The sequence below is a fragment of the Phalacrocorax carbo genome, chromosome 1 (genome assembly GCF_963921805.1).
Source record: "Phalacrocorax carbo chromosome 1, bPhaCar2.1, whole genome shotgun sequence".
In the NCBI taxonomy this organism is placed as follows: domain Eukaryota; kingdom Metazoa; phylum Chordata; class Aves; order Suliformes; family Phalacrocoracidae; genus Phalacrocorax; species Phalacrocorax carbo.
Window position 1 is genome coordinate 130154422 of NC_087513.1, and position 63528 is coordinate 130217949.

Sequence of the window (63528 nt, forward strand, 5' to 3'; positions counted from 1 at the left end):
TACATGCCTCAAAGTACTCCCCTGTCTGCCATTCAGCAGAGGAGGTGGCTGGTCCGTTTACAATAATAAATGTAAATCTCAAAAGGCTTGAGCCATTTCAGGAGTGATATCAGGGCCAGCTCCCATCTGTGTGAGCAGGATGAGTCAGGTACTAATAAGCCAGCTGAAGTCAGTCCTCAACAAAATAATGGAAAACACAGGATTTGAGTCTTTGATAAAAAGGGCAGGAATATAACTAATACCACTAAGCGTGGCTTAAGGAAAAAAGATCTTCACACACTGAGCTTCATTACTTAAGTAGGTGAGAAGCTTCAGCACAAAATTGTGTAGATGGAGTAGACTTTGGTAACATGCTTCATACTATGCACCAGCGAGTCTCACTTAGTTTCATATATATAATACATTAAATGGCTTAAAAGATGATGGACTGACAGATCCAAAGAAATAAGTAACATTACAACACTAACCAAACAGCTGGATAGTTCACGGAAGTGGAGCCTTAGCTACGGCCCAACATCCATGGTCTAGAAGTCATCACAGTATTGCCACTGATTTTATTTGTGGCAGTGGCAATGGTGCCAGAGTAGGTGAGTATGGATGGTGAGGAAAAGAGTAATGCAAAACAATCACACAGGCTGGATTGCTTTGTAAATGGAACCACTTAAATAAGTTATGTCTTTGTGTGTCCAAATGCAAAATTATGTGTCTAGGATTAATGAATGCAAATCATGTAGAATACCTAGAAGATATTACTGAATCCTGGAAAGCAGAGACTTTAGGAAAGATTAAAGGGACACCATCAGAAGACACTTCAAAAAGAGTCTGGTATACATGTGGGACAAAAAGGGCTAGTGCTGTTTGGGAATGATAACAGTGGAGTGGGTAGTAGAAACAAGGTGAGTTTATATCTGCTGGGTCCCCTTTTTTAAACAGACTGGAAACTGGTGAGGCCACAAAGAATCATGAAAGAAATCAGAGGCTTAAGAAGTCTTTAGCTGTTTAATAACAATAAGAACAAAAAAATAGAGGTACATGAATTATTTAGTAATTGAATTCCTGGTAATGGGGAGTCGCCTTAGAGAAAGGCATAATTCAAATTGATAGCCGAAGTTTAAACAAGATGGATTCAATTTAAAAACTCAGACTTGACTTTCTAAGTGGTGAAAGGTGATCAACACGTGAGCAAAACACGAGGTGGGAGGGGTTCTGTTCCCCTTGATGCCTTCAGCTCAAGACTGTATGGCTCCCTGGCATTTTTGCCCAGGTTAATCTCCTTTGGTTCACAAAGGAGTGACAGAAATTTAATGGCTTACACCTCAGAGAGATTCATATCAGGCCATCTGTGGCAGATCGCCCCTGCCCTTTCAGAAGTGGGAGGAAGCTTAGGTATCTAGAAGAATATAATTTCTTGAGATCATATTTTTTAGTATTCTGATGTTTCCTATTTAAGAAGTTTCAAATCATTCCTTTTGCTCTGTCAAGACATGCCCAGGTCTAGTTCCTCGGTAGTAGACAGTAAAATCTTCTTGTCCCTTTTTGTAGTCTCCATAGGACTATTCAAAATTTATAAAAAATTGTCTGGACAGTTTGCATTTGTAAATTAAACTAATATAATTATCTAATACAAGCCTGTGGAGATGCTTAAATCTGTAGAGTCTTCTAGTGTCCATGCCCTGGTGCCTGCACTCAGCCAGCAGCGCCTGTTTCTCCTTTCTCTCCAGTCTCAGGTGTTACAGGATCGACATTTCTAAATATTGCCAAGCCTTTTCCTGGCAGAGCAAGACCCTCTCTATTCCTGTTCTTTCCTAACTGCTTTAAGAAAGGGTCTTTCCATGGCCACCACAAGATAATGTTGCCACCAGGTTGCCATCACCAGCTCTTCACTAGCTCCTGGCAATCACTTGGTCCTTCACCAGAAGTGTCCCAGGCTAGACGGTCTCAAGAGTTTCCATGCAGGATCTGGAAACATCCAGTGAAGAATGGGCTGTGACCCCCAGAAGGAAATGAGGCAGAGATTATGTTATTCCAGCCATTGTCCCCAAAATGGGACTGAAGAGGAGGTTCTTTAACTCCTTTCACTTGGGGCAAAAATCCTGGCAAGAAAAGAGTTGCTGGAACCTCCCAAAGCAGCACTGGCTATTGCTGTCTGCTGTGAGAGAGGCATACGGCTATGTGCAAAATCCCAATGGATGAAGCAAAGTTCCTTGAAACTGCCTACAGAAAGGTGAAAACAGCTCAAGTCACCTGAAACTGTCTGAATGTTTTATCCACAGAATGAAGGGTTGAATCATGTGGCCAAGGAACCAGCATCTTCAAATCCAGAGAAATCACAGCATGGGACAGATGCAGTCAGACAAAAAGGACACAAGATACCCCAAGGTGTGAAGCAATGTTATGAGGGAGTCAGGGCTTGGCATTCCTGCTGGACAGGGGAATGAGAGGTGTATATGATTAATCTTTCTTGCAGGTAGGGATCACAAGCCTATAAAACTGTCCAGGTCTCAGTATGCGTATGTTATTCATAGGCACCAAAGGGCAAGTGCTTTATAACCTTGCATTCCTCTTCCAAGACACAGTTCAGTTTGACTTAGTTTGGTACTAAGTTGGTCACAGGTTGCTCACAAGTAGAGGCTCCCCTTCAGGTGGCTCTGTTATCTGCCTCATTAAGACTGGATAAAATCAGCACAGAACTTCAGGACAGTCACTTGCTATATCCTCTAGCTTCAGCAACTAGCAGTCCCGGGTTTGCTGCACGACCTGCTCCTACCAGGCTGTATCCTCACCACAGAGCTGGAGCAGCAGCTGGATGCTGTGGCTTGGTGTGCTGCCCATCACTGTGCCCTGGGAGGCTGTGAAAGGGCTTTGACCCATCCATCCGCACTTTTGCAATCACCTCTGGTCTTCAAGGTGCTCCCTGGAGAGACCCGAAGAGAGAACTGGCGTGGTGTTTGTAGGAAGCTCCACATAGCTTCTGGGAATCAAGGCTTGGAAGGCACAGCCTGGGCTGGTAAGGTACCCAGGGTGTCACAGTGCTGGGTTTTGGGTAGCATCTGGCCTGATGTTCATCAGAACAAACAGCTGCGCCACTGAGCCAGGCACATTACAGCCCACACCAACACGTGCAGCACAAAGCCACCAACTTGCTTTAACCCACGGAGCTTAGGAACAGAAGTGCCAAAGGCACCTGGGGATACTGAGCCACCCTGTGGTACAGCTCGATAATCACCCCCAAGGCCAGAAATACCCTCCAGTTTTATTCAGCAGCGTGGTTGAATTTTACTACGTCTCCTGGTCTCAGACAAATTTGGATGACCAAAGTTGTGATGCTCACTGAACTGCCTGTGTGTACAGGCAGCCAAAATGCTTGGCAGCCAAAGGCTTGAGTGCAAAGGAAGACGAATGAAGCTGTAAGAGAAATATTTTCTTTTGATGAGAAAACTAATTGCAGTGAGTTAAGTCATGAAAAAGAGATTGACCTGAACAATCGTGTATTAGGACACAAAATTCTTTTGAAGAAATTGCCATTAAAAATCCTTATAAGACTAAACCAGAAGTCTTTCAAAGAAGGTTTTCATGGCATTATAAACCACAGTTTTTCCAAGTCACAATGTAGACATTGCTGGGATCTGTGTAATGCTGAAAAATAAGGTATCAGAGGAAAAGCTATGAAAGAAACGTGGCAGCACATTCATTTGGAGAAAGTTCATCGTGATATGGCTGGGATATTGAACAGCAAAGGAGTGGGAAATACAGAGGCTGAACAGTGAAACATGATCTGAGAATATCTTACTTGTCAGTGTTGCTTGGGGTCTGAAAAATGGATTCAGAGTTAGACCATCTAATGGTTCCTACTTACAAACAAAGGAGTAGTTAAATGTGTTCAGATATACCAGGCTGACAACTGACTGACATGGTTTTTATTCAAATATTATCATGCATCTTAGAGAACTGTGTCCAATGTAAAGAACCCCCTGGCTGTTTGGACCCAAAAGAGGAATGCAGGAGTCTGCCTGTGCTGTGCTATGCAAGCTAGTTGTCAAGAAAGGTCAGAAGAGGGTCCAGATAGTCACAGTCTTTCTTATGGTGGTCTTACAAAAAGTCACTAGGTTTGAACTGACCTAATGGGTTTAAATCGGTGAAAATGTTGTAAGGCCAACACAAAGGCTCTGCAGCTGTGTATCTCTCTTGGATAACTTCTCTATTTTAAAATATTAGCAGTATGAAGCATAGTGACACTTATTTTGAAGCTGTCTGACATTTTGCATTATACAGGTTTTTAGTTTGCCAGCTTTCGCAAGTCTGAAATTTTCCATAAGGGGTGTTGGCCTCAAACTGAATTTTTTTGGAAGATTCCAGACACAGCTATTTCAGCTACTTGAAATCAAAATGCTTTTAATTTTTCTTTTAATTGAAAAGTTACAGAAAGAAAAACAATTTGAAAAAAGATCTTACATTTATCAGCAGGTTAGTCCTTGTGTTGAGCAGGGGTCCCTGGCATCCTCTGGAGAGCCAAAAAGTTATTTGGCTGCATTAAAATCTTTTAAATATCTTGATTCATTCAGTAGACTTCTTAATACTTAGTTGTTAGAGGTAGGATTTCACAGGCAATTTTATTTCTAGCACTTCCTTATTTAGTGCTGTGCAAGCTTAAAGGAATTTTTAATTGGGTAGAGAGGTTAATTATTTATTCTACAATTTCAGATAACATCTTGGTTTAAACTCTCATTGTTTTAGGGGGGAAAGGTAAAAAAAAATAAAATCCGAGATTTATCTTATAATTCTGTAAGCTCACATTTCATTTGCCTTATTTGTCCATGAATCAAAGATGTTGCCTCCAGAGTTGTTGGTCAGTACATGTAATAAAGGTGAATGGGGTAGTAAATATTCCACCCAATACACTGTTGGAAGTCAGCACAGCTAGATCTTGGAAAAGAAAGGTGAGAGAAGATTCAAACAGTTAAAAGGTGTTTCTGTTTTCTTGGCTAAAAAAGTTGTAAATGGCCCCGAGGGCTATCTGCTTCCGTGACTACATAGGCATTGTATTTTGAAATGGGACTGTGCCAGCCCCTCCCTGTTTCTCCAATAAATAGTTTAACAAGACAGCAGAGCATTACAAAACAAACCATTACACTGAGGGACAAACCCTCTTTTCAGTGAGGCTTTAACAGGAACAAAATTTGCTGCTGGAGTAGCAATGAAGACAACACTGATTTTTAGGGTTGTATTTGTCGGCTGAAGGCTGTTATTTGCTCTCTTTCCAGCAAAACTCTGCCGTACCTATGTTAACTGTGCTCTGGGGAGCCCCAAGGCTATTTTGAAACCCTCAGGTTAAAGATCCTATGTAAAAGCGAAATTGAGTTCCTCTGGCACAGGTATGAGCGATCTTTTTTCTAATCTCTACATAAAAATGCATGTTATTACTCGAAACTGTCATAAAGGATTGGACCAATAGGAACCAAATTAAGAAGCAAAGCACAAATTACATCTAAACTCCTAAAAGTAAAGGGTTTTCTGAAGAAGCCCCTTGTCTCTCCCTATCCTCACCTGACCTGAGATGTGGACTCTGCAGTCTACTTATATGGATAGAGTCCGTGGTCTGCTCCATACATGCAGCAGCTTTTCAACAGCCTGCGCGTGAGCTGCCAGGTTCCACTGGTAAGTACCGAGAGTCCACTCTTCTGTGACGTTGCGTGTCAAAACGGGCACCTTCCCATAAAGCTCAAAATCCTTTTGAAGACATGTGAAGTTTTAACTGCAAAAATAAATTCCCAGCATGAACACACAAACTGGTAGAACAGCAACAGCGTGAAGTAGGAAGTAGCGTAAAGGAAGAATTAGGCCTTCAGGAAAATGGAAGGCATTTAAGATCACAGTTTCCAAAACACTTAAAGCTCAAACTTACCTGGAAGTGCATAATGGTCCCACTGGTATTAACAGGACAATTTGTGTGCCTAAAGCGTAGATGTACATGGTTTGCAGGGTGTACTGCCATTCGCTGGCTCAGCATGTTTAACGCACGCATTTTCAGACAACTAGGCAAGAGGCGAGAAGCCAAAACCATTCTGGAGAATACATGAATGCTTGCAATTGCTGTGGAACAACTAATTATGCTCTCATACCATTTTTTGGTGAAAAGTATGGCTCCGTGTTAGCTTTATACATTATTAAATTCTATACAATTACTACCAAAGGAATGAATGGGAGACAATTTAAAGAACGAAAAATACTTGTTGCTGAACTTTGTGGTCAACAGCATTCTGGCTGTAGCCAGGGAAAAGTACAAAAGAAAAAGTATTCTACTTCTGTATGCCCAGTGCTAGTCACTGAGGTAAAAAAGGCTTCTTGAATGAAAACTTGCAAAAGCTAAGACTGTCAATTCTGTGTGTCTAGTAGTTTGGACTACATTGCAAATGAAATATTTCTGAGATTCATGATAGGTTACATATTCGAAGAAATGATGAAGCAAAAACAGGAAGAAAAATTAATCAGAGTACCTTAAGGCACATTTGCAGGAGAAATTGCTTTTCAGGTCTTCATCATAAACTAAACACCCTGAAATAATTGAACATAGAATTGGGTAATGTTTGGCAGGGGAAGAGGCTTTCTGAATAACATAATGAATGCTGTCTAGGATGTTAGATTCCTTTACAAATGTCCACAAAGAGGCAATAAAGGAGAACTGGTGCCCCAATTAATTTGAATCCTTAGGATTGTGGCACATGAGACTTAATTTGTGAATCTTAATTTTATTTTTTTTGCAAATATACTGAAATATTAGGCAAGGTGCACTAGGGCTTTAGAAAGCAACTGCTTGAACTGAAAAGTTGGTGTTTTATAAATGCATACCCTGCAGTTTCTTAATGAAGCCTTCATCAACTCAAGTAAATATATATATTAACAGTATTTTAACTAAAATATTTTGAAAATTTTCATCTAGTACGGTGTTGGTGTTCTAGTTCCTGGTATTTTATAAAAAGACATTGAAGAATGTGTATTTATTTAAATGTTTGAGGTAATTCCTTCAACAAGATGCCTGTTCCTTGGCAGCAAAACTCTCTTACCTATTCCTTCTTCCATGCACACTGCCTCCGTTAGGAGACTTGTTTGTTCGTTTGGGCTTTAATTCTTTCAAGATAAGAAAGGAGGAGAACTTATTTATATACTTGTATCGCTGACTTACATACAGTTTTTGACTGTCACAGCTGAAATATTATTCAGTGCATATCAAAAACTCTAAAAAAATGTTTATTCTACCTTGGTTTAGTCTGGAAAGAGGTAAACCAAGCACTTTTACTATGCCAGTAAGATGGACTGGAGACATATGACATCAGACGTGTACATATACGTGTAGCTTTACAGAAACAAGAGCGGCAACACAAAGCCAGAGTACATTTGTAGTTTCAGCATCATGGTGAGTGAACATCAGCTGTTGAGCCAGCTGTGCCGAAATAATTCTGGCAATGGAAAAACTGACGAATTACAAGTAGCGTTCAGAGCCTGGGGATTGCAGTAAAAATGCAACTGGATATATTATGCATGCACAAGCGCCATCGTATGGTCAGGAGGCGACAGGGTCTGGAAACCAGCCGTTTGTGCAACGCGTTACCAGTATTATTGTTATGATTAAGGGAAGGCAGCTCTCTGAAACTTTGTAAGCGTTCAGGCCTGGCGTTGCAGCCAGAAGCGGCCCAGAAGGGCAGGGGCGCGCCTAGCCGGGCGTTACGCTGGCGGAAGCGCCGGTGGGAAACCAGCACGCAAGCGGCACCGGGGCAGAAGTTTCTCTCTTTCATGTAGGCAATACTGAGGCCATCACCAAGATGACTCAGCACCGAAAAACAGTAGAATCTCCCTCTCCAGCAGCGAGCTAGAAGGAACTTCTGAAAGTGCGGCAAAATTAATGCAACAAAAACAATTTTAAAATGCTCTTGGATTTTGTGGGTACTACAACAAAATCACCAAAGACGTTAATTGAAAATTCATGCTTCACCCCTTCAGAACAAAATCGGAGGTTTGGCTGGAAATGGTGTTTCCGAAATACATACTGTAGTCTCAGAAATAATTACCGTCACAGTGCCTTCACGTTGTACCATTGGACAAGTTAACTACTTATTTGTATTAAAGAAGCATGATGTATTACATCACGCTGCCTTCTTAAATAAGCTTGAAGTAATGCCGCCTGGCACAGCAATGTCTTCAGTCAGCATTGTGTCCTTTAACAGTGCTTTAGTTCATCCTGAGCCAAAACCAAATACTGTACGATAGGTCAAACCTCCTTCCCTGTTACACTGTTCAGAACCACTCCGTGCCTCAACAGGACCCCAGGGTGAGACAGAAGCTAATGTAACGACTGTTAAACTAGCAGACCTGCTAATGACCCTCATTTTCTCCCCCACCGCACTTCATTTAGGCTATTTAAGGGTTCCCCGTAAGGCACTGGTAGAGCACTCTTCTTTGAAAAAGGAAATAGGAAACCATCCTCTCAGGTGAATAGCTACCTGCACCACCACTGGGTATGTTTAACTCCTACAGCAACAGACTTCATGCACCAGTATAAAACCTCTGGTGAGTATGTAGAGCTTAAACTTTTAGGAACTAGTCCCACATGTTAGAGGAGCCAAGGTGGTCAAAGCAGCAATGTCTTTTTGCCTTTATAGGTATGATTACAGATCAATTTTCCCTAAAACCTCTCCTTTTTAAGGTATAAAGTTCAACAAAACATCATCTTACATTTTTATTGCATCTAAGCCTACCCATCTTTTCAAGACTTTATCTCTCTCAGAGTTTTGTAGCTGTTTCTTCAAAGAAAGAACCTCAGTAAGCATCATGCACAAATACAAGCTCTTAGCTTTCTCTCTTTTCTGCATCACAGAATTACTCCAGTTTCTGTACAGCCATTCACCGGTCTTTTTCTAGTGAGGTAGTGTTACTTATATGCAACAGTATAAGTAACATAAGTACATATGTACTAATGCCTTAGAGAAAATTTCAATATGAAATTAAGCTGATGAGTCCTTTTCCCCCCATTTTCGTGAAACCCAGACTCTGACAGCCAACCTAAGCTATTAAACAGCCGTACCACAACTACTCTGGGAAACGCTCTCTTCGTGTAACCCTCCTTGTTATACAACCAACCAAAATGTAGATACTCCACAGATCTCAGGTGCGCCTCCTTTCTTTAATCAGCCCACCAGAATAATTCCTAAAAATAATTAAGCAGAGGAAACTGCCAGAATTTGGGGGGAAGGAAAAACAGAGAAGTTTTAGGTTTATTTTGTCCATCATTCGCTTGCATTTTAACTACTTGGAATTACAATATTACAGTTATAATATCCTGGCTCAAACTATGTTATCAGTGTGACTTAATAGATCGATAGAACTGATATATGCCCACAGGCTGGGATGTAGTATTAGTTTAATGGAGATAGAGTGCAAAGTCACACATATGAAGTCTTACATTAGGTAGCTGAGGAAACGTAAGTTATTGTCTACCTGGGGAAAATGAAATAGAATTTCCCATGTTCCCTGTCACCTGAAACCTTATGACAGAAACTTCATTGTAAATCCAAGCTGCCAACAGCAAAGACTGTCTTTCATCTGCTTCTCTCAAGTTTTTCAAAACTGTTCCCTCACCTGGTTCACTGCACAACTGCACAAGCACTGGTGCTCATACAGCAGGTATGTGGAACAAGAATCCAGGAGCAGGATCGGTCCAAGCTTCAACAGCAACCCAAACCTCTGCTCCTTTAAAGCAGCTATATGACCACAGTTGTCATCAATCTGACATTTCCCTATTTCAGCACGTTCGTGTTTCTACACCAGTTACTAAGGTAACTGACCTTCATTTGGGAGATTCCAGTAAATGCATCTTCCCTACATTTTTCTTCACAGCAAATTTAAGGTAGTGAGTGATTCTCTTGCCTGTTACGCAGGAAGATCTGAGTGGAAGAGAACTTGGAAGATAGCACTGGGAAGACACTTCTACAGCTTCTGCCACTAACTAGATGCTACTCTAGAAGAGAGCGAGACCTTTTGTACAAATAGGGATGGACAGTAAAGGGATCCCTTTTACCTTCCATTTTCACAGACAGGACTGGGTGTTTATTCCACTCTGGAGTAAGTTGAACTTCCACCTGGAGTTAATTGGAATCACGGTTCTGAACACTGGTCCTCCAAACCCCTGTAGCATCCGAACAGTTGTTGCACGCCCCGTGCCATGAGGAGCGCACATACAGAGGATTAAAATCCGCCTGTGGTACCCCGAGCAATGAGGACTTCAGCATTCTACGTGGATGCGGAAGGGAGGTGCGAGTCCTTGCTGTGAAGGAGAGACGCGACCCTTGCTGTTGGGAATACGGTGTTTCTGCTCTCTTAAAAAGTGTTTTGCTCTAATAAGGCTTTCACACTCATCTGGGTGGGAAGAAGAAACATTTCAAATAAAGCGTGGAGGGGTGTCTCCAGTGGAAAAACTGCTTGTGGACAATCTCTAGCCACAAAGGCTCAGATTAACAGCATAGTGCTGGAGAGCTACTCCAGCTGAGGGGTTGCACGCAGACCTTGGAGAGCAACCACTCTTTAAAACTGAATAGAAACTATGGGAGTAAACTTGACTCCAGTTCCATAAGAAACAATAGGAAACTACCATCCACTTTTATTAATAACCTCATTTCCATGGATAAAATTGAGTGAAGCAGCAGTCATCCCTCTAACATTTACAAAAAGCTGAAGTGAAGCACTACGTGAAGTTCTGTCCACCTTTGTTTCCTTGAAATCTAATGTCTTACACTAGATAACCCACCCGAATTTTAACTGTGAGTGGTTTGCAGGGCAGTACAGCATTTGTGATACAGACAAGCATAGTGGAGAACTGTTTCTTAAGTAGCCTCTTTAATTTGAGCTAACCGGCAAAAAGTTTTACTAAACCTTGGTGTAACAGCCAGCCAGCGTCTCTTATTTAACACGGGCCCGATCACAGGTTGATCAAAACAAAACAGTTAGTAGTTCAATTAGCTTACGCTGGTCTGATGGGCTTCTTAGATACCAGAAGTCTCTTGCAAAGTATTTATTGAGGTAATATATTTACCTCTCTGTAGCGAAGAGGTAGCACTATTCTAGCACCCTCCTGAACCCAATTGCCAAGTTCTGACAGGTTATTGGAAGAGGTTCCCTCACATAAGTTTAGCTACTGGTGCTGCCTCAGATGCCCTACCGTATCGCCTCCGCTCCAGAATGTGGCGAGTGCAACAGCTGCCAGTTCCACACTCGTGCCCTTGCTAGCCAACCCATTTGAAACACAACTGCACACCTATATTCAGGAAGCTAAATCTGACCCAGGAAGGGTTAAAGAAAAAACAAAAGGAAAAATAATCACTTCATGAGAGCTTGCAAATCATCTGTCACTATCTTCATCCCAGCCAAGAATATCTAAGTGATTTTCAGCTTCCTTAGTTTTACATGGTATCTCTCTCTCTCTCCTGCCATTCATCTAAACCTCAGCATCACAAATCACCAAGTGCAGAGTGGGTGGATACAGACATATCAGCACATCATATATTTACACTTACGCTGTTCATACTTGGCTCTCCGATGCTGCAGTCATGTGCTTTGTGTGTTCATCAAATTCCTTACACATGCCAGCAGAAGTCAAAGCTTTCCAGTTAGAGGAAATATAACATTTTAGTGGCAAAAAAGAACTTTGCACTTTACACCTTCCTTTTCACCGCCACGACGTGACAGGATATATAGGACGCTGTTTATGTCTTATGTAAATCATAGCTGATACCTCAAGACCACCTATACATGCTTCCAACCTCTCTTCTTCTCTTGGGAAGGATTAGGAACAGACTTTGGGCTAGACACGCTATTCTGCAACAGCCATCCCGCTCTTTGGCAACTCTTCTGCGGGACACAGCATACACGAACCCAGGTCTACCATCAGAAGGAAGTGGAGAACAGCTCAGAATATAAGAAACTGCCTTGGGAGAGGGCTGCAAGCTGCTAAAAAAACCCAAAAAACCTAGCCCAGGCCTTGTGAGAGCAGGCTGATACAAGAATGGGCCAGAAGCAAAATTCAGTACCCTAGCACTTCATTGCCTCTATTCTCTTCCTAGTTCCCACCAGCTCCTAGGCATGCCGTCAGACCAACAAAATACTTCACATTTCAGAGGAAACAAGACACTTTCATAAAGCATTTCTTAATGTTATGATAACATATACCTACCCAATACATCTGCTGTCAACTACAGCAGTACCAAATCATGCTTTAGACCTAAATTAAGTAAGAACCTACAGCTATTTAGCTGGAAGGATGTAAGGCTGGCTATGAATCCTAGCACTAGGACAATACTAGTACTTTACATTTATTACCTACCCAGGTGAAGGAGAACATAAAATGTTTTGGAAAGATTATGGCACTTCTATTTTTTAAATTGCAAATCAAGAGATTAAGGCCCAATCTCCAAAATATCTAGACGCTTAAAAAATACCTACAGGTGCTTAACCCATTTGTCAGAAGCATTTCAGCATTTCTGTATCATTAGACCCAATACAGTCAGTGCATTTAGGTAGAACTCTTTGGACTTGATTTCGCCCTGGTGGTGGTGTCATCCTAGCCCTCTGCAGTAGCCTACTTTCTCTTTTGTGCTCACCCTCATGCTCCCAGACTAGGTAAGACATAAGTTTATTCAAGTTCCTAGAATTCAGAGTTACAGAAATGAGCTTCCAAAGCATGGAAGATGCAGTCTTTGAAACACACATTTAAGACTGTATACTGGTCAAGTACTAGGAGAATCGGGAAGAACTGCAGCCGACTCTCTCATTTAAAAAGAAGCACAAAATTAATGTATTTAGTCTCAGCACCATGCGAGGTAGAAGTACTTTACAAACGGAGAAACTGAGTACAAGAGTAGGTGGAATAAGGCAACACAAAGTACAATGCAAAATCAGGAACAAAACTGCAGTTGCTTCATCAAAATCCATTTTGATGAGTGAAATGGTATTTACCTTTAGAATGCCACCGAAGATATTAAATACAACTGAAACCAGGCTTTGAAAATGAGCACAGTACTTCGTATAAAAATATGGGAAGTAGCATGACTTGCTAAATAGCCTAGTATATAAAATACCTAGAACTACGTACATTAGTACAAAGGAAGAACGTAAACCTAAACGGATGGAAGTATTAGCACCCTACAGTAAGTTAATTACATTATATTTTCTCCTAAGGAGTGTGATTCAGGCTAGTAAGCAAAAGTGGTTTTACACCTTTTTCCTCATCTCATTCTGAATGCCTGCTCCCCTGTCCTCAAATCATTCTCTTCTACAGCCTTTCCCAGATATTTTATAGTTCAAGACCAGAGCTAAATTTGCTCTGTATGACTTTGAAATAAGCAGTTTCCTTCTACTGTATAAAGACCTCTCAATTCACCCACACAGAGTTCCACCATGACAAACAGCTACATTTCAAATTAATCACATTCTTGTCAAAAATCCATTCTAAAATAAGGTCAAAAACAGTACTGCCAGTTCAGATCCAGTTTACTTGTAGTTTTTCTTTGGGGGTTTAACCAAAACTCCATGTAATATCAGAAGTGACAACTTTAGGTCAGTCAACATTGCCATCTTAATTATGAAGTGTAACACAGCTAGAATCCTAAAGTCAGAACCATACAAACTAAGGAAGAAAGTGTTTTTATCTAAACAAAGCATGATGTTGTGCAGAAAGGGTACTTGTCTTCAAGAAGAGTTTGGACTTTTTGCATTTAATTTTTGTACTGGTTGAACAGTCATTGCAGTCTTTTGTTATTCAGAAAAATTGTATGAAGTAATGAAAATAAGCAATATTTATTTCAATACCAGATTTATGGTTTGTGTGTTACACAGGGGCTGGTTTGACTGATATTAAACATATCTGAAACACAAAAGAACATAAATTAGACATGCCATGAAACATGTACAATTAATTTCTACTAAGGTGTGGATAATTAAACCCACTTCTACGCCAATTCTTTTATGTTTTTAATGGTGATAGTGACTAGTACTTTAGTAAGAGGGTAAAATTCAATAAAATGTACGAGGGCAGCCATACAACTCAAAGATAATGTTTGCACAGCTTCCAATTCTACTGTGAAAATATATACCCTCCAAAATAGAAACAGGCACTTCATCTTTAGAAATGAAGCACTTTCTTTTATTCTTCAGTCATCATCAACAGTTGGCTTGATTGTCACTCCTCTTCTGATTTGCCCCCAACCAATTAAACTGCAAAAAGAAAAACAGTTTATATTACTTTTAACAGTAGTCAGAAACACCCAGGATAAATCAACATCTTTCTGTCATGCTTATGCCTTCAGTTCAGTTCTTGCATTTTGGATTTCCTCCACTTGTCTCCCATCCAAAATATCCTACAAGATCTCAGACTGCTTAGTGGAAACACAGACTAAAAAAGGATGATGTATGTTTGAAATCAGCTAAGGATGTAGCTTTGAACAGTAAACTAAAAATCTGAAAATTTTGTAACTTACGTTGTACTGGTGGAAACAAGGAAAAAACATGTCTTAAACAGTAGGGAAAATAAAAGACAGGACCCAAATTAAGTCAGGGAAAGCAGGATGGCACTAAGATTAAAATGAATCATCAACCAATTTTGCTCATCATCTTCAGCCTCCAGATGCTTCTGTGCAGTCAGACATTTTGTATTTGTAATCTGAATGGGTCAATCCAGTTATTTTTTTCTTTCTTCTCTGCTCATAGTACATAAAATATTTGACCCGTAGAATATTCTTCCTCCACTCCCCTGCTATTACTTTAAGGTTGCACTAGAAATCACATAAAGCTCCCCAGGTAAAACACCATTGACTTAGGTGTGTATAAAGATGGGCTTTGGCTTAACGTTACTAGAATTTCCAAACTGCTCTGCCGAGATTGCCTACTGTTAGCTCGGTTTTCAGCATGGCAGTTTTGGCAGCAAACCACGAACCTCTGATGTCTCCTTGTCTGTTAACTAATAGGTATCTACCCAGTTATAATGCTTCTTTAAAAAAAGAGGCTAGTAAAGAAATGAAGCATCCCACAATAATGGTGTCAATGTGTTAGGAGAATCCAGAGGAATTTTTAAAACAGACACACACTTACCTATTCTAGAACAAAATCAGATCCACGGACTTTTTTTTCTTTAACAATATAACAACCAGGTACCCTACCGATTTAGCACCAACTTACCGCCAGTGTTTCTCAACTCTTCGACTCAGGGCAATTTTTTCTCCCACTTCTGTGCATACTGGGTTAGTTAGCACAATCTTCCCCAAATCAGCCTTTACTGCACTGACTCTCCCTCCAGTAGATAAGGATCCTATGTTTACCATTAAAACTTCATTCTTCGATAATTTTTGCACCTGAAGACAGACATACAAAACTCTGAAACATAAGCTTTAGTATTCAAAGAAACATCCCACAGACAATATTGAGTATCTTCTGTTACCTACCTGCCACAAATTAAAAAAAAAAAAAGATATCTGAGAAATGCAAAAAACAAATATCCCCACAGACAAACCATACACAACAGTGCCAGTGGATAACATTTATATGTGAAAGGACAAATACATCAGTATGTTGTATATGATACCAAGAACCTGCAATACTACATGCACTTTCTTGGCATTCCTCTACATTTTCTACAAAACATATGGAAGATTGCACATACTGTATTAAAAATGTAAACAGTCTCTGATATGCTACAAACTGGAACGTTATACCGTTCTTTTAAATAATCTGGATATCGACATTTCCCTTATGCCTACATACATCAAAATGATTTCTCAAAAATTAATTCATTTCACAGGATAAAGAGAGCACTGAAGCACTTCACTTACTGTTGCATGAAGCAGTTTATAGGTTTTAATGCTAATAGGGAAAACTATGATCTTTTAGTTCGATTTGTGTAAAATGGACCACGGAACATGAGACTGTGCCGTGCATCAAGTTTGGTTTCTTTTCAACTACAGTGTTTCAAAAACACTTAGCTTTAAAAAGTTCTTCCGAGAGAGAATCTACAAAAAGCAGGAAAGTAGGAAGTAGATCAGTACGTATATAAAACTAATTATTGCACAAATGAATAGGCTGATAGCAAAGGAAAACAACCTACCAGCATGTTTAGAAGAATACCTAACTTCTGGACACATAAATACTTCATGCTACTTTAAACTACTCCGATATGAATTCCTACTCCTCTGAAAAGCATTCTTCGACATTATTAAATAAGCAGATAAGTTTAGTGACAAGCATATACGAACAGGGAGAGAAAATTACTACAGAAGATAAAAAAACCCATACATCCAAATAAAATTTAGCACAAGAAGAGACATCAGGAAAAACACAAAAAAGGGGTGCAGACCTTCGCAGCTTTCTTGTCTCCTTCAGTGCGCACACCTAATAGTCGTCTCAGCAAGAAATAGGAGATTTCTAGTTCTGTAAATATTTCCGGCAGTGCTCCAACTGCACCAAGAACTTGGCCTACCATTCGGTCAGCCCGACACAAAGTTGGATCAATCTTAGTTCCAACACCTACAGCACAACAAGAAAAGTCACAAGAGGTGACTGAAAGGTAGCTGTCACATTTACATATTAAAACATCTGAAGGTGATCTAAAACCAACAAACTGAGAATTCCCTGTTACCTGGACAGCACTTTCAGAATGTCAGCAAGACTGAGCGCCCTTTCTAAACGGGTGAAGAAATATTCTACTGTTAAAGCCAGTACAATTAATAATGCAAGTTGATTTGCATTGGCCAGTGACATTCAGGAAAGTTATTTATTAAATATCCAATTTTCACACCCGTGTTGTCTGTGTCTACAAATCTGATTTGAAATGGCTCATAGCCTTTTTGTTTATGACACTGAAACTTATTGTTGAATGAGACCAAGTGTTTTCAATAAGCATGAAGAAATAAATCTTTAAGAGAATATTCTTACCTATAAGACCCCCTGGAGCAGCATATTGTAGATCATTGTGTTCGGCAAAGAGTGACACAATTTTAGAAAAGATTGGCTTGCACATGAGTTTTCCCTCACTGTCCTTGGACACAATACCAGGCCGGACCTCAATTTCCTGACCCACCTAATTACAAAAGTGAAAACGCAATTAACTGGTTGTTTCACAGGAACATAGTCACTAGTCACAGATTAAGACCTACTTATCCCAAGATCTACTATTTATACAAGTCCTCGGTTCTGGGGTACTCTAGAACTTCTAGGACTTCTGTTGTACCGTCTACTGCAAATTGAACAATACTGAAGGCTCTGTATCTTACAGCCAATGTAACAACTGATTTTCTTTTCAGTATGATTTGCAAAACTGCTTCAGCAAAGGATCTTTATCAGCAGTGATTCCAACATTTAAATTTTAGTTTAATTTTTTAAAATGACATTTCATTTAGAAATGTTACAGCGCTGAGTAGAATTGAGTTAATTCAATCAGTGTAACTGATCAGCATCAATAAACCACCAAAGAACATACAAGTTGTACGAATGTTCAAAGATGTAGTTTGCTTTCCAGTCTAGCAGAGCAAGTTTTAAAGTTTCCACCTATTGGCAGTATACGACAAGCAAAATAAAAAATAAAAATATACAGAATACTTAAATGGGGAAGTGGGACCTGTGGAAACCCACACGCACTGCCAAGGTACTTCCAAAGTTCTTTTGCTCCCCTCTTCTCCCCAGTAATTCAGCAAGTAAAAGTGGCAGGATGGGGGGGGTGGGGGAACAAACAACAAAACCAACCCCCTCAACTTCTGTAAGCAATGAAATCAGTATTATTATTAGCAAAAGTTAAGACTACGGTAATAAAAACATATTTACAAAAAAAAAAGAAAATCAGTGTTTCTTGTTCTAGTATTTTAAAACAGGAAAGTAAAAATGAGGCACAGATGGAACAGGTAAGTGCCTTCTGATTGTACTCCAGTTTAAAAAAAATTCAATTGTATAGGTTCATTTTGTACTAAGCATGTGAAAACTCTACTCATTAGTCTTATGACAAATCTCCAGTCAAGAGAGGGAAAAAGTTACCTTTAAAACACCCTTTAGAATACTGCCACCAGCTACACCTCCCTTAAGGTCATCAACTTCACAGCCAGGCTTGTTGACATCAAAAGATCTAATTACTGAAAAGAATAGACCATAACCAGGTTTACATTTAAGATGAGGTTTTTAAAGAATTAATGTCTCTTTAGCAACTTTGACCACTTCCCTATTTTTATGAAGGTACAAACATATTTCTAAATATTACAAAAACATAATTCAGGAAGAATGCTGAAATATGACAAACATTTTATTCTGAATTTTTAAGTACACAGTTGATTTTGTTCTAAAAACCATTTAAGCTGCTCATATACATAAATGTTTTTTAAAACTGTTTCTGCATAGCAGAAGTTACCTTAAAGATCAGTATCTGAAAAAGCAAGCAATGATCAACTATGTGAATATTGAAGGGGTTTTGTAACAATGTTGGTTGCGAATGGTGGAACCTTGTTTTAAGGTAGTCAATTTGTATGCATTCAGAACACGTCTTTTAGGTCTCCCATGTTTTATGTGGAAAAAAGGGCAAACAAACGGTTTCATCATAGTGGAACTGAATTTCATAATATGCTAGACAAGAACTGAGTCTTTGACAATTACATCCAGGAAATAGGAGACTTAACACAGAAAATCTAACCAGATTACTTACAAGATTTTCATGGAAATAATTAAATTTTAAAATTCAGCAGTTTGTCAGTACTTCATTAAATTTAAATTCATAGCAACTAAAGGAATGTTTTTAAGACATAGATAAATTTCTCATCTTTATTGCACTTCAGTGCTGTCACACAGAGAATATAAACAAAGAAAAGCAATTATCTCAAACAGATTTAACTATAGCAATTAACTATGAACAAACAATACAGCTCTCAGCAGACATGCAAGTTTTACCTTTTTTTTTAAAGCATTCAGCAACATGCTATTCTAAGTGCAGATACAAGTAGCAAACGGTTAGCCACAAAAACCCAGACCTAAGCAGTATTTACATACCAATAAGCCTTGGTTCAGATGTGAAGTCTCGCAAAGGGACTGGGATTTTCTTCACTATGTACTCGCAAACTACCTCAATGTTGTATTTCAACTGTGCTGAGATTGGAATTATTGGAGCTCCTTCTGCAACCGTACCTAAACCACAATAGAGTTCAACATGAAGCCTTAATATAGTATTTACAGCAACACGACCAAGTGTTCTGTCATTGTTAAAAATACTAATGAATTTCAAGGCACATTTTATGTGTACGACCCAAAGCAGTAAGTACCAGAGCATTTACCCTTCCCTTCAACATTGTAGCTCAAACCAGCCAGACCTACTTTTCAAGGCATTCTGAAACAACCCTCATATTGCCTCTGGATAGCTGTGTACTGAAGAGCTTTAGAGTTGCTCTCTGAACATTGTGCAATACAATCTGCTCTAAGGGAGAATTCACTTCCTACATTGTGATCAGAAATGTTCTGAAGATAATTTCCTCAGAGAGATCAGATATCTTAGTATTTGATACATCAGTATTAATTTTACAGTCAAATTTTGTTCTGACAAACTAAAATTCCTATCAATTTAATGACCTGTTTCCTAATTTTTCCAATAGAAATATGTATTTTAGAAAAGTTGTCATTTTATGGAATGATGCATTTAGTTATCAAGGCCTGTTAAATATTATTAGTTTTAATCATATCTACATTTCTTTTGATAACTCTAGTCCTCACAAACTCCAAATCTACACATCAAGCCCCAGCGACATCACTGTTATGAACAGCTTATGCAAGGCAGCAATTCTGAAATTAAAAAAAAAAAAAAAAAGACCAACCCATTGGTTACTTTTGATGGTGACAATCTAGCTCTGCAGCTTCTCACATACCGCAGCTAAACCAGGAAAACAGTGGAAGCTCCTGAGAAAGATGAAACTCAAAGCACTAAAGTTGAGCAGAACTTTATGGACAGAGTAGAATAACACTGCCTGAACTGGACTTACAGAGAGAGATGAAAGACTGATCTTTTGTGATTAGATAAAAGTAACTAATGCATTTATACCTACAAGGTGCTCCTAACAAGTACTGCTTCGTTTCCTCCTGCACTGCAGTAAAATCACAGTACAATCTCTAGCAAAAAAAACAATCCAAGAAGAGACAGCACCAAGAAGAAACCATAAATTCAGTGAAAGCTACTAGACAAGAGCTATTTCTATTAGTCCTACATCAAGAGCTCTAACCGACAGCTGTAATACTATTGTACTTAAGCAGTCTGACAGGGGTAATAAGCACAACTCCAATAGCCTGTTTTTCAGATGAACAGACTGTACACCAGCACCATCTAACAGGGGAAGCTTTCTATAAACCTGTAGAAAACCACTATGTCCATTTCCCACCACAAGAATTTCCACCATTAACTGGTTTTCTGCTGTTGAAAACTTACCTTGTACAAATGCAAGGATCTGTTCATACTGTTCTTTAGCCTGGCTCTCCTTCACCAAATCAATCTTATTCTGTAGAATCAAAATGTGTTTCAGTTTCATGATTTCTATAGCAGCTAGGTGTTCAGAGGTCTGGGGTTGAGGGCATGACTCATTACCAGCTGAAAGAAGAAAAGTGACTGCAATATAGAAACTACAAAGACAGACAAAACTCCTGCAGTTAGGACATCTACTTTCCATTGTATCTTTATAAAAAAGGACTGTCAGCTCTTGGTAAGCTACGTGTGAAACATCCAAGTTAATAAACACCTACTCTTGTGGAGAAGTGCTGGCTTTACCACCCACACAATATATAAGAGATGAGAGATTGCCAGAGTCCCCCATTCTACTTGCTCCCCATAGAAACATTTAAAATTTCTAAAGATACTGACAGCTAATTTGTGTCTACTTGACTTATTCCATCGTCTAGGTCTCTAGATACGTTGGCGCTGACTGTAGCAAAAGGGACAATTCACCTTTCAAGAAATAGCTTAAAATCCTTTGGTGTTTTCTTATCACCAAAGATATTAAAAATGCCAAGATTCCCAAACTGTGCAACATACAGTAAATACATAAAGTATGTGAATGGGGCAGTTATCAACATAGTTTGGATTTCAGCCATCCAAGAAGCCAACTTTGGCCTGATGTGCTGTTATTGTGGTTAAGCTTGAAGTTTGGCCTATCACACTTTCTAGATCGAAAGAGCTGATAAGCTGTCATTCCTCCTGTGCATCTCAGATGATTCAAACTGCAATATCTGAAGCTGTTGTTTTTGTTTGTTGGCATGACCTATCCAGGTAACATAATTGCTGTTTATCACTGTAGAGCCCTACATTGTTTTATTGACATATAAAAATAAGTTTTACTCATTTCCCATTGTCTGCAAATCAGAACAAAAATTGTATGAATCAAGATAAATCTCCTGTACCTTGATTTTGTCTGTATATATCTGAGTTTTTACTGTTTGTATAGATGTTTGTAGACTCTCCTGCATGGCTAAAGCTACATATTTAAAGCAAACTGAAGCTTCAGAGAAGCTCAGGATATACCTGTAGCTAATGTATTTGCATAAAATGATATAAATTTTACAGTACTATACCACTACAAGGTTTCATCGTAGCCAACTAATCTTCCATCAATTGGGCCAGTTACCAGACTAATGAGAATGTATAGCTACGTTTAAGATAAAACACACAAACCAACCACCTTGTTAGGGTACATTTTCACTGTAGCATCCCTTGATTTTCTTGAACACATTTCAAAAGCATTCACTTGTTTTTATTGCGCACCCCACCCCACTAAATTTCAAAACCCATATAAAGTTGCTTCATGATATTAAAAAAAAAAATAGAGCTCTGCTTTTGTGTAGCAATGATTACCTATCAACAGTAAAGCTGCATCCATTACTGCGGCACCGTTCAACATAGTAGCCATCAAAATATCATGGCCAGGACAATCCACAAAAGAGACATGCCTGTTGCAGGAAAAGGTCAAAAAGAAGTCCAAAAGCAAATTATCAACAATTTCTTTGACTGATTTATGTGAGCGGCTAGACAGACACAAAGGTTAAAAGCATCCTTAAAATAGATAGATAAAAACATTTCAAGACAGATACTGGGAATTAAAATCTTAAAAGTATTTTCACAAGAACACAAAGGCTACTGAATGGCTACTGAAGAGTTTTTCTGAGTTTTAAGATTGGATACCATATATCCATACTAGGTACTGCTTTAATATTTCACAAGTTTACTTGCAAATTAGACTACGTTTAAATGCACCAGAATAATAATGAAAAAAACAAAAAAAATATGATTTCTCTCATCTCTTTTAAAAGACGTCTCCCATTCCTCCAATTTTAGAAAATTATGCACCTTTAATGACACTATTATACTTGCTTTTCACTTCTAAGTTTTATCTACAGAGACAATGTTACAGCTCTTAGTGCCAACCTTATGATTTTATTGTGCCAACCATAATAGTCGATTTGCTACATCCTTGCCTGAATCTATTCAGTGGAGAAAACTTGTCTCCTGGTAGCATGCCACCAAAAAGCAAGGGACTGATTTGCTGCTCAGCTAACAATGTTAAAGATCTACTATAAGCAAATAAACAATAAGATGAAGAATCCAAAGCTTTTAACCAATAGGTTAACAATGGCTGCATGACTGTCACACTCAAGCACAAGTTATTGTTAGAAAAAGTGCTCTACTGGGCATCTGAGGAAAGGAAGGAAACACATGATTACAACAGTACATGTATTTTACACATAAGCATGAACTAGGAATCTTATCATACAACAGTCTTTGTGACTACTCTCATTCCAGCAATCATTGCTAAGACCCATGTAACAACTGTTGTGGTTACTATGCTTGCATAATGACCATGCTATGCTTTCTTGGAAATGAAGTAAATAAAGGAACACCTGGCCTCCACCTAGAAGCCTGATCTAATATTAAGTATCAGGTTTTCTTAAGTTCATTTTAAGAACTTCAAAAACTTCTCTGCCTTAGGAAGAAAAAGTTTAACACAGATCACCATCCAGAAAGGAATTTTAAACATGCATTTGTACGGTCCACATTAGATCTCATCTAGTGGTTCTAAAATGTACTTATATTAATAGCAGGGGGAAAAAAAATCATTTCACTTGAGCCCTGCAAATACCTGATGACAGAAGACACAGTTGTGCTCTACCATGGACCATGCATCACGCCTGATAAAAACAAGGCAGTTTAGGGGATACCTAAGATCAGGAGTGTTCACCATCTAAGAACATGTAGTCTGCCATAACAATCCGTTCAGCTTGCAGCTAAATCCTGACTATCTTCAGTTATCTAAAAGGAAGTGCACATAAAGTAAACACAATTTATACCAGTCATTTTACAGCAGTCACCTGACTAGTTTAAAATTCCCTTTGGTGCCTGGAATATCCGTAGGGAACTCATCTGGGGTGCTACTTCCACAGGATCGGTAACACTCTGGCCGGGAACAGCTTGGGTCGTCCAGCTTGTAAATCTGTAATTTTTAAAATTTGAGAAAAAGTGGAATTCATCAAGGGTTGGCTACTTATAAGCTTACATCGACCCTGAAATACATTAGCAAAAATATTTGCTAGATTTATAGTAATGACTCACCTTTGCATTAGCATAACCCAGCTTGATTGTGATATTTCTTTCCAGTTCATTTTTAAATCTGACAGTATGAACTCCAGATATAGCTTTGACTACTGTTGACTTTCCATGGGCTACATGGCCAATTGTACCTATGTTTTAAAAGCAAAAGTTTGTCACTAAACCACTGTTTAATTCTGTGCAGTGTTCCATTACAATCAACACTTAATTACCCCAAACTCTCTGTAGCCGTTAAGTCCAGAGCTCTCATCAGAAGCATACATGGGTTTCACAATCATTTTTGTTTAAACAAACAAGATCCTAAATTAAGCTTCCAATGGACAGATCTTTGCATTCTCATTAAACTCATTCAATGCTTAATTTTAAGGTAAAATAAACTTTGCTTTAGCAACTATTCCGCACTTCATTCAGTGTTCTTGAAGTAAAATCAGTGTTTTTGAAGTTAAGAGAGTTTGACAAGTCTCTTCCCGTGTCTTCATAAAATTTATAATAAAAACACTACCTCTATATTTCTGTTTGTTTCAGTAAGAATTTCTCAAAAATGTTGTCACAGAGGTACCATGTGCTACTGCATGAGCACTGGGAAGAGTCACGCTAATGCCCCCGTCTTTTTTACAAATTTGTTTTACCTATATTAATTGTTGCTTGTCTGCTGATGACTTCTGGTGAAAGAGGCGTCAACTTGGTAACATCCTGTAGGATGGAGATTTTAGAATTTATTCTTCTTGTATCTAAATGTTTAAAGAGTACTGCATGTATTTTCCTAAAAATTATCCTGCAGTTCTATTTAGCAAAATCCAACCAAGCTCATTAAAGTAATTCTAGGTATGCATTCCAGTCTTTTAAGCATGTGAAACAGGACAAAAAGTGAACAAAATCCTGATTGTAAATAAGTATAGGTTGCAAATCAAAACACCGACTGTAAATTGGTACAGGCTGCAAGGTGTTAAAGAAAGATGGTAGTATGCAAAACAAAAAAAACTTAAAAGAAGCTCTAAGACACAAAAACCCCTTATCTATCCCCAAAATTAAATTACACATAACAGGCAAACTCAATTTAACTTTCCATGGGCTACATGGTGGACTGCACCTATGTTTTGAAAACAAAAGTTTATCAATAAATAGTTGTTTAATTGGCATAAGGTTCCATTACAGTCAATATATAATTATAAGTAACACTTCGGAGTCAGGTCCAAAGATTTCATTTGCATCATGGATTTGTTTTCTTTAAATGGCTACTTTTTCCTCAAATACTGTTATTTCTACTTTAGGCACCAGCCAAAAATTCTGCTGTCCTAAATAGACTGTTGCATGAACCTACCAGTAGCATGTGGCAAATCAAAGCACATTCTGTATTGTTAAAAAGACAACTCAAAAAAATAAAAACAAATCCCACCAAAAAAACTACCCCAAACAAAAACCCCACCCAAACCCAAAAACACCAACCAACAAACAAAACAACTCTTTCAAAGCTGTGTGTCCAAATACTGGACAAATATTGAAATCCACTGTAATGTTCCTCTGCACTATTCTAAAAAACTGTTTAATTTGCATCCTGCACTGAATTCATATGGATGAGGTGCTCAGTTCAAGCAAATGCTCACAATGCCAAGAGTTCTCACTGCAGAACAGGATATAAATATTTTGCTAAGATACAAATAACACACACATATTAACTGACATTAAATAATGTACTGTTTACACTGTTACGTGTAGTTTCTGTGCATAACAATCACACTTAAACACATTGGTGTAAAAATGTAAGCTCCCTAGTTCTATTCTCAAATATTACATGACTAAAACATTTGTGTTCAATACAAAAAAGGTTTTGTCCACCTAACACAGGCAATTCAATTTATATTTCTTGTGCACCTAACTTAAAATGACTACGTGCACTGGTCAACGATGGGAACATGACCTGCAGATGGCACCATCTGGTAGGGCGACAAGCACGTAAGCGTGATGCAAATCCTGTCATCAGGAGAATTGTTCCTGGTGTACACAATTACGCACGCATGCAATTTTTCCCTCAAGACTGGTATAAGGCTAAACTCAGCTGTAAACTTCAGCCAACTGTAAACATTCAAGGGCCAACTAAAAAAGTTCAGAATAGGCCTTAAGTAATTCCTACTAACCTCCCAAACAGGCCCATCTGTGCTCTTTCCGACTGGCAAATGCCATGGTGAACAATAAAAGGAAGCAAAGAAACTTTCTGAAATTACTAACATGCTTCACTAATAAACATTAACATGCTTAGCTATAACACAAAGAGAATTCCTGTGCTCAAACCCCAAGAATATCAAGCATTATTACTATAAAGCCAAATAAGCTCTTCTAGTTTGCCGAGAACCAGGGAGGCAGCAACAGGATTTTCAACCGATTTTGACTGTGTATGTGTGTGCTAAGCGAGGCAGCCCAGGCACGGCATTTAACAGGCAAGACTACGGCAGCAAGAGACCACTGGAACCGATTTTCTTGGGAGTCAAGAGAATATCGGTGATAGACCAACCAAGGCAGGGTTGTCAACCACTCCACGTAGCCTACTCGGGAGCAGAATGCTTTATGACTCCACTTCGGAGAGGGAAGACCCTTTAACGCCACCAAGCAGGACGGCCCTTACAAGGGGCAAACCGCACGTCTCCACGACTGTCACACAAAGGCTTCCCCGGCAGGGCCGGGACACCCACCCGCCGCGCTCCGGGCCCACCTCATCAGCAAGCCGAAAGCCTCATCCCGCCACCCAAACGCGCCGCCACCAGCCCGACCTGCTCCCGGCAGACGCCACCACACTGCCCCGCACCCACCTCCAGCCCTCCCTCCCTCAGCCCCGGCATGCTGCAGCTCGCCCCCGCTTCCCAAGCACTGCCGCCGCCCTCCGCGCCCCCTCAGAGCCCGGCGGGAGGCACGGATCCCCTCAGCCTGCGAGCGCTGCCCCCACCCCGCGACGACCCCCCCGGCGCCCGTGCCTGCCGCTCCTCGGCGCCCCCACCCGCGGCCGGCCTCGCCCCCGTCCGCCGGGCGCCCCCCGGGCGGGCCTCACCAAGGTGGCGAGGTCTTGCCGGCTGAGGTGCGGCTGCCCCAGAGTCACTCCCGCCTCATCCCCCGCCATCTTGGCCCGAAGAGGAAGCGGGGAGGCTCGCGCCGCTGCCTGACCCCCGGCTCCGCTCGCCGGCGCCGCTGCCGCTTCTGCCCAGCCCGGCACCCGCCGGCCGGGGAGCAGACACCCGGCTCGGTGATACGCTCCGCTGGCCGGCGGGGGGTCGCCGCCAGCCCGACAGCAGAGCGGGAGCAGCTCAGGCACGCCGCCGGGCAGCCCTAAGAAGGACCCTCCGTCACCCTCGCGCCGGGTGATGCAACCCGGCCCTGCCGCAGGGGCCTCTCCGCGTGCGCCGGCGCCGCCCCGGGAAGAGAGCGGTTTGCGCGTGCGCAGGGCGGGGTCGGGCCGCGGTGGCGGGAGGTGGGGGACGGCTCGCGCCTGCGCTGCGCGCCTGCCGCTGGGTAACGGTCGTGGGCAGAGGGTGGTGAGGGTCCGCTGAGGGGAGGCCCCTGGGCGGGGGGACTGGAACTAGCCGCCGGGACTGTGGTCGGTCGGTCGGTCGGTCGGTCTCACACACGGCTTCCCGCTGCCGCAGCAAACCTCTGGGGAGCCCGCGCTTCCGAGCGCTGCCGTGGACAAGGGGGTTGCCTTTTGTCCGCGGTGGGCCGGGCGGGCCCGCCGGTACCCTGTGTGCTAGTGCCGCGTACGTAATGTACTGCTGTCGCTTCGGTAGGGTGGGTAGGACGGGGACCTGGTTTGGTTGAAAGATACACCCAAAAAGGGAGATTCGTCCTGTCTTTATGCATCAACGTCTGCTGATGCATGCGGCAATGTGGGTTTAGTTGGGGCAGTGAGTGGGTGTGATGCAGAAAAGAAGATGGGGGTAAAATGGAAAGAGGATATGCTTGTATGTGCTGGAAATGAGCATATCTAATTTGAGGTCTGATCAGCTTATCTGCTTGAACAGTAAAATGTCACTCCGCATATGTTACTAATCTGTGCTGGCCATCAGCCTGATAAGGTTTTGAATTTCAACCTTTCTGTCGTTAATGTCTTCTGTAGGCTGAGTGCTTAGCGTTAGGGAGACCATACGGATATAAGACCCTGCCCCAAGATGTGAACAGCTTTAATCTTTTGTACAAAACAGCTAAAAACCCCGCCAAACGCGTGCTGTTTTCAGAGTTGGGTAAAATGTAAAAGCTTTAAAAACCTAATAAAATCCCTGGCGCAGTGATGAGAACCAGCTTATAGGTTCAACACAGACCAAAGGCCAAATTCACTATCCTCCGTGGGAAACTGAATTGGCTTCTTCTTCATGGAAACTTATTAAATGCATAGAGGTTGTTGCTACTAATAGGATTGCTTCTATGGTCAGAGAAACAGGTTTCAATGCAAGTAACCAATTATGTCAGATACATGCACATTCATCGACAGTGGCTTTTCCTGCTGGAAAACATGATGGTTCTCAGATTTTGCCTGGCTAACTGCTTGGTTCAAAAAAAAAACCAAACAGGTCTGGAGCAGACAGCCATGTTTTGAAATTGAGTGATGGAAGTCTGTATAAAACTGGTGTGCCTGAGTTAGCAATGCTTGTAAACCTCCCGCTTTTGCAAATACGACTGTTTCCATTCTTTCCTGATACAAGAGCCAGGAGTGAATTCTGCTGTATGTACCTAGAGCACGCACACGTTGCCAGCATTCTTGTTTTGAAGAAATGAAAATGTGGTAAGGAACCTCACAATATGTGTAATGGTGTTGCCAATGACAAAATGTGTTTTGTCTTGCAACCCAGTAATTTTGCACATTGGTCTGGAAAATAAATTTTCATATCTAATCTTTCATCAAGCCACATGACGTTTTTGATTTGGTATAAAATATGTCACTTCTGGGAAAAACAGTAGATGCCTATGACCGAGATACACAAAGTATAGTGGGAACATGATGCAATACTCGGTTGCAGTTGCCTCGACGTCCAGGCATGTATAATCACTCTTTATGAAAATGAAGTGAAAATACTAGACTCTGTAGTTACTTAGCCATTTAAATTATGCAGTAATGCAGTGCAACATAAAATCGTGGAAACAGTTTTTGTCACATTTGCAGCAGCCTTTGGAAAGGGTTTAGTCCTTGCCAAGGACTCTGTCAGGAATCTGAAAAAAAAAAAAACAAACCCCAACCCAAACCTGTGCTCCTATTTTAACAATGACATTATACGTTTTACGTATTTCAAGATAGTCTTGCTACTTTGATTCACTGTATTTGGGAATATTTGTGGTATGAAGAAAAAACAAAAGTCTAAAAGACTGCAAATGTCTGATTAAAGCAGGTAGAAAGATTTCTAGGAATGGTCAAGTATATTCATGTACCTGTAAGTTAAACGTTTAAAATTCTTCAAATGAAATGGTAAAGAGTATATTAATATAACTCAAAAACATATGTCCAGAATTTTATTCATTGCAATAGTCTCATTTAAGCCAGTGGGAACTACTTAATAACTGACTTTGTACAGATTCCTGAATCAGAGGGGTCAGCCCAAATTTCTGTGTAGATTAATATGAACTAGGGTAACGTTGATACCACTCCACTGGTCATTGTCGAGGGCTCAAATTTAACACTCATAATTTTATGTAGAAAATTAGAATTGAGGTGTTATAACATGTTGTGATTATTCAGTAGAGGCAAACTGTCCAACGTGAAGGAGAAGGGCGGGAAGGGGCGGAACATGCTTTTAAATGTTGAATTTAAGTGTGTCAGAGCTGTTGGGCTTTGTGTTTTTTTGTTGGCCAGGTTTGAGGTCCCCTTCTGTGGCAGTGTGTAGGAGAGACCTGGAGATCATCTTGTGCCTCAGCTTGCCACAAACTGCAAACGGCAAAATGACAGTCAGGTAAAATCGAAACAGTCCTAGCTTTTTCCACCCTCACTGAAGGTCAAAAGCCCAAAGAGGGCAAAAGGATGCGTGAAGTTTTGGTTGTATCATTTCTGTGCACGAGAACTTCCTTTCTGCTCTAGTTTTATTTTCTGGAGCTGGGGATGCAAGTGGGGATGTGCTTGGTACAGCAGGACATACATCCTATGAATAAGGGAGAGGATGTTTTTCCCTTGAGACTTAGTTGGCAGGAGCGGTAGCTGCCTTGGCAGAGCCGGTGCATAAAGGTTGGTTGTTTCACCGTAAGCGCACCAGGTAACAAGTTTTAAAACAGTGGCTGGGGAGACAGGGCAAATTTACTGTGTGAGTGAGCAGGTGAGGTGGAATAGCGCGAAGTTTGCAGAGCAGAGAGAGGTCAGGCTGGTGGGATGAAGGAGTGAACGGGAGCAGGTTTGCTATAGTGTGGAATAAATGGGCGGTGAGGGAGCAGTAGGAGGGCAGTTGAACAGAGTGGGAGCAGCAGTGGGAAGTCTTTTGTAAAGTGGTGCGTGCAATAGCTGGTGCATTGTGTGAGGCTGGGAAAGGTGGGAAAGGCACTCAACTTGGGGGTGGCAGCTACCGGGGAGGTGCACTTTTGTTTTGTACATCCAGAATGGGGCGGGGGTGGTAATGAGAGGCTGAAAATAGGCAGCGAAGGGGACAGGAACGGCAATAAACAGAGAGAGGATGGCAGCGCGTAGCCCGCTATTTAAAGCAACGAGTGACATAGAGGGTGACAGGGAGGTATGTAGCAGGTAGCGAATGGTTTGGGGGTGGCAGTGGCAAACCAAAGGTCCACATAGTTCAGTTCTTACAATAAAGTCGTGGTTTGCCAGGCAAAGGCAAGGTAGAGAAAGCAAGGAGGCAACGTTTGTGCTAAGGCCAAGCCCTGTCCATCCCACACTAGGCACCGGTGGCCCTGGCCCCTGGGGCTGTGGTGACCCGGTTGCGACTGGGGCGCTGGCGAGGCTGTTGTTGGCCGGCTGTCGTGGGGCTGCTGTTGCCCGGGGTGGCGGGGTTTCAGCTCCCCGCCCTGGGAAAGCGAGAGCTGCAGATGCGTGGAGGAAAGGGGCCGCGGTCTGCAACGGGACCCAGCCCGGAGGCTGAGCAGTGGGTGAGAGCTCCGCACCCTCCAGCTACACCAAAAGTGGACGCTTGCGGGTGAGCGCCCTCACGAGCCGGGCGCGGGTGATGCTCCTTGGTGCCGCTTTCCAAAGCCCCGGCCATGCCCAGCCCTGGCCATGCCCGGCCCCGGTAAGGGTCTCCCCTGTCCCCGGGGCCTGCCCGCTGTCCCCGCGGCTGCCGGTGCGGGGCGGGCTGCCGGCGGGGCCAGGGCCGTCCCGGCTGACCCGGCGAGGTGCAGGGAGGCGCCGGTGTGGCAGGGCACGCCGCCGGGCCGTCGTTGGCGAGCGGGCCGAGGCGGGGACGCGGCGGTGGCCGTTTTGCTGCTCCGGGCGCGTCGGCCCGCCGGTCCCGCAGGTGGCGGCGGAAGTGACGGCCGGCGCGGGGTGCCTGTGGCGGGGGAAGATGGCGCCTGCGGCCGTGCGAGGCAGCGCAGAAGGTAAACAAGTGTGAGCAGCGGCGGCGGGGAGCGGGCGGGAGCGGCGGGGACCCCGAGGGCCAGGCCCAGCCAGGCTGGGTCGGGAGCGCCAGTGCCCGGGCGGCGCGGCGCGGCTCCCCACCTCCCCCTAAGCACGGACCGCGGGGAGGAGGGAGCCCAGGATCCCCCCTTCCTCCTCCTCCTCCTCCTCCGCCGCCGCCGCCTCCTCCTCCTCCTCCTCCTCCTCCTCCTCCTCCCGGCTTTGCCTCAGCCATTGCCCCTCTCTTCAGCCCCCCGGCGCCTCCCCCCGCCGCTGCCGCCCCCGGCTTTATGTTACACAGAGGGCCCCCTCTCCGCCGGTCCAGCGGGAGGAGCCGCGTCTTCAGCGCCGCCGCTGCCGAGAGGTAGGTGAAGCCGCCGCCGGGGTCTCCTGGGCCCTCCCGTCGCCGCCCGCCCCACCGAGAGCGGCCCGGGCCTTCCACCCCCCCCGGGCCTTCAGAGACCGTCTTCCCCCGGGGGCGGCGGGCCGGGTGCCCCTGGCGCCGGGGAGGGGGGCGGCGGGTATGGCCGGGCCGGGCAGGGGCCCTGAAAGCCTTGCGACTCCGCGGGGCGGCTTGTGAGGGACGGGCGCCGGGGGCTGCTGCGGCGGCACGTCTCTAACTCTGAGGCCGCCCGCCCCCCTCCGTCGGGCAGCCGGGCCTGCGGGCGCCGGCGCGCAGCGGAGGGGCGCTGAGCGGGACGGGCGGGCGCGCTGGTGCGGGTCGTCCCGGGTCCTGCCCCGAAAACGGCGGCGGTGGGGGAGGAAAAAGTCTCTGAGCAGAACGAGCAGATTGCCGCTCCGGAGTGGTAGTGGAGCTTCGACCTATTTGGTAAATACTTTAAAAATTTGAAGTTTTATTTAAATTTTATTTTCTCCTTTAGAAGAAGAATAATAGGGGAGCCATAACGCTGTTACTGGATAAAAGAGCAGAACTACTGAAGTCTGGCTTCCTGTTGACTTCTTTGTTGTGTGTACTCGTCCCTAAGATAATAACCCAGCTCTTTTGCTGCCATTGCCCCAGTTCACACTCAGATCCCCCCAGCATACCACCATGTGCCAATATCCTTTCTTTTTCCTTCCAACGCCTAGCCAATGTGTTTAATTTCTGCCACATGTCCTATAAACTTTCCCAGTGCCACTCATCTCCTTTCACTTTCCTTAATTATACCCTCTGCCTGGTTTGGACCTACATGTGATGATTTGCCTTTTAGCAAAGCAAAGCAGAACAGGTAACTGTTGAGCTCACACTGGAGATGCCATATCTTTTTCATTTATCTAGCTGCCAATTTGGGGAAAATTTGTAGAAATTTAATAAGTTGGAGGTTTCTGTCTTTCTGACAAATGAGGTTGACATTTGGCAACGAGGTCAAAAGCTATGTGTCTTGAACAAACAGTCCAATCTCATTAATCTCATCTTCTCAGAAGATGCTAAATGTATTAACTAAGTTAACAATAAACATACAGATAATAGAAAGACAATTGTAAGGCATAGCTCCAAATTAAGGTAGTTGATTAAAATATTTTTACTAATATAGTTTAAATGCTACTTATAGCTTATTACCTTTTTATTACGCTAAAAATTTATGACGGGTCCAAACGCTTTGATATAAAAAGTAGGATTAGATTTTTGCCACTAAGAAATACTTAACTTGCTACTTTCCTGCGTAAAATACACCATGATTATCTTCACGATGAAAAATCACTCTTTATTAATACTATTAGCCACAAATTTATATATGTATGGGATGTTGGCACTCAGGTTGAAGCAGTCCTGTCTGCTTTGAGAGCAGTGGTGGATCTGTAGTTTTCAACACTACCATCATTTAACTCTGAGGTATTAGTGAAACAAGTTTTTCTGCTTAAAAGACAATTCTCATTCTTATGGATCTATTAAAGTATTTTATACTGGTCACCTTTTCCGGTATCAATAAATGTAATTGAAAGACCACTGAGCTGAGCTTGCTCTATGTTTGGGAGGGTATTTTTGTGTACAGGTGTAGTGATGCAATGACCTTTAGCCAGGTGGTTTAAACTGTCTTAATGTCTGTGAAGTGCAGTTATGTCATCCATGTAATGGACTGACATGATGAGAAACTAATGTATATCTCATTGATGTTAATTCATGAGACAGAAGTTGAGCTTAGATTCAGTTGGGTGAAGTTAACCTGGTCAGGTAACTACAGCTGATACATATGTCTGGCAATCTTAAAGTGCTTGTCAAGCATGCATTTTCATCAGAATCCTAAAACTTGTTTTGAGAGCTGAGCTGGGGAGCATATTTTACTCTCTGGTGGCTAGTGTTGTGGAATGGGAAGTTTCTGACGTATGATCGATTAGAATTCACCTAGATTCAACATATGTGAAAACTATACTCTTTGGTATTTTAAAACAAAATGGTTCTGATCTTTTGTGTGTCTGTGCTTGTAACATTTTGGATCCCTCTGTGCAGAAAGCCTAAACTGGGTTATAGTGTAAGTTTTTAGGAACAGAGAGTAATATGAGCTGAGAAACCTATCCATTATGAATACGTGCCTATGAGAGCACCAGCACATCAGCTTGAGTTAGAGGTTTCTCAAAAAGAAAACTGAACAAAACAATGTCTCCTACTACCGTACTCTTATGAAGATAGCTAAAGACTACTCAGCAGGGTTTTAGCAAACTTAGGGTGACATATAACCATACTGAGCTGAGGCATGATCCGTACTGAGTTTTAGTATGTTTGGTTATACCTAGTTCTGATAATGCTTCTAGGATAACCATAATGACTTCAGAGACTCTTAATATGACCTGATGCAGATTGCTCAAGAGATAGCAACGTGGGTAAAGATTGTAAGAGGAGCTGTCGTGGTCAGATATGTGCCCCTAAGAAATTCTTCATGCAGCGTGGACAAGTTTGAGGAGTACCCAAGTTTTTTAATTTCTAGAGTTCTGGCAGTCTGGTTCCTCTGACTGGCAGCAGCAATCGCTAAACTCCTAACTCCTCGCTTCTAGAGTAATCCACCATTTTTGGAATTCTCACCATGGATTGGGTGACGTCTTTAGTTAGCGTGAACCTCCCGATGTGCTCAAGATAAATTGTTTCCCAAACTTAGCGTATTCATTAGAAAGGGCTTCAGATAAAACACACGCAAACTTGATGTGTTTCTTTGTTTCCTACGTTTGCAATAGTTGTAGCAATGGAAAGTTTCGACATCACTGATTATTGATCTGTCTCATTTTTACATCATTCCTTCTGTTGCTGTTAGTGGAGAATTATGATGAAAAATGGTGGTTCAGACAAGGTTTTAGTGTCAAACCATGTAAACAAAGGTTTAATTTGGGGGGGATAAATTATACTGTGTAAACGTATATTTGTACACTCACTGCATTCTCACTCATTGCAGTACGCTGCTTTCAAATGCACAGTTTTTGGTGATGAATGTGCTGTTGTGAATGTTTTGCTTGTATGTGCAAATGCTTGTGTGTATTGTATATTTGTACATGTGTATAACATTTGACTGTGGAGAAATGGGCTATTTGTGCAGGAAAGTGTTTGTTTTAACAAAATTAAGGTCAGAGAATTCTGCTCAAAGCAGTCTTTGCTGTGGACCTCACTAAATAAAGCATATCTAACGGCTTTAAAATCTGCATTTAAATGCATGCATTTGATGGATGAAAGAAATGGGATAGATTAAATGGATTATTGGATTTTAAGCTCTATTTTAGTACTTTGTGTAACCAAAGTATGGCTCTGTATGTCTGGTGAAATATCTTTTCTTGTAACTCGTGGATACAGTATTTTATTATCTGAAAATATATTGTTCAGCTGTGTTCACATAGGTGCTTTCTCAGAATTTTTATGAGGTGGGTAGAATGAACAAGAACTTCAAAATCTATGAACAAAGGAACTTGCCAGTTCTGCCTCAGCATCTCAAATTAGTTATTAAGGAACAGCAGTAAAGGAAAGCAGAAATCTGCCTTTCAGCTGGTGTGCTGAAATTGCGTATTGGCAATGCTTTCTCAGAACAATACATTTCTATCCCTAGAAAGTGCATATAAGCTTATGTATTACATAAATGCACTTATTTAGAGGGCACTTTTTTCAGGAAGTACTGCTTTTGGATAGATTTTTAAATCAAGCGGGGCATGAGCCAAAAGCTGGTATTCCATAACTTCCTTCTCCTTAGCCTGTGCGTTTAGACTCCATTTCTTCTGCTTGTGACTAAGAGCCTCAGACACCCTGAGGAAAGAAGGTTGTTCTTGTTTAGCAAGAAAAAGCAGTCTGGAACAGGGTTTTCAGACTTTTATTACAGCTGTGGAATAAAGATGAGAAATCAGTGTTCCAAGTAAGTGCTTTTACAGTCATGGCAGAGTAGGCTCTGTAATGCATTATGTGCTAAAAGAGGAAGAAATGTCAGGAAAAGCTAATAAGCTTAAGAGTATTTCTCTTTTGGCTTTTCAGCAGAGAATTTTCCTTCCTGTGCTGCAATATACCGACCAGCTCTAGTATGCGCAGAACAATGCAGAACGTCAACCTGGATCTCCCCCCCACCCCCTTTATTGTTTATACATTGGAATTTTTTGTTCCAGTTTTCTTACAGACCACTGCAGGCTACGTGTCTTCCTTAGGATTAAGTGTGCTATTGTGATTTGCATGGGTGAAGAAAATCTAACTCTGAATTTTGCATTTTTACTGAAAATATGAAAAAAAATTCATGATGTTATTGTCCTCTGGGAAATAAGCTGCAGCATTTGAATAGTGCATAGAATTACATCTAAGATTGCAAGTCTGTGTGTGGGAGGAATGGCATAGCTACGCTTTAGAAAAATGACTTAATTTGAGAGTATTCTGTATTGCTTTTTAAATATTTGAACTACCACATTGCTGTTTGCTTTTGACTGAGGATATTAGCTACAGAAATGAGCATTTTTACTAGTTAATCATAATATGCATTTACCTATCTAGTTTCCCAGTCTCTGCTCTTTTAACCCCCTCATGTATTTGCACTGGCTGATACTTTTTTGTGTTGTAAAGAAAAATGTATCTGCTGATATTGTGTATGGATTTATGCCAAAAAAGGGTATTTACTCCTTTTATTTAATTCAGGAAGACAAGCAGTCTTTTGCTTTTCCCTCATAGAATTCTGCAGCTTCTTTAGATGGTGCTAGGGAGAAGTCTTACTGGTTTTGTCTCTACTTAAATATTCCATTAAATGCAGCCTGATGTTCAGGAGGAAAAATATTTTGAGATTGAAAACTGTAGATTTAGTATGAATAATATAGGCAGGGATGTGAAAAGAGGGCTTAAGTGACTTAAACCCTCACATATTTAAAGTATTCTGAAATAATAATTTCAGACTGTAGACCACTTTGTTACCATTGTAGAGTTTTGGAGCTGACTTCTGGTTTTAATATATTTTTGCAGAATCTAGCCAGTTTTAGGGAGATGTGAAAATTAGAACCCTAAAAGGTGTTCCCCAAATGCAGGTTGTTTTTTTTTTTAACATATTCCTAACACCTTATTTTTTGATAGATTTAAAATTTGAAGGGTAGTAGCTTATATCTGATTTTTGTGTGTGTATCTTACTGCTATTTAATCAGAATTAAAAAGGATGGTTGAAAAAAAACCCCAGTGCGGTCTGTATGTAAAAGCAGCTTGATCACAGAATCACAGACTAGCTGAAAAAACCCCAGTGCGGTCTGTATGTAAAAGCAGCTTGATCACAGAATCACAGACTAGCTGAGGTTGGAGGGGACCTCTGGAGGTCATCTGGTCTATCCTGCCCCTGCTCAGCAGGACCACCTAGAGCCAGTTGCCCAGGACTCTCTCTGATGTTGGTTTTTGGGTTTTGTGTGTTATTTATTTGTTTTGATCCTTAAAAGGAACACTGGAGGTGCTCCTCTGGTTTCTGTGCGTTTACCCTCTGCCATTTGTCTCTGCTTATCTTCACTTGCCAACTTTTCTTTTTTGCTTCTTTGAAAGAGGCCTTTTAAAGCCATCCTATGTAAAAGCTAATTTCTTTCCTTTTATTTGCAGAGTGCCTATAATGTAATGATCTTTCTCAGGTTAAGTGGAAAGATCCTAGTATGTGTTTGGAGATTACTGGTATGGTGGTTCTGTGTTGTTCATGTACACAGTTACGTATGTACTGTTTTGAAGAAATCCTTTCCGTGAGATTGCTGCTTGCATGAGCCTGCGTGATGGGAGATCCCATTATTTTCAGATTAATATGCATTGCTTCAGTCACCTGGTGAATATTGCTTTGTTTCTGATTTTTTTTTCCAAATATATTGTTGTGGTGTTCTGTTCATGTCTCATGTTTGTAAATTCCAACTGTCCTGTCCAGTCTCTTTGATTGAAGCTAAGCCATATGTCTCAGCTGGTCTGCTAAAGGAATGTAACTTACACAGTTGTACTGTCTGAGAATCCTAGTAAACTTTGAACCTCTTGGCCAATTTCAAACAAAATTGAGACATAGTTATTTCAAGTTGCTGTACATTTCATGACAACGGGTGGCCCTTTTAAAGGCAAGTGACCATTAAATCTCTTAAACAGGAAAGAATGAAGTATGAGCTCAACTAGTATTAAACATCAGAGAAGTGGGGCAGGGGGGGAGGTGTTACAAGTGCTCTAGTGAAAGAAAAAAAGCTAATATTCGTGTTTACCTTTTATTTGATATCAGAAATACAATTAGAAAGCAAAATCCTGAAAAGTCAGGCTTTATGCTTCCTCCTCCTTTGCTTCTTTTTGAGGTGCTAAGAGTTAGTAAGTAATTCTCCTCTTGTCTGCTTTCGTGCAAGAATTAGTAACAGCTTAGAAAAATATTTGATAGTAATTTTTTTTTTTCTGGTAGGCATGTACTGTGTTCAGGAATAAGGGACTTGTGATATGAAACTCCAGACCAGTTTTCATTTTGTTTTCTCTCTGTCTTCAGTGGCATTGAGGGGAGTGTGCTGGCGAGAAAGTGATTGGATTGTCAGCTTTTCTCTTGCTTCTGCTCTTACTTTCAGGAATTTGAATTTTGTCATATTGCCTTTTTGCCTTAATTTTTATGAATGCTCCCAGCATTAACTCCATTGTGCCCAGAACCTGTAAGCAGGCTTCACCAGCGTGGGAGCAGTGCTCATTCCTTGAGGTGTTGCAACAAACACCCACTCACCATTTTAGTTTTGCATAGACGAAGAGAATATCTCCAGTGTTGTTTCCAGGATGTGTGCTGATGAATTAAGGAGAGGAGATGCTTATCTGTTGATGAAGACTAATAAAATACATTCCAGTTAAAATGGCAGCAGTCAGGATGTGGTGCTTGAGGAAGTGGGAGTAACATGATAACTGATCTCTGAAATTGTGAAACCTGGGCCAACCTAGAGTCACTTCTGTGTCCATATACTGCTGTAAAGTTCTATAACTTTTAAAATTAGCAGGTTTTTAAATGTGTTGATGTTGCTGTAATTTAGCTTTTCACGTAGGTTACCAGTACCAAAATATTATTAACTTTAATTGTTACAGGAAATTCAGTGTTAAACACACAAATAACTTAGTGAATGTTGCAGTGTAATTTAAGGCGGGATAAAGTGCAACAGAATCGGTTGAACCAGTTCTAATAGCTGATTAATGCCAAAAAGGGAAGATGTTACTCTTCTTCCCTGATCCTGCCCATGTGTTATGTCCTGCCCTCTGCATCAGCTTGGTTCTTGTGCCAGCCCCCTGCTGTGTCAAGTCAGGAGTCAGCTCACAGATAAGCAGAAAGCTCTCTGGCTTTGAGGTTTTGTGTGTGCTGGGGAGTGGTGGTGGTTGTTTTGCTCCCCCCAGCCCCAGTTTAGTTTTCTGTCAGGTTTATGAGTTGAACTGGCTTTCTAGAGCAGTCCCATGAGCCCCAGAAATGGCTCCAAGTAGGCAGCAGGAGCTCAGACCCCAGAATAAGGACAGAGAGGGAGAATGGAGCGCACTGTTCGCCTTCAACTAGTGATAAATTGTTAGATTGGTTCAAGCTGCCTTGTGCAACTTCACTCTACCTAAACACAAGGAAGTTGAGCAAGATTTTGAGGAATTCCTGGATTTTGAATAGTTTTTGATACAGATTTTTATTGAATATTTATCTTCCTTAACTTTAACAGGGTAGGATCCTGCTAGTCTTTAATTTCTATTTAGCTTTTTTACAGTTTGACTGTAGCTTGTGTGTAAGTAACACTGCATCTGCAAATGTTCAAATGCTTAATAAGCAATTAAGATTCACTAAAGCCAGTATACAGGGTATTATTTATTGTGACCTAATCTTGTCAGTGCTTCCTGTTGCCTTAGTATTTTGCACTCTATAAATCTCATCACCTAATTAATCCCTATAGTAAGAAATGGGTTGGGGGGATGGGACATGGGACACAGGACAACTATGTTGTTACAGAGGGAATGAAACAAGTGAACTTAAATAGTGCCTCTGAAAATGTTCGGTTTCCTAGAAATAACTTTTGAGTAAATTGACATATATTTTTAAAGAGACTGAAAGTTTTTTAGGTTATATCTTGTACAGGTTTACTGAAGCTTGTTGCTGATGTTAAGGAAGTCCTGCTTCCTTTCAGAAATCTTTGACATTCAGTAGTGGATGTTTTAGTGCTCCCCTGAAATTAATTCTTCAGAAAGATTGAGGGTTCGGGAGAGGAAGAAAACCAGGACATTTTTAGGGTTGCATATTCGCTTTCTGACCACTAAGTAGCTTGGAGTGAGGAATCACTCTAGCAGTATCACATAGTTATTCTTGTTTATTAGCCTTTCTTTAAAATGAGAATATTTTGCGGGGAGAAATATTTAAAGTTTGTGTTTTAAGTTGTTTCTTAGGTTGATTTTTCAGCTGACGAGAAAGCAAAAAGGGTGGTGAAGACTTCTAAGTCTTAACGAAAGCAATCTTAGGATTTATCTGGTCAGGAAGGGCTTGTGATGTGTTATTAGAAATAACAATTTATTTTTCTTTTTATTTATTTATTTTTTCTTCCCCCCCCAGGTGATTCATGGCAGGGGACGTGGAAGGGTTTAGCTCCTCCATCCATGACACCAGTGTCTCTGCTGGATTCAGAGCACTGTATGAGGAGGGATTGCTTCTTGATGTCACACTTGTCATTGAAGACCACCAATTTCAGGCCCATAAAGCACTGCTTGCCACCCAGAGTGATTACTTCAGGATTATGTTCACAGCTGATATGCGAGAACGAGATCAGGACAAAATCCATTTGAAAGGTCTGACAGCTACAGGCTTCAGTCATGTCCTGCAATTCATGTACTATGGAACTATTGAACTGAGTATGAACACTGTTCATGAAATCCTTCAGGCTGCCATGTATGTCCAGCTTATAGAGGTGGTAAAATTTTGCTGCTCTTTTCTCTTAGCTAAAATCTGCTTAGAAAACTGTGCAGAAATTATGAGACTTCTGGATGATTTTGGTGTAAACATCGAAGGAGTCAGGGAAAAACTGGACTCCTTTCTGCTAGAGAATTTTGTGCCGCTCATGTCCAGACCTGACTTCCTTTCATATCTGAGCTTTGAGAAGCTCATGTCTTACTTGGATAATGATCATCTGAGCAGGTTTCCAGAGATAGAGCTGTATGAAGCTGTTCAGGCCTGGCTGCGCCATGATAGAAGACGCTGGAGGCATACGGACACCATCATTCAGAACATCAGGTTTTGTTTGATGACACCATCCAGTGTTTTTGAGAAGGTTGGTGCATTTGAAAAGCAATAGGCAGGATTCATCATTTAGCTAGGGCAGCATGCCATTAAATAGATAATATTCCCAAATCTAGTAGGAACAACAAAAAGACAGCATTTATTTTTCTAATAAACCCATAGAAGACAAACATCTAAAAGTATTGTCATCTGATTATTAGACAATAGTATGTACAGTGGCTGGAGAACAGGTACGTTTACGATACATGTTTTTAAGTGACTTCAAATGGAAAGGACATTTTAAAATAAGATCACTTAGATGAAGTTTTATTTTAATCATTCTGTTTTCTATGAGTTGCTGCTTGCTTTCCAGAGGTTTCAGAGCTGCATACAGTATGTAGGGCACATGTCATGATAATTGTTATCAATATAATCAAAACATAGTTATTGTAGATTTTACATGTTTTAAGTACAAATTTCTTGTATTTACAAATGAAAACTAGCATCTGCTGTTAAATCTGCAGGGTGTTGGTGGTGTTGTTTCTTCAGTGCTTGTGCTGTTACACAGCAGTTGGAAGTAAGCCCTGATTCTGCAAAGTTACACACACATTTGGCTCTACGCAAGGCACATAATACAATCAGAAGTTACTGATGGTGTGAAATGTAATGATTTACTTTAAATATCAGAGGAATCTTCGTAACAGGTGATCTAAAATTCAGCTGACCATTGTATGTATTAAGAGGTTAAAAGAGAATGTGTTTTTTCTACTGTTCTGTTGAAGAATAGACAAAAAAAAAATATTGTTTTCTAGTTCCTGAGAATCTCTGAGTATTTGTCAACAGCAGAGAATTACAAAGCTATGTAAGCAGCTCTTGCAGGCTAGTAACAGTAAGGATATTCAGGTTAGGAATTACTTTTAACTTTGCTGTTTTGTTTTAACACTGTTAATTTTGTGTGATAGGATACAACTTTAACTTCTGTGTTTTTCACCTTTCAGTGAATTAATAGGATTTAAGACCCTGTGCTTTTGTTGGGCTTCTAACAAATTAATTTCCGATACATTTTTACTTTGGTACCTAGTGAATATGCAGATAAGGTTGTATTGTTGTTTGTGGTTTTAAGGGCTACTGGATCATTTCTGCAGTAATTCTTATACTTTGTATTTTAAATTATAAAAGCTATTAATTACTTCAGAGACCAGTGAGTTTTTATATTTTGGATTTGGGGGGTGTGTGTGTGAGTTGAGTAGAGTAAGTAATACATAAAATATAGTTGTGATCCTATATTAGCCTATAGACATTAACAAAGTAAATATGTAATCATATTTTAGAACAGTGATGTAATGTTTATATTGGGTTAAACATTTCCAACCAGTAAGAGCTGAACTCTGCAAGATGCTGTGTAGCATGTTGGTTTTAATAACACTTTTGCCTTAGTAGATCATATAAGCCATTCAGCAGGAAAACTGATAGGATTCACAGATTATTCTTAAGGTCAGCCTAATAGGGTAAGGCTTGTCTGAAAGAGTTTGCGTCAGCTCTTTGAGTTTTTGGTATACAAGTTCAAGCACCAAGCTGTCTTCAGTTCAGTTTCTGTAAGTGCAAGTGGAAAGTATATGTTGACCTACAGCATTATGTTTAGGTATAACTTCTGGAGCTGTTTTTGGTATCTGTGGTATAAATCCTGCATACAGTGCTTCTCATGTTTTATCTTGACAGCTAGCAAATGGCCAGATAGGTACCACTTAAGGAGAGAAGTAATTTTCCGCATCCCACACGTAAAAGCTGTATCTACAGATAAATAAATAAGTATAAAGATAAATAAACAAGTAAATACCTTTTCCATTAATGGTATGTGGGAACACAGAGAAGCCAGTGCAGATTCTGAAGTGGGACAGCTCAGCAGAGGGAAGCACACCTAAGTATGTCATTTGTTGCTGCAGCTAAGAATGTATTTGTGTTTTGCCCTGGCTAGAGAGCATTGAGTAATCTAGCATGACAAGTGACAAAGGACCACTGCAGTTGGAGCTAACATCAAGACACAGACCACTTTTTTTTTTTTTTTTTTTTTTAAATAAAAGAGCAAGTCTGTTAACTGTTCTGGAAGTAACTTGAGGAGAAATCTTCTGTGTGTAGAAGGGGGAAAATATTGGTAAAACTGGGGTTTTTTTGGGAGATCCACAAACAGAATTCACCCTTTTACTGAAGCTGGCACATACTGAATGCCTGCATGAATGTACCAAATACAATCTGAGGTTGACTCTTACGGTTCAGCGAGCTCTGTATCCGCTATATGCTGGCTTGCTTGTCATATGTACTCTTATGTAATCTTTCTAATACACATTTCTAAGGTGCCTGTTGTTATAGTATTTAAATAACTTTTGCAAGTCACAGTAAGGATACTTTTGGCCTCTTAAGCCATTCTATTTCTTATATCATTTTTTGGAAGAGATTTACAGTCTGAGTGGGATGGCTTTTCCTTTTAAACAGGAATTGATGAGTGACTCTAGATTTATACCTTGAGGCTGATGTGCATTTGGAGTGAAGGTGCAGCCTGTTCGCTTACTCTAAACTGTCGTGGAAGAACTGCATCTGAAGTATGAACGGATACTCCTTTTGTTCCTCATCCCTTAAAATAGATATAGATGTGTAAGGGGAAATGACAAGATAGGTGTCGTAAGGATGTGGGGAATAGTTGGAAAAGAAGGGCAAAGTGTATGGGGGGAAGCACAGATTCCACTAGCCATGTTATACTTTGTGTTATTTGAAACATATCCATGGCTCTGTAAGTCTTGAGGGAGGTTGGAGATAAGTTAGAGGGCATTTCTCCTAGATCATTGAGTTCATCTCTGTGTTATTGGAGACAACCATGTAATGATTTCCCTTTATATACGTTTAAGCTCCATTTAGTTTCTGTGTACTGCTCAGATTGAAGTCTTTTTTCAAAACCTCTGTCCTTAAAATCAAAAGGGGTTTTCAGATGTCCAATCTGCCAGTTTTGTTAGGGCTAGCCCATACTGATTTATAAATTCCTACCTTAAATCAGGCACTTACTAATTACTAGGTGCATCAGCTTCTGCTTTAGAGGCAGGATGAATATAGCATGTTATCCTCGAGTGGATGCTTTCCTGTGCCTAGAAAATACTAACTTTTGAGAAAGGGTCATTGTAATTTTATGTCATTGTGACTTTACCTTTGATAAATGTGTTGAATTTCTCCCTCCCTCCCCCCCCGCCCCCCACTTCCTTTACCTCCATGTCTAGTAATTCATATGTATTTACTTATACAATGTTGTGTGCTGAAGCTTAGGATAAGAAGTGTCTAGTGGATGAGGTTAGTGGGCCCCTGTTATCTTAAATAGGTGCTGCACTTGCTATTTTTATGTCTAAAGGTTATTGCTGACTTGGACAAATTTGCTAGCGGTATTTGTTATGTGCTGAGTATCTCAATTCTGGCATACAGATTGTTGGCTCCACTCTGATTTGACAGATTAGATTTGAGTTAGATTCCACCTTGACTGTGATAATTTCTCTCGCCTGTTTCTAAAAAGTAACAGCAAAATAGTTTGAGGGCACAGTCCTTGCTGCACAGGGGCTATGTCGTCTCATCTTTCTGTGGTTAGGCTGAAAACCAGTATAAGTGATTTGTAGCGCTTGTCAAGTAGCCCTTCAAAGCCCTGTGCTGGTACTGACCAGTTTTTGTACTGGCTGTTGGAAGTAACTAAGTAGTGACCCATGCTAGAAAAAGGGAAAGTTAAGTACAGCAGCTTGTCCAATACTATGTATACTGATGCTTGGTTGCAAAGTAGTTTTGGCTGCTGCTGCTTGAGACGTGTGTGACTTTTTCTATTTGACTGAATTTTGATTTGGAATAAATGTGTTGACATTTTGATAATGTTTGACAGGCTTGTGATTGTGCTTAGAATATGACCAGAGAGAAGAAGTAGTGAAAATAATAAAATCGTAGAATCATTGAGGTTGGAAAAGACCTCTAAGATCATGAAGTCCAAATGTCAGCCCAGCACTACCATGCTTCCTAAACTATGTCCCAAAGTGCCACATCTATATGTTTTTTTTTAACACCTCCAGGGCTGGTGACTTCACCTCTCTGAGCAGCCTGTTCCAGTGCCTGACCACTCTTTCAGTAAAGAAATTTTTTCCTAATACCCAGTCTAAACTTCCCCTGACACAGCTTGTGGCCATTTCCTCTTGTCCTATCACTTGTTACTTGGGAGAAGAGACCAACACCCACCTCGCTACAACCTCCTTTCAGGTAGTTGTAGAGAGTGATAAGGTCTCCCCTCAGCCTCCTCTCCTCCAGACTGAACAACCCCAGTTCCTTCAGCTGCTCCTTGTAAGACTTGTTCTCCAGACCCTTCACCAGCTTTGTTTCCCTTCTCTGGACATGCTCCAGCACCTCAATGTCTGTCTTGTACTGAGGGGCTGAAAACTGAACACAGTAGTCAAGGTGCGGCCCCACCAGTGCCACATACAGAGGGGCAATCACTTTCCTGCTCCTGCTGGCTGCAGTATTCCTAGTACAAGCCAGGATGCTGTTGGCCTTCTTGGTCACCTGGGCACACTGCTGGCTCATGTTCAGCTGGCTGTCGACCAACACCTCCAGGTCCTTTTCTGCCAGGCAGCTCTCCAGCCACTCCTCCCCAAGCCTGTAGTGTTGCATGGGGTTGTTGTGACCCAAGTGCAGGACTTTGCACTTGGCTTTGTTAAACCTCATACAGGTTACCTCTGCCCATTGATCCAGCCTGTCCAGGTCCCTCTGCAGAGCCTTCCTCCCCTGAAGCAGATCAACACTCCTGCCCAACTTGGTGTCATCTGCAAACTTGCTTAGGGTGCCCTCCATCCCCTCATCAGGTCACTGATAAAGATATTAAACAAGACTGGTTCCAAAACTGAGCTCTGGGGAACACCGCTTGTGACGGGCTGCCAACTGAGTTAAATCCGTAAGGATCCTGGTTGTTAGGATTGCTGGATCTTTAGTTTTGATTCAGCTTGATCTCTAGTAACATATCAATTTTTTTTGAAAGTAAAAGGAAGAATGCTGTGATACAGACACCATCATTATTCATGGAAAAGGTGTAGCATAGCTTCTGTCTTCCTAGTAGCTGAGTTTGAGTTGCATCACTTACACATTCCGAATTGGCAGTTTTAGAAAACTTAAGTAAGCGCAATTTTGTGACCTTTGAAGTAGTTCTCTGCTTATTTAGCTAGAGACGATAGAGTCACATTTATGAGCCATCCAGATTTTCCTGTGTTTTTTCACCGGTTCTACAGAAGGAGCCAAGCTAATATCTGCCCCACATAACAACATGTTAAGATTTAGTTACCAGGTGTACAAATAATAGATGTTTAGTTTGGGCACTTCAAAAGTATCCTTTCTTTATGATTTTGAAAGGCTTTTCCTAAAAGCCCAAGTAACAAAAATACAAATAGAGCAATAGCTGTAAATAGTCGTATGGGGAAAAAACCCCAAAACTATATTCTGAAGTCAAACCTGTGTTAGAGAACGTTTACCTTGCATTTCATTGCTCTTCCTGCAGCTTATTAGTTTGCTTAATTGTTTTAAGGGAGGGGAAGATGATTAACATAACATGTGATACATCTGGTCTTTTTTGGGGATCACTTTTCAAATCAGAAACTAATGGATTAAATTTTTGGCTATACTTTTTCATGGAACATAGATGGAAAGTTCTGAAACTTGTATAGCTGCTGCAACTAGAAAAGCATGCATTGCAGTATGGCAGAAAAATAGACAGTGATTAATAGATGCATTAATTTGGAAAGCCAGCAGTTTTTACTGAGTGTTCTACTGATTCAAAATTAAGAAGAGGAAGTGCATTTAAGCTCCAGTTTACTGTGGCTGGAAGGATGGTGGTGATTTTGGTAAAGTCTGGATGTTTTTGGTATTGACTACCTAGGGGATGAGTAGAGGTGGATGTTTTTAATTATTTTCTGCATCTTTTTTTATGGAATGACACATTTGATTTTGTTCATGCTGTTCCCTGTGTAGCTAAAAGTCCAACTGTGAACCACTGTAACTGGTAGATGATGCAATGAGATGGTTCACATCAGAGTTCTTCAGGGAGCTCCTACATTAGCACTGTGTCCCAGCAGAACCTCTGTAAGGTCTTGCCCGGAAAACTGAAGAGAAAGAGTTGGAAAGAATGTAAAAAACAATGAGCAAAGCTTTATCACTTGGATTAAATTCCTTTTTTTACAAAAAGACTGGGGTTGGTAAGGAAGTTGATGATGTATTCTTAAGAATGCACATTTGTTTTACTTCCAGGTTTATCAGTTCAGTGTATGTTTCCATCTGTTTTGGATGTTATACAGAAATTTGTGAGCATTCTCTCTAATTTAGTATGTTGGTAATTAGGGGCCTGTTCCTTCTAGAGCTTCTCCATTTGAACTTAACAGGAAAATTAGGCTGTTGGTAAGCTCTTAGATATTTGTTGATCAACTACTTGTTGCTACTTAAGGTTAATGGCAGAAGTCTATTTCTGGATGCTGAGGGATTTCCTTCAGTGTATTTTGGGTATCAGACAGCCATTCCCACAAAAGGCTTGCTGAAGACTGTGTTCTTTAATCTACTAAAACTAAAATATATGAACAACTTACGGTTGTGTTTTAATACCTAAACACCTAAATTTTAATGCATCTCTCTGGTGATTATGCACACAAGTGATTAAAAGTACCGTAACATTATTCAGAATTGTAGGTGTTTGGAGGGTTTTCCTTACTGTGGGCTGAATAGGACTTTCAAATAATTCTGGAAGATTTCACGCAGACAGTGTGTGAAGGTGGAAGTAGGCAAACTGTCCTACATTAGCTTTGTCTTCATTTGCATTATGCAAGTGTGAGCAGTCAGTCCTTTCATACAGGCATATCCTAACGTTCATCTTAGACCATCATCTGAGCCTCAGGAGAGGTACTGCTCCTCTGTGGCAGAGCTTGTGCTGGTCAAAGGTGGAAGGCTAGAAACACTGAAGTTTTTCCTCAACAGCGAAGTCTAGGAAGCCTCCATCTACCTTTTCTTACCAGAATTTAGATAGTCCGTCACTCTGCTTTGCTTTGTGGGATTTTAATTTTTTTTCCTGAATATTGTAAGAATTGCTAGTGCTTATGTATTCTCATGTTCACCTCTTCAAGATTGTGCTTGTGGATAACTTCCTCCCGAACTTTAGTCTGAAAGAGTTGTTTATAACTGGTAGTTACACTTGCTTCTTGATGTCTTTCTGATTTAAGGTAAGCGATTGAGGTTTTGCTTTGATGTTAGTGCCTTTGTCAAGATAAGTAGTAGTAACCTAGATTGATTCTCTGGTCTTGAGATTCTGTCTCTGGAATTAGAGATATTCCTTGTTTCCTTTTGCACGCTGTCGTGGGGTGAGATTTAGGCTACGTGAAGGAGTTAGAGTGGTGAGGGTGTATGAGGCTTATTTTAATTCCAGTTTCTGGCTGGCATTTTAATTTCTCGATCTCAAGACAGAGTTGTAAATGTTGAGGGGGAAATAAAAAACACTTTCCATCTCTGCCGGGCTTTGCTGGCATGCTTCATGTTGTAAGCGTGTTAATCCTATTGTTTTCCATAATCATCCAAGAAAGCTTGAAATGTGTAAAGGTGGAACAAAAATAATTTTTCTTTGTTTAATTCCAAAAATGATAGCTCCAGTTTGGGAATGCGTGACATAGTCACACTGGTTTAGAATTTGAAAGTTACTTTTAAGGGTAAAGTAACCCACCCACGATTCTTTGTTATTTTAACTCCCTGCTTCATTTTTTGTAACCTTTAAGGCTTTATGTATTTTACCATTTTTCTGTACTGTGGTTTTCCCCGCCACCCCTCCCCCAGCATATTTTTCTGGAATTTATGTTCAGCAGTCAGGCAAGGTATGTGGTTTATTCTAACAAATGCCATATGAGCAGATCTTCTGTGTTTGTATGATATATTCTTTATTTGCAATAAGAAAATAGATCTGTTATTCCGCAGAAAAGTTGGGCTTACTGTAGGTGTTTTATAAGCACTATACCCAAGTAAATCTTTTTGTTTCATAGTCGCCCCAAATAAAAGTGGCAGAAAGAAGGTGGATATTGCTCTGAGAATAATATATGCAATTTGCATGTGACCATCCTCGTTTTCCAAGCAAAGATAAGTTGAACTTGTCAAAATAAAGTGGGACAAAGAAAAAGTGTAAATAAAAACATAAAATCACTATAACCCTTGAGCTTTACAACAGTAGGTTAGTATTTGGGGCTTTTTGAAAATCTGCTGTGTAAAACAATCTCAAAATCTGTGCAAATCATGTCCAATAATAACAGTTCAAAAGAGTTTTTTAAAAAAATGTTCATCTGACAGCAGAATGTCTTAATTACTATACAAGGAAGATAAATGATTAACAGAAAGCTAACAAAATTTGAGTAGTATGTGTTCATGGAACAAGCGACTAATTTATTCACAAAGTATAAAGAATTTGTTTCCAAATTGTTTTTCATGTACATGAAAACTCACACCACTACCCCTTAGGTAAGTGGTGGTACAGGCTTTTGTCCCTTGGGACAGGGAGTAGGAGGAGTTGAGGGAATAGATATTGAAAAATAGTAGCTTCTGATGTGATACTGTGGTCGCTTTGAAATTCCAGAGTGGCCTGACATTTTTTCAGAACATTGCTTTTCTTTTTGGAGCGGTGGGAACTAAAGGCATTCAGAGTGTTTGAAAGCAATCGAGTTTTATGTGAAAAAAAAAAACAAACAAACCTGGGACTTCAGATCAAATCTGATAGAGGATTTGTGGATTTGGCAGTATCTAGCAAGTTTTTATTTGTTTTAGAAGTGTAATCCAGAATGCTGTGTTAGACCAGACTGTACAAGGGAGACTGAAGCCTCTTTGAAGAGAGTCACACGGTGACCTGAGGGCTGCCTGGAGCTAGAATTATTAAACTGTTTAAGACAGGGATGTGTTTTGGAATTGTCTCAGAACCAGTCTCAGGAAGTTAAATTGGTTTGAATATTAGGAAAGGTCCTGGAACGGTAAATTCTTACAATCTTCCTCCCCTCAAACTGAGCAGGGATAGCTCATTTCAAACTGAGATAGCACCAAGAAGGAGCACTTCACTACTATGTGGTAATTCAAAGGTTGTGACTCTCACCTGGGAAGTGGAAATTTAAACCTACATTTGCAATTTACCAAATAAACGTGCAACCAAAGGATTATAGGTTGAGATGTCTTCCTCTTATGTTGAAGGTGTGCACTAATATGCGGAGACTTACAGAGGGGAAACCATAACGTAACCGTCTTGATGAGTGGTTAGCGCGATCACATGTTCTGAAGGAAGGGGTTTGGGTACCTCCCCTTCCCATCCTGCCCCAATTAAATAGCCCTGTGAGCAGAGTCTAGCACTTGGGAATACCTGCTTGGGCTTGGTTGTGAGAATTCAGCAGAAATTAGATTAGGGTAGACCTTGGTAAACACAGAATGGGTATGCAGAATAGTTTTCAAAGTCAGGAAAATAGTGCATTTTTAATTTAGGTGCTTCATTGATTAAGCAGAAGATGAACAGAGGCTTTTTGGGGGAGAAGGATAATGATTTTTAGACTTGAGGATTTCAGTTGTGCCGAATTCTGGCATAAATTCTGCATGCGAGTATTCCACTGAAAATGTTAGTCATTGCTGTTAGTCACTAAATTGCCTTCTGGATTTTGGATAACAGTACGTTAGTTTAACCTTCCATGCACAAATGCAATTGCTCTCAAGATTACCTGAATGAAACTAAGTAAAATAATCTTCTAATGACACATAGTCATTTAGGTTTTCTGGATTGTTTCTCTTGGTCAGAAATTTATTATCTTTTAAATGTATTCATAGGTAAAAACATCAGAGTTTTATCGATACTCCCGGCAGCTGCGACATGAGGTTGACCAAGCCATGAATTACTTTCATAGCATTCACCAACAGCCTTTGATGGAAATGAAATCGAACAAAATTCGTTCTGCCAAACCCCAGACTGCAGTATTTAGAGGAATGATAGGACACAGTATGGTAAACAGTAAAATTCTTCTCTTGCACAAACCAAGGGTCTGGTGGGAACTAGAGGGCCCTCAAGTACCTTTACGACCAGACTGCCTTGCCATTGTGAATAACTTTGTGTTCCTATTAGGTGGGGAAGAACTGGGGCCAGATGGTGAGTTTCACGCTTCATCCAAAGTATTTAGATATGACCCAAGACAGAACACTTGGTTACGAATGGCAGACATGTCTGTCCCACGTTCTGAGTTTGCTGTTGGAGTTATTGGGAGGTATGTTTATGCAGTGGCTGGGAGAACCAGGGATGAAACGTTTTACTCAACTGAACGGTATGATATTACTGAAGATAAATGGGAATTTGTGGATCCCTATCCAGTCAATAAATACGGACATGAAGGGACTGTGCTTGGTAACAAGTTGTATATCACTGGTGGAATTACATCATCTTCAACTTCTAAGCAAGTGTGTGTGTTTGATCCCAGTAAAGAAGGGACAGTAGAGCAGCGAACAAGGAGAACTCAAGTGGTCACTAACTGTTGGGAGAACAAATGCAAAATGAATTATGCAAGATGCTTTCACAAAATGATTTCTTATAATGGTAAGCTTTATGTCTTTGGTGGTGTCTGTGTGATCCTAAGGGCCTCCTTTGAATCTCAAGGATGTCCTTCTACAGAGGTTTATGACCCAGATACTGACCAGTGGACTATATTGGCATCTATGCCAATTGGTAGGAGTGGTCATGGTGTAGCTGTTCTGGACAAACAGATAATGGTTCTTGGAGGCCTTTGTTACAATGGTCATTACAGTGATTCGATTCTCACCTTTGATCCAGAGGAAAACAAATGGAAAGAAGATGAATATCCGAGGATGCCTTGCAAGCTGGATGGCTTACAAGTCTGCAGCTTGCACTTTCCTGAATATGTTCTGGAGCATGTTAGACGTTGCAGCTAAAACAGAATGAACAACTCAATGAAATACAAAAAGCTATACCTAATTTGTCAAAAAACACAAACCGGTTGAACTCCTTCGGAGACATTATCTTGTGTATAAGGACAACTGCTAAATGCTTAAGAGAAACAGGATGTACAGGGAGACTACTTACCAAGTTTATTAGAAAAGCTAATAGTTGGTCTGATATTGTAAAAGCTTTGGTTTTGTTTTTTGTTTTTAACAAGCATAATTGTAAGTAGGGGAAAGAAAAAATATTTTTAAGTGTGGGGGGTTTTTTTTGTAACATTTTATGTCCATAATATTTTTTTTTTAAATGGCCATCATACCACTAAGCTTCTGAAATCAGCTGAGTTTAACAAAATATTTGGGGAGGGAAGAAAGACTTCATTTTCATTTTTATTGAGCATCAAAATAAAGCTCATCTGTACTAGGATACAACCAGGTTTTAAAAGAACAAAACTAAACTGTTTCTGTATTTTATGTTGTCTTTTGCATGCTTTTCCCATTAATTGCAAAGTAGTCTCAAAACTGCTGGGTGTTTTTGTTTTCCCTTATATACATTGAAGAATAATCTTAAGCCCTTTGCATGACCTTTTTCCTGGTTTTGTATAGTAGTACCAGTAAGTCTGCCAAAATGCAAATTACACATTTTCTACTAAATTGAAAACGAAACATTTTTATATTCAAAACACTATTTCTATGCTGCCTTCTATTGTCTGCATTGAGTTTGTTGGTGAGTAAAAAACACATACACATGCATACACTGTAACAACTCTCTATAAATACATCTTTTTATGTGCAGTTACAATATTATATTTTAACTAGTGCACAGATTCAGCCATATCTGTTGAATTTAAGGTATAGTACTATCCTTTAATGAGCTAAATAATTTTAAGTTCTTGAGTAACTGGAGGCCTCGTTTGGTATCAAAGTATCTTATCTTTAGTATATACTGATTGATTCAGTAACTTTAAACTCTTTATATCGATCCTACATAATGAACTGTTGATCATTTGTTATTTTATAAATTATTTTTTAAAAAGTAAACACATCTTACCTGAGTTTCTTTTATGTTTGAATGTGCTGCCCAGTCGTCTCTTTTATGAAAATGGAAAATGTCAATAAGCAAATGCTCAGCACTGCTTTGACCCACAGTTATTTTTGGAACTGGATAAATTACAGTTTATTCTCAGTACTTTGCTTGTACTCATACTTCAATACAAGTATTTTGTTGTACTTGTACTGAAGTGGTAGAATATTTTTTTATATTATTTTAATTATTGACGGCTATGAACTACTGTGTTTTGAAAATAGGGAGTTAGGTGGCTGGATGGTTAGTACCATTTATGTTCCTTTCACAAAAAAACCTACACAACTATGGCTACTGACCTCGGAGTGCCTGAATCAAGATGTGTTGTCCAAGAGGGCTTTGAATAACTGCATTGTCTTAACTCGCAGGTATTACTGACAGTAGATTGGTAAAAATTATCTGCCAATACATTAATAATAACAGTAATTACATTCTGATTATATTTAATGATATGAAATTAGCCACTTCTAGAATCTGGAGGAGAAGTTTGGAGAAGTTAAGGCTCACGCTTAGTTCGGATGTGTAGGGGCAAAATGCTGAAATGTGCACCTGCATATTTTGTAAAATCTTACGCTGCTGTGTTTCACTTTGAGCAGTAGACTTGACTTTATATGCAGCAATGCAAAACCACTTTATTCAATATCTTCCAGTCAGAAATCACTGTAGAAAAGGAATGTATAGTACTCAGGGAGTTCAAAAGAATGCACTTAAAAGGGACCAAAATCACCCTAAATTTCCTATGTTAAAAATAACACCTACTTGCCTAAACTAAGTTTGAGATAACTGACGGAAGTTAAAATAACATGTAAAGCTCCTCATACTTGTATTTTGACATTTTTTTAGTAATTATGTTCTGGGTTGAGATGTGAGGATTTGGAGCTATATGGCAAGTTGGCAGATTTTTTTTTTAAATTAGAAATGATTTATTGATGGAGTATTTTCTTTCCATATGTTTTAACAGAAAGAGAGAATGTACGCCATCATAGCTGTAGTGGTTAAGTTGCTTACACCAGTAGTGACTGGACCAAATGTTGATTCAGCCTTCTGATGCAGACTGGTTTTCAGTTAAATTCAAGTCTGTTTTTAAATAAAAATTCAGTTTACTGAATTGGAAATCTAATTTACTTTCTGAATAGCTTACCTTAAAGCCAGCACGGCTTACGCTAAAACCTCAGTTTCACTGTGAGACTTGTGTGTACATTACCCTGCGTGGGTAGGGAGATAAACCGACTCCAGTAGGTGCTGGCTGTGCACAAGTAAAAAGGTTCTGCTGTACATAGTTAATGGAATATTGGGACACAAGAAGAAAACCAAGGGTTTTTTAAATTGTTGTATTGCTTTTGTCACCAGCTCATTTCTCAATAAGTTTATGGGGCAGCAAAAACGAATCCTGCCTGAGAAGGCTTTTGTGGGCATGTTGCGTATAGTACAGAGTATTTCACTTTTATCTAGGGCCAGCCTGGGGAATGGACATGGTTCTGGATATCTGGTCTTCCATGATTCAGGTGTAGTAAAGAGACATGGCCAAGACTTTATTAAAAATAATGGTAAGGATGAGGGTGTCTCAAGTTATGTTTTTGAGTCTGCATTTAAGCAACTGCTGCTAAAGTCATTGGTGAGTATTGACACTTGAAACATGAAGAACCAGATCATTTTTAGGTGCTCTGCTTTTAAGTTCGTATGTATCTTCAGGCACCCAGTTCTGAAAGATCTTGTTCAGGACGGTGGTAGTAATTATTCTGTGAAGTTCTAACTTGAACTGTTGGTTTCAGCTTCCCTGAAGTTGTGTGTCCGTTGAGAAGCTGGCTGTAACCTTTTGACCATTAGGTATGATTGGAATTTGCTTGGGTTTAGAACATGGGGGTATGTGAGAATGTTTTGTTCATTTACATTTCTACTGTGCTTTTATTTTTTCAAACATGAAATATAAAATTAGCTTATTCTCTTCTCCATTGCCATGGAACTTTTGAGGCAGTTATTTTTTGTTACTTTACATATCAGGGGTATTTTCTTTCGTTTTTTCTAAACTGAAAGTTTCTGTTTGTGTTTGCTTTTAGTATTTAGCTCCAGATAATCTAGTGTTTAAATAGAAACAAAAATTACTGGCTAAGAATTGCCTATTACTGTCAAATTTAAAGTAGTATAATCAGATTAATACGACTTTTAAAAACATTTAAATGCCTCTCATTTGTCAAGGAAAAGGTAAGTTATGATCTTTGATTAGTTAAGTTTGGGTGTGTTTCTTCTATTCCCACCCCAACCATAATGGAATACCAGCAAATCTGATCTCACCCGCATATTTAAAATTTAACATATGACCTTCTTTTAAACAGCAAGTATACTTGCGTTTTCTTAACAAGGTGGACATGGTGAGTTACAGCCTAGGGTTTTTTTCCCCCCATGTTTATAGCAAAAATGTATCAGCTTCACGTCTTAGTCTAGCAACTAGCTGCAGGAGGAAATTTTGTTTTCAGAAGAGCCAGAATGGACAAAAAGCACAGTGCTCCTCTAAAGGAGTTGGATGTTGCCAATTCCCATTCCGCATGCTGCTATATCTGTTTTTAGGGGACAGATAACTTTCCTCAAAGAACTGCATAAGGAAGAAATAGCTCATTTTTCCCCACAAAGTGTTGGTAGCAGTTTCATAGTGGGAAGTATTAAGTGGCAAAAAATCCTTCTGAAATGTTCTTCTGCATTGATTCAGCTGGAGGAAGGCATGACTTGATTTTACAAAGGCTCTGCTGTTTCAGTAAGCACTGCTAGCAAGAGGGGCTAGTGGCAGCATGTGAGCTACCTGGCAACCTGCTTTTATGCTACTTTCTTTTTGAAAAGTGCGGTTGCCCTACTTTCTGCAGTATGATGGCAATCCTGTTGTAACTGGCTCTAAGGGTTTGTGACTTCAATATTTCTCTGTTTTCTGAGATTTGCAGCCATTTTTTCTTGAGGACCTCCTGCCTTATAAACCCAAGTGCTGCGTTTTTTTCATGCTGATAATATGATATCATCCCTTACATCAGGGACGAAGCTTCACTTGACACTCAGGAAGCAAAGGATAAAATTCAGCAGGTACAAATTCCAATTGGTTTAAAAAGAAAAACATTGCTTAACTCATTATGTCCATTCTTTTGCAAAAGGAGGGTAAGTGTTATGGGGAGATGCTAACAGCTCTTTAAAAATAAACTTCAGGCTTGTGCCAGCATTTATATGACAAAGCCTTTTTAGAAATAGTTGCATTTATACAGGTATTTTGCCTTTTTAATACTTCTTTTCCTTAAAAAAAAAAAAGTGAATCAGGCCCCTGATTCTTTTAACACTTCAAATGTGTACTTCACATATGTGAACAGTCCAATATAAAGAAAACAGAAAACTGTAAGGTACTTAAAACATACAAGCGCAAACGTTACTAAGCCTGTGCTTAAGTGTTTATAGGGTTGGGGGCATCGAAGAAAACACCTGTCCTGCCCTCCTTCCGTTAATAAAAATATAGCTGGTGAGGTTACTTGAATAAGCATGGTCCTTCACATGTGGCAGGGCCCGCTGGAGGAGAGTGGGAAAGCACGTGTAATCTATTTAAAACAAAGCTTGCTGGTGTCCTGTAGCTAACATTTTGAGATTTTAATGTTTGTAAAACAATCTGAAGCTGCTTAAAATAAATACTAATGACTGCTTTTGCATCTGTATTCTATTTCTGAAAGTTGGTGAGTAACTTTAAAATTTCCATTTGTGTGGGTAAACTTCATAAAATGTAGTTGTATGTGACAGGTGGCAGAAAAACTGACTTGTTTTGAGCACAGTTTTCCTGGATTTCCCTATACTAATTATTTTTTTCCACTTCCCAAATTCCAATTAATGTTTATACAGTCTTTTAAAAATAACTTTCAAAGATCGATTTCAAATACCTTTGGATTAATATTAAGTTGCTAGCTAGGGGAAAACCACTCCTGTTTGCAGATGGTAGTTTTTATTTATGGCTCTGGTAGAAAACCTTACTGTAAGTCTAGGAAATATAGAATTATGTAGGACTGTAAGGTTGGCTATACTTAGAGGGCTTTTATTACCTCAGTGGGACCCACCTAACTTTTATGTCAATTCTGGGAACAGGTGAAAGGAAGAGTGAGCTATGTTTTTATTTTAAATATTTTTCCCTATATATTGTTATTTTTGTAGATCTTTTTAAAATAAATTATTATATGCTGGAGATTGCAATTCCGCTATAGTATCCCACTTGATTCCAGTGTACAATATCAGATTGTTTGTATTGAAAAGAATGTATTTGATAAGTATTTGATAAGTTAACAGGAAAAGTTATTTTCAAACTGTGCCATGTTTCTGTCTAGCAATTGGAAATACTTTTCCTAGAGAAAATTAAAATTATATATATATGACCTCATATGTACATTTGGATTAACTGTCTAATGATTACCCCAAGGCTGCTATAGACTTCTCTGAATAATTTAAGAATTGCCTCTTTTTAACTGTTTTAAAGCCTTTTTTTCTTGTCTTTTTTTGGCAGAAAGTAATTTTCCCTAGCTATGGATACAGTATGCTCAGACTTGCATATGCGCTCTGTTCGGGTTTTAAACTGAAAAAAATGTATAAAATGTGTATAAAGAAAAGTGTAAATAAAATATTTTTAATCTTTAAACACTCTTGTGTAAACTTTGTAATACTGAAAGTGCAGTGGACTTGTCTTACTTTCTACGGGACTTCAGAGTTTACACGGTTAAGCAACTCTTCAAAAATGCTGTGTTCCTATAATTCATAACATTATGTTAAAGTTATCCCAACAAGAATAGCTGCACGTCCTTATATAGCATCAAGTTCGCATCTTTAGCTGTATCTTACAATCTTCTCAGTTTTAATTGCTGTAGTGCGTGCATGTGCCTACTCTGCATTTCAAGCTTGAAATAATGTTTGGAGTTGGCTTCATCGTTCTATTTGTAACTCGGTGTCAAGGCATAAATTTAAACTGTAAGACTGAAAACTGAAGCCAGCCTTTGGTGTTGGCCAGCAGCCAGAAGAGACTGTTCCCCGCTATCAAGCACGTGGAATTGAGGGCTCTGAGACAACACGTGTTCATCTCGCGCTTGGACCTCAAAGCACCAGAAGTCCAAGGCAGACCGCTTAACATGTCCCATAACAGGAACGGCAAACTTCATTTCAGGATTAAAGTGTCAGATTAGAATGACATTCAATAACAAGAAGTGGGGAGGGGGGTGCACGGGGCAGGTAAAACAGGATGTTATGATCTTATTTTCCCAAGCAGACTGATGAAAGCCTTCCTTGTCAGCCCCTTGCCACCCTTTTCTCTGCTGCTATTTTTTGGTAACTCTCTTGCTGTCAGATCAAAGCCCCTGGTTTAAAAATCTACTATCAAAAATGTTTGAAAATAACTGGTCTTTTTTTTTTTTTTAATACTGAGTTCTAAAATGGCATTTTAATACTTTGAATGACTTAAAACTATTTGCATGGAGTAACTTTCACTGCCCCCCTCTCTGGTAACTTGACTTCATTCTACACTTAGTGGTACCGTTTAATGGGAGGATGCTCTGGATTAATTTGTGCTGGTCCCAGTGGGATGGGTCATGGGAGGAAAGGCCTCTCTTAATTGTGATGTGTCCCCGTGTTTTGGTTCAAAAGGAGACCAAGTGTCTTAGACTGCTGTCACCTTCTCTTCCACTGTACCAATCTTTTCACACTGTAAATGTTATTTACAGTTATTTTGTTCATCTATTTAAATTTCCCTTCTCTGAGAGCGAGTTTGCATTTTTGGCAATGCCTTTCTTCCATGATGCTATGCAGGCCAGCTTGACTGACTTCTTAGCACCTCTGGAGTTGATAAGGAGTCTCCAATCATGGTTCCATTATTTCACTAAGGAGAGCTCTCACATTTTAACTGGTTCATAGATGCTCGTACCAAATTCTTCACTTTTTTGGAATATGCGGCCTTATTTTTTGGCAGTAGCTCAGTCATCTGTGTTCACTTGTTCTGTGTGACATGAAATTAATGTTAGTTTGGCAAAGGGTTTTTTCAGATAATTCCTTCCAGATTTTTTGGTATAAGTTATCCACCCTTGTTGACCTGAAATCCTGAAATTCTTAATTTCAACAGATGTTCCCCCTTTGTTACAGATTGGGTTTTGGGGGTTTTGGTTTTGTGTTTTGTTTTTTTTTTTTTTCCTTTTCTGACTCCATCAGCTTCATAATATGGAAAGGAAAACTGTTGCTGTGGGTGTTGCACAGATTCTGTATTAGTTTTGTACCTTTGGAGTTCATAACATGCTCGTGGATGCGTGATCCCCAGCCAGCCTGTAGCCACCTTTAGCCTATCAAGTTTTACTGGTGTTTCAAGGGCATTTTTAAATCCAAGTGCCTTCATGTCCAAGGCAACTTTCTTGGCATGTGCAAAATTTTTGGTCTTTCAAGGGAGAGGGTAGGGGATATGTGTAAAGACAGCTCTAACTTCTTTTCATTAACACTTTCCACTTCTATGCTCGATGCTTTAGTTGCACTGACAGGTGCTTTAGGCGATGTTCACAGGTAAAATTAAACCTTATCATGGTCTCTGTTTCAGTACCCAGTGACTCTTCAGTCATCTCTTCATTGGAGTGAATGCCAGCGTTAAGTATCGCATGCTGAGCACCCAGCCTTCTAGACTGATGCTGTGCAGTACTTGAACTAAAAAAATATTCTTTTTGCCATGTATCTGATGTCTGTCAGATGTGGCTCCTGGTGATGTTGCCCTTGGTAGCAGTTCCCCTGTATTATGGATAAATGTTGCTCAGTAAGCGGTGCTGAAAAAAGTACTCATGTTCTAATGAGATAGATGGCTTTAACGGTTAGCCATTTTATTGCCCTGTTTAATTTTACCAGACAGATGCGTCTTTGGCCTACTCTGGCAGCCTCATTTCCCACGCTCATTTCAGTATGTCCTCAGGCATGCTCTAAGCATCGGTTTGTTTGTGCATTTTTTGTCACATGGCTCATCTTACAAGCTTGACTTACACCAACCATATAATTCTTTTTCTGTGTGAGAATCTTTAGCTCCTGTGGTGAATTATGCATGTTTTGGGCCTGTTTATATGTATTTGAGTACTACTGATGAGACTTTCTGACTTCATCATCCCTTCTTTGTCAAAAGAACTGCATAATGCTAACTGAAAGCAAGTATTTCTCCCATTTTTAACTTCCATAGTCTCAAGGTGGTCAGTTTACTTTCCCAGATTGCTGAAGTCATACAAAATGCATGGGATTGTGCTTGTGGTGGTGACACTTCTGTCAATGGAAGGCATGGCCTAAGCGCTTTCCCCTATGTTGGTGTAGTGATGGCCTTCATTTTCACTCCTGGAAAGCAAGAAATTGCTCTGCTGTTGTCTTGTACCTCTCGGAAAGCCCTCATGGCTAATTTATGCCCAGGAAGACGTCATAGTCACTTGGGTGTCCTTGGTCGGCTGAGGATGTTCCATGGGATTTGCCTTGTGTCACATGTGCTCTTACTTCTTCCTCTGGCTCTTACAAGGATGTTCTACAAGGATGTTTTTATCTAACGCAGGGGGTAACTTGATACCAAGAACTTATTTTAACTTACTATAATAAAACCAAAACATCAAAAATTAAAGTTTCAGATGAAGATGTTTCAGAGTGCAAAGCAATTTATATGTGTATATATTTCTTCTCCTGATTCTCAGTTCATTTACTGCAATCAGGAAGAGTAACTGTCAAGTAATAGTTTTTCCTTCCACTGGTTCTCCTGACAGATTATCCAAAACACTGAAAAGAATTACATAATCAGAAAAAAAATAAGGTGATGATAATTAGTTGAACTATAGCTTTTGATTTAATGACTTTTCACGGTCTTAAAGTTGGAAGCTGATCCCGTTAAGAGCTTTATTGGAAGTTTTTTAGCTGATTTCTGAAAGAGCTGGATTTTGGCTCAGTACTGTTCTCTGAAAACAAGGGGAGTGAGGCTGACCTCTACATAAGTTAAATAAATCCTCCAGCCAAAGAAGTCTCAGTACAAAATTGTTAACACCCAAATAATTAAACAGCTGTACTTTGCAGAAGTTACAAACCTTACGAAATGGTCACAGTTGCTCGGTTTTACTTTTGTCCTAGCTTTGCCATGCAGAGATTTTTATTTTTCCCGTGGTAAAAATTAATTACAGGAATGTATGTTTTGCTAAACTTGTTAAACTGGTGAGGGAAGCCATGCTTTCAGATTTGCAGCCTTGTTCGAAGCAGGGCAGAATGCATTAAAGTGACTAGGAGGGTTAGCAATTTTCCAGTGCTTTAACTTTTGAAGATTTGTGCATCTGCTGTGGATGGAAATTGCCCAATATCCTCCAGAGATAATGCCTGGGACCAGGCATACAATTTACCTGCTTCATATTCCCAGTCTTCTCTAGCAACAGATTGATCCCTCGGGCTTTTCAATTCATGAAATTGCCATCCCTTGATGTTCAGCAAAGTCACTCCTATTTGTAACACCCAGCTTCTGTACCTGTGTAATACCAGGCATTGTTACATGCATGCAGGAGTAAGAACCTATTCAATCACGTTTGAGAAATGCAATGTTTTTCTCATCTATAAAACTGCCAAAAAGCTAAAGCATTGGTTTTTTAACTGTGCCAGCACCATATTGTGCTAATTTATGAGACAGAAGAGGTAGTTTCAAATGCTGCGCTAGAGAGAAACAGTTAAAAGCAAAGACCGTGTCAGTCTGTGCCCCACCATCCTGTGGCCCTTCAGTTCCTACACCATAAGCTGCAACTATGCCAGCTGTAGCCCTCCTTTGTAGGGTTGGGGGGCAGAAATGTATATGGCTTCACATTGTGAGAAGTGGTAGATGATAACACCTGTTGAACATATAAGGGATCACTGGGGGAAAGTATCTCAATGACAGTTTTCAGTATTGATTGTGAAAAATCCCTGAAACATGTCCTAGAATTTCCTAAATGCACTTCAGGCTTAAGTTAACCAGGGTAAGGTTGGGTGTTACTCCTTTGTGGGAAAAGTTCCCAGAATGGAAGCAGTTGTTGAAGGTAACAGACACGATGGGTTTTGCCTCACATTCATCAAAGGAATGGAAAGGTGGAAAACCAGCCTGAACAATGGCATGGTACCAAAGAGCGAGGAACTTGCAAGTAGGACTTCCTGGTGAATGAGTACTCTCTACAAAACACAGGATTATGTCCTGAAAACAGCACCTTGCTTCAGTTCTGCCTCATACCTCTGATTCTCTCTCAATCCAATGTATCCTCTTCATAGCCTCTAGCTAGCCTCTGTAGAGCTTGAGAAGAGCAACATGTTGGCTGTGTGGCCACCATAGTGGGCCAGTAAGAGTAAAATGAAGAGGTGACTGATGAATTGTATGGAAATGAAGATCTAGAAAAGAAAAATATTTAAAAGCCAGATACAGGCTTTTCCTCTCAAAATTGGTTTTACTGTAGGTTGAACAAATAAAGCAATGAAACTCTTACACTATTTTCCTACTACATGGAATGATGGTGGCAGCATCAGTGAAGAAATCTGGATGATTCTTCGTGTGCTGCTCAGCTCTGTCCCCTTCTTGTTTAAGCTGCGCAACAAACCCCTGCAGAATGGTCTGCTGCTCTTCTGGTCCCTAGGATCCTGTATGGCTGCAAGCCCCAGGCAAGGGGATTAATGGGGAAGCAAGTCAGAGTTTAAGCCAAGAGTTAACTAACAGGCTAAGTATCAGCTTCACTAAGCAAGTACACAAATCTTTGCCTATTTCTCACTAACTTGTATCGTGCAAGATGTCACGCAGCAGGTGGTGGCATATGCTGCATTCTCCAGCTCGTCTCTGAGTGGTAAGTCCCATGGACCTCACTGTAACTCCTTGCTCTTACAAGTGTGTGTGGATACTCTTAGAAATATTAAAATGCAATTTCCTAACAGCACAAATGAAGATGCTAGAACACTTTCAGTAATAGACCATAATAATCATGTAATGATACATGTATGTACAGTAAGCATCTAATACATTCTGCTTCTCATTCGTGGGAGAGCTACATCATGTGCCCTGGTGGAAAGTAAAATAGAAGTTAAAACCCTTCAAAAATCACCATCCTAGAAGTCAGTTTTAAGTAACAAAGTAAGCTCAGCATGTCACTGTTAATTGTTAAAGAGGCAGCACAGTAAAAGAAGGAATGCATGCCTTTAACTGGAAATTATTTGGTAGACCTAGAAACTCATTCAGGTAAATAAGGTGATATATTTAATATATATGTTTATGAAGATACTGATGTCAATACATTTACAGGCAAATGAGATAAAGATGTTCATATCATCTTGGTAGGAAATTAAGGATTACTGTCAAAATAATTTTTAAGGTAAAAAGGTTTGTTGTGCTAAATATCTGAGACTGGCAAGAGATGCAAGATCTTTCACCTTTTAGCCTCAGTTAATATCCAGAATGTATCCAGCTGGACTGAAATTCAAGATGCATTTGAATTTTGACAGGAGTTGGACTTTGTTGTGATGAGTGCTCACATGCATCAAAAAGGTGTTTGTGTTCTCACTGCCACTAGTAGCATATATCTGCGCTTTAGTAGGCGATTGCTACACCACACATTAGCTGACATCTCTGCTGGTAGTATCAACAACGTGGTAACAGAAGACTTATTTGTCAATG

The 63528-nt window shown here is 40.3% G+C and overlaps 2 protein-coding genes across 9 annotated transcripts; one reads left to right on the forward strand and one right to left on the reverse strand.

Annotated features, from left to right (window-relative positions):
* Positions 1-13515: 13515 nt before the first annotated feature.
* On the reverse strand, positions 13516-26943 carry EIF2S3 (eukaryotic translation initiation factor 2 subunit gamma). Its single transcript, XM_064474127.1, has 12 exons — positions 26682-26943; positions 24271-24334; positions 23645-23772; positions 23404-23525; positions 21893-21987; positions 20477-20635; positions 19057-19191; positions 18058-18152; positions 16966-17110; positions 16388-16557; positions 15217-15389; positions 13516-14256 (listed from the first exon to the last, which is right to left on the reverse strand). The coding sequence occupies exons 1-12, from the start codon at positions 26748-26750 to the stop codon at positions 14193-14195; spliced, it is 1419 nt and encodes a 472-aa protein (XP_064330197.1). The 5' UTR covers positions 26751-26943; the 3' UTR covers positions 13516-14192.
* Positions 26944-27033: 90 nt separating this feature from the next.
* KLHL15 (kelch like family member 15) lies at positions 27034-57519 on the forward strand. 8 transcript variants are annotated; one of them, XM_064474088.1, is made up of 7 exons: positions 27146-27381; positions 29466-29562; positions 31414-31527; positions 32045-32222; positions 32354-32392; positions 40139-40850; positions 50675-57519. In XM_064474088.1, the coding sequence occupies exons 6-7, from the start codon at positions 40146-40148 to the stop codon at positions 51782-51784; spliced, it is 1815 nt and encodes a 604-aa protein (XP_064330158.1). In that variant the 5' UTR covers positions 27146-27381; positions 29466-29562; positions 31414-31527; positions 32045-32222; positions 32354-32392; positions 40139-40145; the 3' UTR covers positions 51785-57519. The 8 variants fall into 8 exon arrangements, with proteins under 8 accessions (XP_064330150.1, XP_064330158.1, XP_064330145.1 ...); XM_064474080.1 differs by lacking the exon at positions 27146-27381 and adding an exon at positions 27034-27139 and having other exon boundaries at positions 32045-32392; XM_064474075.1 differs by having other exon boundaries at positions 32045-32392.
* The last annotated feature ends 6009 nt before the right edge of the window (positions 57520-63528 follow it).

What these genes read in the sequence shown, in the direction of transcription:
- EIF2S3 (XM_064474127.1), bottom strand. Translation starts at nt 26,750, where the DNA reads ATGGCGGGGGATGAGGCGGGAGTGACTCTGGGGCAGCCGCACCTCAGC. An exon ending in TGGGTTATGCTAATGCAAAG is followed by an intron (nt 23,526 to 23,644) that starts GTGAGTCATTAC and finishes TAAAAATTACAG; the next exon opens with ATTTACAAGCTGGACGACCC. An exon ending in TTCTAAAGGGTGTTTTAAAG is followed by an intron (nt 17,111 to 18,057) that starts GTAACTTTTTCC and finishes TTTTGTAATTAG; the next exon opens with GTGGGTCAGGAAATTGAGGT.
- KLHL15 (XM_064474080.1), top strand. Translation starts at nt 40,146, where the DNA reads ATGGCAGGGGACGTGGAAGGGTTTAGCTCCTCCATCCATGACACCAGT. An exon ending in CATCCAGTGTTTTTGAGAAG is followed by an intron (nt 40,851 to 50,674) that starts GTTGGTGCATTT and finishes ATGTATTCATAG; the next exon opens with GTAAAAACATCAGAGTTTTA.